This window comes from Rhipicephalus microplus, chromosome 1 (assembly GCF_043290135.1).
Source record: "Rhipicephalus microplus isolate Deutch F79 chromosome 1, USDA_Rmic, whole genome shotgun sequence".
Classification (NCBI taxonomy): Eukaryota; Metazoa; Arthropoda; class Arachnida; order Ixodida; family Ixodidae; genus Rhipicephalus; species Rhipicephalus microplus.
In genome coordinates, this window is record NC_134700.1 from 110967497 (window position 1) to 111035824 (window position 68328).

General features: G+C 50.2%; 1 non-coding gene and 1 pseudogene across 1 annotated transcript; one reads left to right on the forward strand and one right to left on the reverse strand.

Moving 5' to 3' along the window:
- Positions 1 to 22004: 22004 nt before the first annotated feature.
- Positions 22005 to 22078, reverse strand: TRNAI-AAU (transfer RNA isoleucine (anticodon AAU)). Its single transcript has one exon. It is a non-coding gene; the product is annotated as a tRNA-Ile (tRNA).
- Positions 22079 to 30010: 7932 nt separating this feature from the next.
- Positions 30011 to 57273, forward strand: LOC142765611 (uncharacterized; annotated as a pseudogene).
- Positions 57274 to 68328: the final 11055 nt, after the last annotated feature.

Below are 68328 nucleotides of genomic sequence, written 5' to 3' on the forward strand. Positions count from 1 at the left end.
TTGTCACGAACACTGTCAGTATTATCTTCATTGATTTCATATAACTACATAACAAAGATATATGTGCGGCACACTTTGCTTGAACGATTATTCCTGCCGTCAAAGCACTTGTGCTCACTTTTTGCTTAATAATGGTATGAACTGAAACTAGACAGATAGATAGATAGATAGATAGATAGATAGATAGATAGATAGATAGATAGATAGATATTAACTGCAAAAGTGTCTCTGGTTCACCACGAAACGTTCTCCATATAAAGAAAACACAAACTAAACAGTAGCGAACCCTGACACGCCACCAACAGGCTTAAAGTTGGCGTATATGCGAGCCTCCGCGAAGGTCTGTCAAAATTTAAAAGTTAATATATTTAGCTAAAATATTGTGAGGTGCTTCGGCCGCACATAGCGTTTTTCTGCGTTTGTCAATACATACTTGCGTACGAAGGGTGATCATTCAAGCGGGCTTCTCCGCAATAATTATCTTTATGCGGAGAAGCCAACTACACAACATTGTGTGACGTTGCATGTATAGTAGCGTTCGCATCGGGCGAGCAGGAGCACTTCTAACTGCGCGCTCAAAGTGCTCTCGCCAGTTTGAGCGTTTTACAGCGGTGGGGCTGGAGCGGGGTCGCTGTGTTTCATATGTTGAAGAGGAGCACATTTTTGGCACCAAGGGCAGCCCATAGCATTGATTGATAAGTGGGATTCAACGTGCCAAAACCAACGACGTAGGCAGCCCAGAGCAGTTCTTTTTGCTCCGTCGCCGACGGCGGAGTAAAAACACAGCAGTAAATAGATCACGGAGTAAGTCACACGAACTTTCACTCCTGATTTTATGCCCGGGGAGGAAAAATGGCTGAAGGTAGCAGTGATGCTCGCCCAGTGCTGACGGCAGTAGCTAAGCGCCGGAAAAGTTTGGTCACGTGACGCCTGACATCTAGCGCGCCCTCTGTTTGCTCTGCTCTCGGAGCAGCGTGACTGTTTCATACGAGAGACGAGAGCACACGTCCCCGTTGGCTCCGTATGCTGCTCTGGCTGCTGGTTCCCCTTGCTCCTGCTCGTCCAATGAAAAGTGCTGTAGCCGTAATTGCGTGCATATGGCAGTGCCCAAAATTTTGAAAATCTGGTATAGGCAATATAGCTTGCTCGAAATAGGTATTTGTACATACCGCGATCGTCTCGCTGACCCTTCAACTGTGAGGTATTTTTTTAGTATGTTGTAGTGTGCTTTGCACACCTTGTGAAAAACGACGAGATTAGCAAGCTCTGACATCGCGGTGTCTCTTCAGTGTCATGGCACATGAATATTTGTTTGTTTCGGTCCTTCTGTTCTCAACATGTCTTCACGCTCTTGCTTCGTTTACATTAGTGGCTCCTGGTGTTTAATGGTCACAATCAGTGCCATACTCCACGTCCCAATATTTCTCAATACAATGATATTTGAAATTTCCATAATTGAATAAACACAGCGTATTTGGCGAACTCAGGAGGTTTATTTGATAGCGGTGGTCATCATGATGAAATGACGAATTATGAGTGCGTGGAACTCTGCATATCCACTTAAGCCAGCTAATGACTTAACTGTTGCGAACGCACTGCTTTACGCGCATTTGAAGTTACGTTACAACGCTTTCAGATAAAGCAGGTACAATAAAAACCACGACATCGGGAAATCCCGAACATGGAGAGTAGTAGGCGGGGGAACAAGACACAGACATTCAAAGGCAAATAAACTTGGAGGACACTTCTGCTTCGCCTTAAAGAGTAGACCATGCGGGTATCATGCGATGCATCGCCTTCTCACTTGCTAGCTTGCCGTCTGTTCTCGGTGTATGCTTTGACCTCCATGGATTCCACCACTCCGTAAAGAAAAAAAGAAGTGACTGTGCGCGTTACACTCGCCGTTTTAAACTATCCTAGAGTATGTATTACCAGTACTATCGGCGTCAAATGAAGCCCGAACAGCGGCACGCATTCGCAGAGGTATGGTGCGCGCCATCATAACCATGTATGCGCAGTGCTGCCGAACCCATGTAGATTTCTATAATATGCTAGGGGAAACTCTGGCGCAAGTCGCTATGGCAGCTTGTACTTAACATCTTTCTTTCGGCTTCGTTTACCTTCATGTGGCCTGCATTGGCTTTGTCGCAAGACGAAGTTCAGCGAATGTTCGGTGGTTGCACTACACCACGTTCGCTTTTTTAGATTCAACGACTCAAATCGCTCCCTGATTTCCCAGCGATCCATTCTTTCATCCGACACAAACTCCACAACACAACAACGAGCAAAGCCGCAAGAGAATCTGAATCCCGTAATTATAAACACTAGGCAAATCCTTGCACAACCCATCATTCCTGTGCTGGCTGAATTATCGCAGCACCAGTGTTTCCCCTAGTTAATGTTCTAGAAAAAATGGCAGCATATTCACGGGGAGAATGATGAAGAGTGGGGCGAAGCATCCGTCCGTTCATTCTTTCTTGCTTCCGCCCGTCCATGGGTCTGTCTGTGTGACCGTCCGTGTGTCCATCCATCCGTCCGGGCGTGCGTCTGCTCATGTGTCCGCATGTCCATCCGCGCGTCCTTCCCTGCGTTCGCCCCTGCATCCGCCCCTGCGTCCGTCTATGCGTACATCCGTCCGTGCAGCCATCCATGCGTTTGTCCATGCATCTGTCTGTGTGTCCATTCGTCCACCTAATCAACACTCCCAGTACCACCATCTCGCATCTTTTCATCATATAAAAACAAAACTGGTTGTGGCAGCATTTTGTGAGGAGAAGCGGAGCCCCAGAAATTCGCAGCTAAGCCGCATCTTCTAGCAAACAACTAGGAATGGAATGTGGGGTTGAAGAAATGGAAAAGGCTTATCTGCCTACACCAATTTCCTGGAGATACGGCTCTAACAACCGCATGTTATTTTCCGATTCTCAGATTGTTGCGAAAGCAAACTTTTGTTTACAGTTTACCGTCATGTGCCCTTCCTTTCTGCACTTGTAGCAGATTAGCAGCTTCCGTGATTAAAACACACATATGGTACCAGTGTGTTGTTTAAGAACCTCACTCGATTTCTCCGCTTTCGTTCACCTTTCCCCTACAGTGTTTTTCGTAAGAGATGGGTCCTTCCTAAAATTACGGAGCTGAGTGAGTTTCCGCTCATTGGGTTTCCGCGAAAATCCCTCTTTTTTCACCCTTTTTAACGCGCAATGCGCTACTATGCAACTTTCGGCGAGTATAACACTCCTCAGCTAACTCTGCTGCCTTGTTTAGCTCTACTTCACCAAGCTTGTCTTGGAGCCAGAGCTTTACGTCAGCCTTGATGCAGAGGCAGAGTTGCTCCCATGCAATGCAGTGTACCACCTTATCGCGATCGTCATAAACATCTTCGACCTTAAGCCATTCAATTGAATCGGCTTTAAGACGAAACGCGAAGTCTACGTGTGACTCATTTTCCTTTTTTGCATATCGGAACCTTTGCCATGAAGCCTTGGGACACAGCTTGTAACGTCTCAAGAGCACTTCCTTAACCTTGTCATAGCTCCCAAACGCTTCCCTCGACAAGCAAGTTGTCACGTCGGACACTTCGCCGGGAAGAAGAGCAGACAGGTTCTGTGCCCAAAAAGACCGCTTCAAAGCATTTCGCTCACAGACGTGTTCAAACTTGACGAGATACTTCGCCATGTCCTCGCCTACTACGAACGGTGGCAGTTGGTCTCGAATTCTATAACCGCTGACCTGAGCCATCGCAGAAGCTACGCTAGGCACCTGCGAACACTGTAGGATTGTTAGTTTTATTCTTTTCAACTCGAGGCACTCCTGTCTCTCGGCCTACTCACGCTCGGGACTTTAGCACCTTTCTGCTTCTTCCCGTTCGTGAACTTCTTGCCTTCCTGCTTCATCGAATTCGAGAACTTCTACTTCTCGCCTTTAAGCCTCCTTGCGGCGCGTTTGGATATCTGCCCACGCCTCATCGATTTCCTCAGCCGTCACTCCTTCATCTTTTATCATCTCAACGATCGCTTGCTTTCGTTTCGCATGGCCCAAAGCAAGGCCAAGGTCCTCACAAATTTTGATGAGTTTTTTTACTTTAAGGTTCCCCATCGTTCACACTAGTCTCTTGCTGTTAGCCCTTGTTAAGAATCCACTTACTGTACTTACTATAAGTCTACTAGCAATACGTGCAATTCTTAGCTCTACCGTGTTTACACACTCCACATTACCATTGTTTTCAAAGCACTCCAGCTCAGCTTGAAACAATAAAAGCTCACTCTAATGCTTCACATAGCCCTTCTCTAAACTACTATATCCTGTGCTAGAGGAGTCTGGTGAACTGAGGGGAAAACCTCAGGAACTCACCGCTGTTGCGCACCGTGGCGACCGCAGTCTGCGGGTAGCGGGGCCGGTCGCCGTCGCTCCGTCGAGCCAAAGACTAGGGGAGAGCTTTCAACAAACTTAACGGATTTATTTACATCTTTACAGTGAGTTGTCGAGACGAAGACAGAAGAGAAGAGAGTTGGGCGAGGCGCTGCACACCCTTTTTGTTGATCCCCGTTCCCTAGGTCCCTAGGTTGGGCGTCACTACACAAAACAATGCGGACCAATGGTGATGTGGAAGTTCCTCTCAGTGAAGTATCGCCTGTCATGTATGTTCATAGAGGCACAACACTGGCTTGCACATACACACAAACCCTTGCCACTAGTCGCAGCGCTGCCGTAGAACAGGGAGGGGGAGAACGGAAGACGCACGGGCGCATCGACCCCTTTGGTGCCGGCCTCGCGCTGCATTCCCACTGGAAGATCTTAGCGCGCCCTTTCGAGAGGTGCCAGGTTTGTGGAATCCTCTGGGGAGAGCCCTTTGACCAGCGCCGTCGTCGTCTGCTTGTTAACGCGCTAACGATGCGTGGCCCAGGTGGGAGATAGAGCGGCGGCTCCATAACCCTCTTTGGCAACATTCCACACAGTTGGCGCCGCTGTCAATCAGTGGGCGCCGTCTCGTGTAGTCGGCCCCTGTTGCTTCCTCCGTCCAGCCGTGGCGAGACTATCCTTTTGGCACCAATCCGGCGTGGCGAATGACCCGCTGGGTCAAGGCATAGCTTGATCGCTTCAGCTCCTCCGCCGACGGGAAGATCTCGGACGTCGGGTAGTATCAGCTGCTCGACGGGAGAGATCACAGTAACCGCAGTCTCCCAACACCATTGAAACCACAAAGACCAACCGCTAGAACCAGCAAGCGCCGGCAATGAGTTTTCGGCAACCAGGCCGGTCTTTCAAATGTGCCACAATGCACCTACGCTTTCTTTTTAAAATGGCAACCACACTAATACTTTTGCTCATAGCTGAAAACTTCGATTACTCAAAAGACCACTTAAAACCATACCGAAAAACGTTCCTCAGCGTTCGGTATAACATAACGCTCAGCTAAAAAATTCACCTGATCCTTGAGCACATACTAAAATATTAAAGGGTAATGCAATTCGTGTACTAACACTCTTATTTGCTGAATGTAGTTTCATGTCAGCCCATGTTTTTAAAGAAAGCACAAGACTTTGCTGTGCGCCCTAGCACGACATTATACTCTCATTCAAAGAACGCTAGCATACTAACACACCCCTAATCATAAGTCATACCGCGATAACCTATAGCCACCACTCATTCAAATTAAGCAGGCGTACCAAATCATCATCACTGACCTACATGCTTTTATCTCGAAGAGAACTAATTTCACGCAGTCGGCAGACTGATGCGGGCAACTGCTTCCTCATAACGCTTAACAATTCAACTCGAAGCCCTCACAAAGTTTACAAAAAAGCATTGAAGTGAAAAACTAACTAAACAAACTAGCCGGGGAGATGACAAAGGAATATTACTTTAAAACCGAAAATAAGCAAACAAACATGCTTCCCAGTAAATTTCTGGGTCACCATCTCCAGCTTACAGCTGTCCCTCACCTCAATCGCACACGCGGCGGTCGCGGTCTTGCCGGATTTCGAGAACTCCCGAGGCAACGTCGCGTATGTACTACGAGCTGAACGGCGCAGTCACGCATCATTTGCGATTTCAGCCCGCTCTCGCCAGGCTCAAGGAGGCGACCAGAGCAATGCGTGGAAAAGAGTGGCCATGCCCTTTTTGGGCTCACTCCTGCGCTGCGTTTAGCAATTGTGGCCTTTCTTCTAGGACCACGTTGACACTCTTGTCCACGAAAAGCTCTAAATCTCCACCGCGCATTCCGTCGCGAGGACTTGCGCCATGGTCTATCTTTTCGCAGTTGGAACCTTACTTTACGCCAAAAAGTACCTTTCCTTGAGCTGGCTGGTAACCTACTCTTCGGCCGCTCGCCCGGCTGATTGCCACCTCTTTCACCCCTTCGCTTTGTCGCTCGCATACGCTTCCCTCTTTTACGGCGACGTCTGCGACCGACCTGTCCCGCACCGCTTTGAAATTTGTCGCAGGTTGAGTCATCAATGGTTTTACAGCTCAAGGGCGCACCATGAAACTTGCTGTGGACGGAATCGCAAGACTGCCGCTCTACATGATATACGATAGGCGAATCCGCTTTCTTTTTACTTTTCGTCCGGCGGCCCGGACGCATGCAACGCAGTTTTGACGCTGCTGCAAAGCTCCTGGTTCTACTTGCTACGGTAAAAGATTTTGTGTCTTTTTCCCGCGTACCACTTTTTTTCTCTCGCGCGGCTTTCCGACGTCTCTTGCGTCTGCGCCGCTTCTTGCGACTCGTTTTTGAGCTTCCCAATCGCACCTCCAGCTCGTTAATACTCTCACTGCTCCTGTCTGCTGTCTCATCCACGCAGTCTAAATAATTTTCGACCGAATCATATTTCTGTTCACACACTGCACATGGCGGACAGGTTAACACAAAAAGGAACAATGCAGCTCTTTGAACAATCTCGCTGGCATTCCTGAGAGCTATCTGCAACCGCGTTGTTGCCCTCACACCCTGCTTAGGCTGCTTCTCCTGAGCTTTCTCCGGTGTTCTTGACTTTTTCAACCTCCTTTGCAAGATCCACCGTTGCGACAAACACAGCTGAGGTCTGTCCCAGCCTTTCTACAGCTACCCTAGCTGTTTCGCTAACAGCTAACTGGCACAGCACCTCGTCGCACTCGCTCTGGCCTTCTTCGGCCTCTCTACTCAGTGCAGCATCTTTCACAGCACTCGAATTCGGTTCTTCATCGAACCTGCTGCTGTCTTTAAACGTGCTAGCCTTCTCTAAAGCTCTGGGCTGCGCCTCGCACTTCTTGTGCGCTACACTTGCGGATGGCTGAATCTTCCACCGCGTTGCCTCGACTTTTTGTTCCGACAGTTCAATCTCTAGGCTGAGTGCTCGCTCAAGCTCTTCACCTCGCTCCCGTTTTTCTATCTCCCATTTTCGCTCACTATTCACCTTGGTGCTATAAGAGACACGCGGACCTCTCTCAGGCTTGGTTTTAATACCAGCACACCGTCGCGCGTTCTTCAACGGAGCGTTCGTGAGCTTGTACTCAATTTGCTTTCTGTCAACTCTGATGCCGAAGCACCGCAGTAAGGCTGCCTTAGCGACATTGTAATTATTGAACTCCTTCTCGGAAAGGTACCCTATTCTACCCATTAAGTCGCACGGAAGGATACTCAATAAGGCGATAGACCAATAGTCTTCGTCGAGCCCTTGGTCTGTGCAAACATTCTCGTAAGAGGTTAGGTAACTTTCTATATCCTCGCCCCCTTCGAATGCATGGATCCTCGAATTTATTGACACCATCTAAGGCACTGTATTGATCTTCTTGTCTCTACCTTTTTTACTTTTAAGCTTTCCTTCTGCTGCTCTCTCTCTCTTGCTCTCGCCTTTCCTGACGCTCCTATTCCTCACGCTTTTTCTCGCGCTCCTGTTGCTGTTGCTTTTGAATCTCGTTCGACGTTTCTTTAACATCTTCACTGCTCAGATTCAAGCCATCGATAGCGCTAACAATTGCGTGTTTCTTCATCCCCGCATCTACTTCTGCTCCCAGCTCCTCCCCCAGAATAAGGAGCTGATTCTTCAACAAACGCTTCCAATCCTTGACAGAGAACTAGTGTGGTGCAGCTCACTCTCTACCCAGAAGTTCCGTAAATAACTGCTTCTGTGGTAGCCTCTACCAGCAAAAAGATGGCACTTCTATCTTATCAGCCTGGCAACCAAAAAACCAAAGCCAGCACTCACCAGTCCACAGCTGCCAGTCTCCATGATTTCGGCGTGTTGTTCACTCTGCGTCCTCCAGGCTCACATCCAACCACTTGCCATCCAGTTGTTGCGCGTCGGAAGGAAGGTCGCTGATGGCATCCCACCGCTGCCACCAGTTGTTGCGCGTCGTGCCAACCGCAGTCTGCGGGTAGCGGGGCCGGTCGCCGTCGCTCCGTCGAGCCAAGGACTAGGGGAGAGCTTTGAGCAAACTTAACGGATTTATTTACATCTTTACAGTGAGTTGTCGAGACGAAGACAGAAGAGAAGAGAGTTGGGCGAGGCGCTGCATGCCCTATTTGTTGACCCCCGTTCCCTAGGTCCCTAGGTTGGGGATCACTACACAAAACAATGCGGACCAATGGTGATGTGGAAGTTCCTCTCAGTGAAGTACCGCCCGTCATGTATGTTCATAGAGGCACAACACTGGCTTGCACATACACACACACCCTTGCCACTAGTCGCAGCGCTGCCGTAGAACAGGGAGGGGGAGAGCGGAAGACGCACGGGTGCCTCGACCCCTTTGGTGCCGGCCTCGCGCTGCATTCCCACGGAAAGATCTTAGCGCGCCCTTTCGAGAGGTGCCAGGTTCGTGGAATCCTCTGGAGAGAGCCCTTTGACTAGCGCCATCGTCGTCTGCTGGTTAACGCGCTAACGATGCGTGGCCCAGGTGGGAGATAGAGCGGCGGCTCCATAACCCTCTTTGGCAACATTCCACACAGTTGGCGCCGCTGTCAATCAGTGGGCGCCGTGTCAATAAGTGGGCCCTGTTGCTTCCTCCGTCCAGCTGTGGCGAGACTATCCTTTTGGCACCAATCCGGCATGGCGAATGACCCACTTGGTCAAGGCATAGCTTGATCGCTACACCGCATCGAGGTAGCTGACGGCGGCCGATCCCGTAGCTGCCATTTACTGTTACGACCTGAACCACCACCGACACTGTTGCGTAGTGCGCCGAGGTCACGGGCCGCCAAGGTTGTTCGGTAAGGCGTTTCTCAGCTCGCATCTGCTTCTTCGCAGAGCTGATAGACCCAGTGAAGAAGACGACGTTGAGTTAAGGCAAGATTTATGTACAGCATGAAATAAAGGCGTTACATTTTCGGCACTGGGGCCAACAGCTTAAGGGGAGACACTGGTCTGAAAAATTTTTTTTCAGTATTTTCTGCTGAAATTTTAATACAATATGCATTTTCACAGCTGAAAACAATTATGAATTAGTTTTTTGCTATCACTTTTAGATTTCTAAATATTGACTGTTGAACAAACTTGCATTCTGCCCAGCCTTTTGACATCTTCCTCATAAAATATTGCTACAAATTTGATATGACAGCAGTCCATGAAGGCCAGGGAGTTCAACAAAACCATAGTTTTATTTTTAGCTTCAATAGTACCAGAGTTATGGCCTTAACAAGTATACTCAATGGAAATCTAAAACTGTTGCTTAAGTTTGTTGCTAATTAAATCACTATTGTAAATAAAAATATTACATTTTTTTGGTCTTCTTGCATTAATCAATGTATAAGCTTTCAAATGCTGCAAGAATGATCAAAATCCGACTGCTACATCAAAAGATACTGTGGGCAATGGCTTAGAGTGTGATGAAAAATGTTGTTTTGAGAAAACGAAAAAAGAAGTTTAGGAACATGCTGAGCACCTATATCTAACAAGAAAAGGTGTGTATTAACCATGTTAGAAGCCACTAGGAATGTAGTCGTCATCATTCTCCTTGGTGCGCTTTCTTTTCATGGCATGCTTGAAGTTTTCAGCATGCTCATGCTTCTTCTCCGATGCCACGATGCCACTAGTCGGCGACTGTCCTTTTCTGAGCATCTTTCAGCGGCCACAACACTCTGCTGCAGGTGCAGCTCCTTCAGTATGGCGGCATCTGCTCTCCCTTTGCCAGCGTTGAACCTTGCGATAGCGTCGGCCACAGCAGCTTCAACGGTGAAAAACGACGCATGTTTGTTTTGGGACACGAGCGTCCAGATGATGGAGTGCAGGCTCTCGTTTGGGTTCTGTGTTTTGCCTCGCTGACAACGCTTCAGCAATTTCTTGTCAGAGAGGCGCGTGTAAATAGGCCGCAAGGCATCAGCCACTGTAGCGATCAAGCTATGCCTTGACCCAGCGGGTCATTTTCCACGCCGGATTAGTGCCAAAAGGACAGTTTCGCCACGGCTGGACGGAGGAAGCAACAGAGGCCGACCCCACGAGACGGCGCCCACTGATTCACAGCGGCGCCAACTGGGTGGAATGTCGCCAAAGAGGGTTTTGGAGCCGCAGCTCTATCTCCCGCCTGAGCCAGCCACGCATCGTTAGCGCGTTAACCGGCAGACGACGACGGCGCTGGTCAAAGGGCTCTCCCCAGAGAATTCCACGAACCTGGCACCTCTCAGAAGGCCGCGCTAAGATCTCCTCATGGGAACGCAGCCCGAGGCCGACACCAAAGGAGTCGAGGCGTCCGTGCGTCTTCCGCTCTCCCCCTCCCTGTTCTACGGCAGCGCTGCGACTAGTAGCAAGGGTGTGGGTGTATGTGCAAGCCTGTGCTGTGCCTCTATGAACAGACATGATGGGCGGTACTTCATTGAGAAGAACTGCCACATCACCATTGGTCCGCATTGTTTTATATAGTGATCCCCAACCTAGGGACCTAGGGAACGGGGGTCAACAAAAAGGGCGTGGAGTGCCTCGCCCAACGCTCTTCTCTTCTCTTCTGTCATCTCAACAACTCACTGTAACGATGTAAATAAATCCGTTAAGTTTGCTCAAAGCTCTCCCCTAGTCCTTGGCTCGACGGAGCGACGGCGATCGGGCCCGCTTCCTGCAGACTGCGGTCGCCGCGACGCGCAACAACTGGTCGCAGCGGTGGGATGCCATCAGCGACCTTCCTTCCCATCCCTAACACCACGTACTCCAGCAGGTTGTAGCGATGATTCGGAGGAGTCTCCTGCTTGACAACAGCCTTGTTGTACTTGCACCACGACTCTTCACCATTTGGGCAGTGAGAGTGCTGAGGGCTTGCATCAGTAGATGCTACGTGATAAAAGGTTACCCAGACAGCAATATTTAAGGCCTCAATGCTTCCTTGGTTGCTTTGCAAAGCCCATCCATAATATGACGTGAGCTTTGTGACCAGCTCGCCTGTCAGTTTGCCCTTGCCGCCAAGGCTTGGCTTTCCTTCGGCTCTTTGTTTTTGCAGGAGCTTTCGAAGTGCTGTGTCCATGCACTTATGCACATGGTTGACACAGTCCTCTTTTTCTATTGGCACGAAGCCATATACCTGTGCCTCCTGCAGATTGTTGAAGGCCCGGCTGTCTCCATCACACAATATGGTTGTGTAGCGGACCCCATGTCTCTCCAATGAGCGGCCAAATAAAATTTGTGCTGCTTCCACCTCCATTTGTCCTGGCTTACTGAAGGTATTCTTTTGGCAAGTGTGACCAGCTAGCTACTCGGCATACCTTGGGTTGTCCTCCTTCGGCCCTAGCTGGCAGCCCAAACAAAAGTTCGATAGGACGATGAAGCCGAGCACATAACCCGTGAATAGTTCAATCAAGGTCCCTACACAAATATGGGATGAGTGGCCCCTGGTCAGCCAAGTCCCATCAAAGGAAACGGCGATATTTCCAGGATTTCTATAGTTGAGTTCGGAATACACCGTTTTCACGGTGCTAGCGCAGTCGTCAATAACGCGCGCGGCAGCCTTCTGCGCGGCAGGGTTCATTTTCAATTTCACATAATCCTGGTATGTCTTCGTGTGCAGGCCTCTCCGTGAAATATCTCGGGCGGAAAAAATATCGTTGAGCGCAGTTTGCCCGTTTCCTGTGCTCATTGCCGCGCGAACCGCAAGCACGTTAATTTTGAAGGGGCCGTGCGCTGCGTCCCCCCCCCCTGCTCTCGGCGAGCTCCATACGGTCCTCAGTTTACCGCACTCGTCACATGTGAGAACAAGTTTCGCGGCTATGCAATATTCGCGGTCTTTCTTGGAGATTCTGCCAGGCCCACCACACGCACCGCACTTCATACACTGAAGAAGTTCGTTGACCAACTCTAAGCTAACGACGGTGAATGGCGTACCAGGCGTTGCGGCTCCATCCGAGTCTCGAAAAAAAGACCGCTTGCGTTTTGTGGTATACTTCGATGAAAGATCTTGCAGAAAATCGCTCGCACGACACTCGATGGCCACTTTTTTAGCGTCGGAAATCAGGGGAATGTCGACGCGCACAGCTCTCGTGTGATCTTGGGACGCGGCTATCGCGTCCGCGATCGCGGGTGCCGCGGCGGTGATAGCGCTGGCACAGCCTGCTTCTTCCGAGTTCTCGGCGGCAGAAGGTCTCGCTGGTGATAAGGTGCGGGCTCTCGGACGCCGTTTTTGCCTTTTTCGGAACGCATGAGCACTCCGGAACTTCCGATGACCACCTGCCATTGCACCGAATGCACAGCCGTTGTTAGGCCTCTACGCAAAATGGCGGCTTGCACGCTGCTGTCTAGCAGACGAATTCCTTAGCGTCCAATAGAAAACCGGGAACTGATCCACGTGACAAAAACGCACCAATGATTTGCGAGTATTCAGTTTTTCTTTATGCGCAATAGCTGCGTTGTTGCTAGACGAAAAACGTTCTTCTGGCAGGAACAGATAATAGAAAAATGCGTCTTTAAAATGAGACCAAAATGGCCGCACTACTTGGTGCCGTTTTCGCGCACTGCGGCGTTGAATACGATCGTTTTTGAGGTGGTTTCGGAAGCGAAAATGGTGATCAAACTGATTTTGTGACCCAATAACTCAACAAATACGCATTACAGGGCTATAATATTTTAGGAACAGCTTCCTTAGACCTCAATGGTTATGAAAGAAATACTTGAAAAAATCGGTTTTTTGGAAAACTTTCGGCCTCCCACACCCGTGTCTCCCCTTAAGGACTGGAAGAGCCGAGATGTCTTCGGGCACTCTAACGCGGTTGTTTTCTCTCTGACGCATAGGTCGGCTGCTTGGCGACGGGCCGCTTGGCTCTTTTGGTAAGCCTCGGGTATCCATACGTCAGCAACATCCAATCAGAACCACCGCTGGCCATGGTTACAGAATCCTCCAGTCAGGAACCGCCACTGTGTAGCACCTGCTGCTACCGGGTCCGTGTGTTGAGGGATCTCACCGTGCGTTGCATAAAACACACCAGCGCCACCGGGTTAGTTTACGCCTTCAGGCGGGCTTGCTCGCTGGCCATCACACAGATTGCCTTTGCAGAGGCAATTACGTTTGGTTTGGAATCCCAGGCGTAACACCCGTTAATAAAGAGGCAATCGCTGGGCTAAATCCAAGGGCTGACGCATCGGCCTGCCGAACTGTACCACAATTGCACGGAAAGTTTAGTGTTGGTCCTTTTGATGTGCCAGCAAACGGCTGTGTTTCAAAGAACGAGGCAGAGCCAAGAGTTGCTAACAAAACCAAAAGTACATCTTCGGATAATGCAAAGCAACAATAAACAATCACGCACACTCGGCAATTATGAAATACAGTACGACAAAACTCACAAAGAATACCGATATATTCAAAACAACGAGCACCAACAACAACTCGCGCTACACTGCAGTCTCATGCATTAACTATCCAAGCACTCTTATGGACTATAATGTTCGTCAAACGTATTCAATCCGAAAATCTTGGAACAAAGATTGAATGCTTCTTTTCAAGGAAGCACTCACTGAAAATCCAGCACCGATTGTCGTCCCGCTGCGTCCGAGGTTTCTCTTCCAGGAAACTCTCGCGTCATCAACTGACCGCACTCCAATAACAGAAGTTCACCAGCAGCACGTAGGGCACCCACGCGCTGTCACTGCAGGACCCGCCGCCGCACGCTGGCGGAGAACACTCTCTTCATCTTCTCATTCGACAGCCTCCGCTGCTAGCAGCTGAATTCTCGAACCTTCCAGGCGTGACGCAACTTGGGAGTGACACACTCCTTCCTTTCGGATATTTCTAGAGATCACTTGGTGTAAGGTCCGAGGAGATCGGTCGGCGTGGCTGCAGTTCTTTCGAGCGGGAGAGAAGGCACCCGTGCGTTGCCTTTTGATACTTGTTTCTTCGTGGCACCGGCTTCTGCTGCGTCTGCTTGTCACCTGGTTTTCATGTAGCCGTTAAAAATCGAACGTGCGCGCTTTCTTGGGCGCTCGTTTGTGACACCTTCGCTTCACCAATTATTGTAGCTGGTTGAAGGAAGTGGGTTTAAGGGAATGTGAGGAATGGCCTGAGAAGTAGCAGGCGTGGTGGTGAGTTGGGGGAGTAGTGAGTAGTGGGAGTGGTGGGCGGAGTGGCATGCATTCTTAGTGGGATTTACCACTTTCTGTGGCACACACCCGTTGTATTAGAGAGAGAGCAAAAGACAAAGCCTGTATTCAAGGATGACTGTGTATAATCTATAAATAATACCCACGTTGACCAAGAAATGCTTTGCTCTGGAAACGATGGGACAATCCGTACTGTTACGCCTGGAAATCTATACAGAAAATAATTGCCTCTGCAAAGGCAACCTGTGTCAAGGCCAGCGAGCGAGCCCGTCTGAAGCCACCACTTCAACGACGTGACCTACCCCGGCAGCGCCGGTGAGTCTTACACAACTCACGGCGAGCTCCCTATACCCATGAGCTCGCTAGCAACCCGATGAGTCGAAATGAGAATAAGTGAAGAACCACCAGATTACCGAGTGTTTGAGGGGCAAACATGATGTGCTTGTCCTCTCACTTAAAGTGCCTTATTTCGGCTGAATGTAGAGGAGATTTCTGATAGTGAATGACTATTGCCGGAGAGAGAGAGAGAGAGAAACAACTTTATTTCTGACTATTACTAGAAATTCTTGAAAATTATTTGCACTGTGATGGTGGCTCACCGACCAGAAACACCATTTCGCTGATGATGCGCTACTCGAAAACGTCGCTTGCTGCATCTGCTCCTTGCTTCGCAGACTTCTAATAGTGGTCCAATCGCTCATATACTCAAAAATAAAAGTCTTCAAGGAAACGTTATAGAAAATTAGCAAAAACACAAGAAAAAACCCTACTCGGATATACCAATTTACACAATTTCGCCGTTGGCTGAGGTTTGTTCTTGCGTATGGTTCAATGACGTTTCCACGACCACCGCTGCATCTCTTTATACACCGTTAAGCTGTTGGGTCCCCATTCAGCCAGTTTTACGCCCAGGCTCGCCTGAATGGATGCACGCTGATATGACAACGTTAAGAAGCGCACAAGTACGCTTCGCATTCTTCCTTTCGATAAGGCTTCGCATATCATTAGCGCAACCCGCGCGAAGTGCGGTGGCGCTCGCAGGGCACTCGAGAACAGCGCTCGCCACCGCTTTTCGGATTCACCTGGAGACGAGAGTACGCATGAGTTATAATAACAAAAAGATATAGAAAGTAAGAACGACGTTGAGCCAGAAAGGTGCTGCACACGGAGGATAAGGCGCGCCGCGAAGCAAGGTGGGCGCGTGAAGAGGGAGAGTGAGTAAGGAGGATAGCGACGAGCCGCGAAGGGCGCAGCGGGAGTACAGCGTTCGCGCCACGCATGCATAAGCGATGCCTGTTCCCACTGCAAAGTGACGGCTCCGAGGCGCGCTGTCGGTTACCCGGGCCGGGCCTCTCGTTACAGGCGGTGTGTACACTGCCATGCGGAGCATGCATGCGAGTTGGCACTTGCGCGCTCCTCCTCCAGGTCATCTACTGGAGACGATAACGAGGGACTCGAATTCTTCTACGTCAAGCACTGCACTTTCGCCGACTGCTCCCGTCTGCGGCGGGGGGTCCGGACGAGGCGCTTCGCTTTCCGCACGTGTTCCATGTTTCCGAGGCCCACCTTTTCCCTCTGCTCCGTTACCTTTCTTCTGTCTTCCATCCCCGCTCTCATCTTCCTCACAATCTAAAGTACAGCAGAGCTGCATTGAGTGGTCCCACAAAACGTTACTTTACACGGGCACGAAGGCGGGTCCTCGCCAACGCTCATCTTGCAACACCAAGCGTAAGGCTGCCGTCATCAGTGTTGCTTGATCTGCCAAAAATGGAGAATACAGGGCACTTGCAGGACGAGTGGGCATACTGAGTACATCAATATTTCGGAATTCTTTTCTCTGGCCACCAGCATCTGTAGGAGAGGAAGCGGTGCCAGTCAATAAAAGTTACATCATAACTCATTTGAGTATAGCTGGGAAAGAAAGAAAAAACTGGCTGGCTCTCCATTGATCCACAATAGATATAAGGACTGAATGACTATCGGTGAAGCAGCTTGGTTGAAGGTAATACTAGCCACAAGAGAGACAGAGAGAGAGAGAGATAAAGATGCAAGGAAAGGCAGGGAGGTTAACCAGACGCACATCCGGTTTGCTACCCTGCACTGGGGAAGGGATAAAGGGGAGAAAAGAGGTTGCAGAAAGATGAGAAGGTACACACAATGACGAGCACACTCGGGGAGCACACACAGTCTACAGGCGGTCGCTCAGGTTTGTTGACTTAAGGTAAAGTAGCAGTGCTTTAGTTGCTTTCTGCGCAACTGAGGCAGATGCCCAAGGTCCTAGTATCTTCTGCACACAAAATGGTCCGGGGTCAAGTCGAATCAAAACCATCCGGAGCTGGCATCTCTGTGTGTCGTAGCAAGCGCAGCTGCACAGGACGTGTTCGATGGTCTCTTCAGCTCCGCAGTAGTCACGTGTAGGAGTGTCTGCCATACCAATGCGAAAGGAGTACACCTTTGTAAATGCAACACCCAACCAAAGGCGGCATAACAGTGTCGCATCGGAGCGGGAAAGTTGTGATGGTAGCTTTAGCTTGAGCGAAGGATCCAGTTCATAAAATTGACACCTTTGGAAGTTGGTAGACGACCAGAACGTGCGTGTGAGATCTCGAGCCAGCAGGTAAAGTTGTCTTGCTGCATCATTCCTTGATAGAGGAATCGGGACTACACGGGTTTCTTGATGGGCTGAGCGGGCTGCATCATCGGCTAATTGATTTCCGGTAATACCGATATGTCCAGGCAGCCATTGATATATAATATCATGCCCTCGTGCTAGAGCTTCATGATGGCAATGTCTTATTTCTTGTACCAGTTGGTCATGACTCCTCCTACGCATGGCAGACTGCAAACTCTGAAGCGCTGCCTTCGAATCACAGAATATGACCCATTTTCCTGGACGTTCTTGAACGAGATATTGTAAAGCAGCCCTTATAGCAGCAAGCTCTGATGCCGTAGATGTAGTCATATGCGACAACTTAAACTCTATTGTCATTTCTGCAGCCGGAATTAAAGCGGCACCTGATGAGCTGCTGGATGAGACGGACCCATCAGTGTATATCTGCGTTCGGTCTAAGTACAACTCATGTAATAATAGCAGTGTTGCTTGCTGAAATGCTACTCTGGAGTGACTGCTTTTCTTTTTGATTCCCGGAATTTCTAGACGTACTTGCGGCTGGTCGAGGCACCACAAAGGACAAGCCGTTCTCGCAGCTGGCGTATATCCTGATGGAATGCTGTTTAGGTGCTTGGCTAAGACGTCTGAAAACGTAGAACGTGGTCTTCCGGAAAGTAGAAGGGCCAAGTGGTGGTCGGGGACACGGCTAGCATGTCGAATGTGCGCTCTGATGCAATCCACAACTATATATGTCTCGACCGGATGGTCTTTGGCAAGCATGATTGTGGCATAAGTAGAAGCGCATCAGGGCAGTCCTAGACAGATACGCAGTGCCTGACCCTGCAAACTCTCCAATGAATGAGTATTCGATTTGCAAGTGTTAGTCAGTACCGGCAAGCTGTAGCGCAATATACCCAGAAATAGGGCCCTGTACAGCTGTAGCATGGAGGCCACAGAAGTTCCCCATGCTTTACCGCACAAGAATTTCATGATATGCACAATAGATAGCAGTCTCTTCTTCAAGTACGCACAATGTGGGCTCCACGAAAGACTTCTGTCGATTATTATGCCCAGGAAACGATGCGTTCGTGCATATTTGACAGTCTGCCCATTGATGTAAACACGGTATGGCGTCATTGGTTTGCGTGTAAACGCCATCAACGCGCACTTCACAGTTGATATATTTTGGCTTTGTTTCTGAAGGTAGGCTGTTGTGAGGGTTGCTGCCCGCTGTATTCGTGCACGCACCTGAGGGCGAGTAACTGCAGCACTCCGGAGGCAAATATCATCGGCGTATATGGATAGGCACACCGACTTTGGCAAAACCTTCACCAGACCAATTAGGTCCACATTGAACAATGTGGGGCTTAAAACACCTCCCTGAGGTACTCCGCAGTAGGTGTAATGTTGGGCAGTTGTACCCTCATATGTTTGTACAAAGAAACTCCTGCCAGTTATATAATCTTTTATCCATTGAAACATTCGTCCACCAATGCCCATTGCCGCGAGAGAAGTGAGGATGGCATCGTGAGCTACATTATCATATGCACCTTTCACGTCAAGAAAGATTGCCACTGATATGCGCTTGCGACTTTTTTCTTGTTGAACAAATGTCGATAAGTCAAGGACACAGTCAATGGAGGAGCGGCCCCGACGAAAGCCTGCCATGCAAGAAGGGTATTTGGTGTATCGTTCCAAGTACCACTCGAGACGAAATAGAACCATTATTTCCATCACTTTTCCGAGGCAGCTTGCGAGGGCAATAGGGCGATACGCTGTCAAGTCCAATGGTGATTTTCCCGATTTCAAAAGTGGTATTAATCGACTTATTTTCCATTCTCGGGGAACACTGCCGCTGAGCCAGGAGTTGTTGAAGCATGTTAAAAGTTCTTTTCTGGCTTTTTGTCCAAAGTGTCCCAACGCACTATAAGTAATACCACCAGGACCTGGCGATGACATGCACTTAGAAGCGACTAACGCACCTTCCAGTTCTTCTATGGTGAACGGAATGTTCATTTCTAGTAATCGCGTCTCAGGAACGATCACGGCGTCGATGCTCTCGTTCATAATATTCCCGGCAACTCTCGTGCAAAATTCTTCAGCCACCTCGAGTTCTGTTTTCCATGATGGAGTGCCAAAGCTTTAAAAGGGTGCCGTTGTTGTGGAGAGGAGCGAAGACCACGAACTGTTCTCCAGATATATGACAGCGGTTTATGAGGGTCTCGAGATTCGCAGCCACAATACTAGCCACAATCTCAAAAGAGGTATAGGCATGTTCGAAATGGCACATACCACCACATCGCACCATATACGGTGCTCTGGTCCACACAGAAGGCATTGCTTCCGGCCCCTTGGTGTAATTATTCTTGGCCTTTGCCTAGTGTATGTCGCAAAGACGCGACGCAGTCCTGAGGACTCGCACACCGGACGCTGGTGCACCGCACGTCGCAAGGCACCATGCGTCTCTCGAAGAAGCGCAGAACTCTTGTGATTGATTGCTTGTATGTTCTCGTCTTGCTGCCCGGATAACGGCTCTGGCATTTGGCTCAAGGTCACTTGCATGTCGCGTACGCCGAAGGCTATAGCACATTATGCTCTAAAATAAACTTGGCCAAGCTTTGTGCCTTGCTCGTTGTGCCATGCTTGTTGTGACATGCCCGTTGTCTTTTTTAACCTTTAGACGAGTGATTTGAATGCTAGATTCTTCCTAGCACTTCGGTGACCTTGGAGTGTAGTCATGGAAGCACAGCGCGAGAGAATACGCTGGAAACAAGCTACTTGGTTCCCTAGGAGCATGCCTCAAAACCATATAAATCAGACGGGCCTCTGTTTATTTACAAGAGCCAAATGTTTTTTGGGTGGAAATGAATAGCACGCAGCAGTTCGCGGCTCAGAATATGCTGAAACAAATTTTCGTTCTTGTGTTCCTATATTCAAAACGATTCAAATATGTATAGGGTTTGAAGTTTTGGTAACATACGAAAGCCAATATATCTGCTCAGGAGTGTCAAATTAGCCTCACCACGGTGGTCTAGTGGCTAAGGTGGTCTAGTGGCTGCTGACCCGATGGTTGCGGTATCCAATCCCGGCGGCGGTGCCTAAATTTTCGATGGAGGTGAAAAAGCTGCAGGCCCGTACGTGCGCTCAGAGTTGGGTGCACGTTAAAGAACCTCAGGTGGTCGAAATTTCCGGAGTCCTCCACTACGGCACCTCTCACATTCAATAGTTTGGGGACGTTAAACCTCACATATCAATCAATTAGGATAGTCAAATTAGGCGTCTATTGCTATTTGGTTCTTTCTAATTCAAACATAATTCTGGCCTGCCTTGTCTAAACAAAAGAAGTCTAAATGGTAGCGTGTGAACCATATTAGAATCCTTCTCCACAAAAGTAACCGCATAGATATTTTCCTCGGTACCATTATCCGTAGGATGGGAGGAGTTGCTGAGTTCTTATTGGGAGCGTGAGTTTTCTGAAAACTTTCGTTGGCCGGTAAGGTCTGGAAGATAAAACAGCGAAATGTAAATGAAGCGCTCTCAGACGTACTTATTATCGCCCTCCAATCAGCTCCATACCCATGAGTTTTAAGGGGCACTTGCTGAGGGCTTGGAAAAACATATTTCATTATTTATTTTTGGTGAAACACCTCCTTCAGCAAAATTTCGGGAGTGACCAACGCATCTAGGACAATCCGCCCCCCCCCCCTCCCATGGCTATGGGCCTGTCTTTTTCATTATTGAGTGCACTCCAGAGATTTTTTGTTCCTGAAGTTTGGCTTGGTATGTCGCACGTTCTATGATGGGTTCACGCAGCGCGTATTAGTAAGCCTTTTCAATTAAAAGCGTGCCTCAGCCAGTTTATTGCCGCTGTCGTACATTTGAAATTCGCCTTGTAAAAGCGCTAAGCATGCTCGTAGCACGCCGCACAGCCGCAGAGTAAGCAGGTGCTGTTAGGTGTGCAGTGCGCCTTGTGAGCACGTACGTACGCCCCGACGTACCCAACCAATCGCTGCTCATCTGTGAGGCATCTGTGGGTGCTGTGGATGATGATGGTGATGATGATGATAAAGAGGACTACAATGTATTTTTGCTAACACCTTTGAAATGAATGAAAGTGTGTAAATACCAGCCTGAGAAAACTAACAAACCAGCTTTCATAAAACTACCCCAAATTTCTCCTCGAAACAACGCAAGAACGGTGCACTTTTCCTTCCGCAGACACCAGGCCCCATCTGTCGAGCATTACAGTAACCCATGTCGCCGCTTTCCGCAGCGCCTCTTCCCACCAGCTCACCAGTTCTCCATTCATAATTCTTTCATTCATACGGATGATGGGCTGTCTACTCTCTGTACAAAATACTTGATCGAGTAACGCTTGACACGGTGGGAACAGCTGTGAAGCGGTTTCCCTGTTGGAGCGTTCGTAGGAAACACGAATGTGACAAATATGTGTCTTAAAGGGCTCAGTCTGCCCCGCTTGCGGCACAGGAGGCCGTTGTCCCCCACGTGAGAGGTCTGTCCCGTGAAATTTTCTGGTATTCAAAAAGCTGTAGTTGTTGACATAATTAAATTACATTCAGCCTCCCTCCGTAACACAGCGTCTTTACTTGAAATGAGGCAACGGCTAACCTCACCAAATCTGTATATTTGTATAACTGAGAAAGAAGTAGTAGAGTATGAATAATATGAAACTGTAACCACCTGTATATGGAACAAACCTATATATAGGTTCATTAAGTTAACAAACCCATAAAATGAGCTCAGCTTCCCCCTCCCCTGCTTCGAATAATTCCCCTGGTTCTGGTTGTGTATTTGCAGATGTTTTATTTTTCTGGTTATGTTGAAACAGATCGAACAGGCCCTTTCCAACATCAGCTTATTTCATGACGCGAAAAAAAAATTGGGAAAAAATATGGCCTGCGCAGGGATCGAACCTACGACCTTCGCGTTATTAGCACGACGCTCTAACCGACTGAGCTAGCAGGCCTCCGGCTTATTGATCTTAATTAGCTGGTGTATATCTGCTTGAATAAAAGCGGTTTTGTTTCCTTTTGTTAACACACGTTGACCACCTCGTGTCATCGCTTTTTCAAGAATTTTAGACTGACAATCCCAGCAAACAAAAGGCTTATGGAAGTCTCACGTGACGTGACAGAATATTTATCACAAGGCAAATGGTTTTCTCGATTGAGGAAAACGACGAGTCGGCCAGGAGCTACTGCTTCTTGGCGGCTGCCTCTGCCAGACCCGTCACCCAGACCTGCTCGTTAGGGTCTGAGTTCAGCAGTGTGGTTTCCTACTTCTGCGTCTTGCTTATGTGTAAGCCCTAAGCGATGCACACGTATACTTGGACCGTCCCAAAGTATGGGAATGATGTCACGAAAGACGTACAATAAGCTGTGCTGCTCCGCTTCACAATTGACCAAACCGCGATGTCAATTCGCAAAGTTATCATGTGGCGTCATGTTGGTACAAGGTCGCGTAGTTTAACGATGGCTACGCAAATTTTAGCGATCGGCAATGTCGATGTGCTGGCACGTGATGAGGTGATTATGCGACGTCATCGCTAATTCGAAGGAGGGCGAGTGTTTTTTTTTCGTGGACGTACGTAGACGAACCAGTGGGACATGCCTTACAACCTTGCTGTAATATTTTGAAAACGACAGAGTGTGCTACCCACCGCTGTAGTCTATTGGCTGTCCCGTAACCCGCAATAGATATAAGCATGACTATCAGGGAAGCAGTTTGGTTGAAGGTAATACTAGACACAATCTTAAAAGAGGTATAGGCATGCGGCTCGTTATGGTTCTCGACTGCCGGCCCGCAGGTCGCGGGAGCAAATCCTGGCCACGGCAGCCACATTTTCGATAGAGGCGATTATGTTTGAGGCCAGTGTACCTAGAATTAGGCGCACGCTTATTCTCAGGCGCTTGAAACTTCCGGATGCGCTAGTTGGTGCAAAGCCTTAATCTGGTCATGTAGGGAAGGGTGTTTCTGCTCCAGTAGCAAACCTTTAAGGGCTAGTCTCAGAAAGGAAGGATTGCTCGAAAACACTGTACAGTCCCTCCCCTTGCGCAGTCCTTCCTATCTGTTTGTTTGTTTGTTTCCCTGGACTAATGGCTCATACCCGCTCAGGGGGATTGGCTAAGAAAGCGTTGTGCAGTTTTTCTGTGATAATTTTAACTATGTGTAATGAATTTCTATTATATTATGACCAATGTAAGGAAAACCACATAAATAAAGAGCAAACGAGAAAAAAATTAGAAACGTCAACTTGAGAAAATTTGAGATTTCAGGTGTTGTGATTACCACTCAGCCGCGTTTACTTCACTTTGTCGTTTAGAATTTTCTGGGGGAGTAATAAATAATAATTATTTGATTGAAGGTCACAAAGGTATATGCTAGGATGCCTGAATATAATCACAAACGGCATTGAAAGCATCCCTGTGGCAATGTCCCAAAACTGAGGCACCAAAGTCTAGTGCAGTTTCTACCGTCAATCTAATGCCTATTTTCAGAAATGGAATAACTAGTAACCTTTTTCGAAGTATAGCGTATCGGCCACAATACAAAAAATATTGTTCTAATGATTCCATTTCTCCGCAGAATGCGCAGAGGGGTGATATTGTCGGACCAGCTCTGTGTAGATACAGGTTTAAGGGGGGGGGGGGGGGACGCGACATCAAAATTTAGTAATTAAAACTTCGAGATTTCTGGACTGGATCCAATGGGGTCGCCATGGAAACTTGAGGTGGTTATATTCTGTCCATCTAGGTACTTTTTCTATCGTATCAGCCGCGATTGCTGATTTTCGATATCTTATTGCTGTAATATATTCAACATCTGGCAGTATGGATAAAACTGGGCCATCAAGTGCGGCTCTCACAGGTCCCGTTAATTCGGGAGGCGATCGCCGGGCTAATTCCAAGGGCCGAAGTATCGGCCCCCCGAACGGCACCACGAAAGCGTGGACCATTTAGAAGTGGTCCTATTTGGTGCACCAGCGGACGCCGGCTGTGGCCCAAAGAACAAGTCAGAGCCGAGAGTTGATAAACAAATAGAAATTATATTCTCAATTATGGCAGATCAAAACGATACACAAGTATGCACACTCGGCAATAGTTGAATACAATATGTCACCAATCAAACAGTACAACAGCCACACTCGAAACAACGGACACATACAACAATACGCACTACAATGCAGTCGCATGCATCGAACAACCAAGACACTTAAAGACTAAAGAGTTAGAATACCTATTCAGTCCAAAGTTCTTGGAGCAAAACTCTGAATGATACTCTTCGGAGAATCACTCACTCAAAGTCCAGCGTTGTTGTCGTTCCGCTGCCCCCGAAGTTTCTCTTCCAGGAAACCTCGCGTCTTCAATTGGCCACTCTCCAAGCTTCAAACTTTTTCGCCGGAAACACGTCGGCTTCCCACACGCAGCTGTTGCCACGCGTCTTTGCTCGCTAACGGTAGACACACACTCTTGCCTGTAGCTCGAGTCTTTACCCCTCAGGTGGAAATCCTCTTTTTCTCCTCCTTTGTCACGGAAGACAAAAGGCTTCGCCCACAAGGCGGAACACCCTACGCACTCTGGCGCATACTTTCTTCTTCTCCTGCTTTGTCACTAAAGACAAAACCTTCGCCGACAGATGCGGCGGAATAACCCCACGCACACTGGCGCTAACTTCCTTCTTCTCCTGCTCTCCCATCTCTGCTGCTCGATTAAATACGTTCCGCGCGAAATTCCAGAAAATTCTCATTATTTCGTCGGCGCGATGCGCAGCGAAGGCTGGGGGAAAGCGCGAGACGGTTCGACGGCCGTCCGAGACGGATGACGCAACCCGGCATCACCACGCCCCTTTCCATCGAGAAATTTCCAGGGCTTGCTCGGCCGCGATGTGAGGAGGTTCGTCGGCGAACCTACGTTTCCGAGAGGGGAGGGACGGCGCACCCGGTTATGCTTTGGATGCCTGTTTTCTTCTTTTTTTATCAATGACCTCGAGGCGTCTTTCCGGCGCTTTGTCACGAGAATTTGGCGGCGCGCCCTTTTGGAGCGCTCGTTTTGTGACAGCGGCTCGTGCTGAGGAATCAGCCAATTCATTTATTCTTAACCCACAGTGTCCCAGAACCAATAGTAACCTAAGGAGTCCCCACTACGGGGGTATTAATGTTTTGAATGTCCTTAGAATTCGAGAGTTCTCTGAAGCTGTCAGAGCTGCACAAACTGAAAGGGAATCGACCGTGATGACTGCGTTGTTTTGATTTGACGGAAATTTTTGAAGAGTTAAAATAATCGCCGCGAGCTCCGCTTCAAAAACTGGAGTAAAATCAGGAAGTCTCACTGAAAAGGACCAGTTAAGCGAATCAGAACTTCATTTTCGTCGGAACTGCGTCAGAACACACCTTATGATAATGATGATGATGCCTTCAAATATGACTCATGCCCCCCTCAAGAGATCGCCAAAGAAGGATTGCATGAGTTAATAACACATTTATATGAAAAAAAATAACGTACGTGAAACGAAAACAATGCAATAATTGTTATATTCCCCCCTTCAGACCAGGCAGGCTAGTCGTTATTGTAACTAAAAAATGAACGTGAATTAAAAAAAGAATAACAAATATATAATGACGCATCTTACTCTAAGGTTCTTCTTCTTCTTCCGTACATGCCCACTGCCAGTTCCCCAGAGCATGTGGAGAAGAATGTTCCCCCTCCACTTATTCGTCAGCTACGTGTTGGGCTAGCTTTTTTTTATTGCGACAAAGACTTGCCATTAAACATAATATCTTTGCGAGTATGTTTGTTAAATGTGCGCCGTTAGGCTGGTGTTGTGTATGAAGTGAAGTAGTGTCTTGTGAAATGTGTTGTTATGTATCCAGCGGTTAACTGGATGTGTCAATCTAGCGAAGGCCGGCTTGAAGGAGGTGACGAGAGCGTTCTGGCGGCAACCCTTTACATGTCTATTGTAGGGGTACTGACACTCCCCTGTAAAGTTACTTGCGCCGCGTGGCGTACGTGTTTGACGCAGAAGCCGTACTTCGGAGTCACGGCTATTGAGCGATAGGTGGCGTTGTGTACGCGAGCGGTGACCACCACTATCATCATCATCATGGTATAGCGCCGTAGGTGACAAGCCTTGGTAGAGGCGAGCGAGAAATAAGCTGGTCTCTCTGCGCGTGGCGGTTGTCTCTAGCGTGTGTCCCCGGTGCGTTGCACCGCGGGCTGCGCGTCGGGGGCCCTCGCGGTAAGTCAAGCGTTGGCGACGCCGCCTTGGGTGTGTTATTGTATTTGTCAAGTTTTGGAGTGTATGGTGATATTGAATAAGGATGTGCTAGCATGTTGATCACAATTTATGTTATATATCGATTCGGTGGACGATATCGTCGTTCTAAATTGGTTAAATAAATGTATGTTGTTTGGTTTGGACGGACCTTGTCTACTGTGTCCTTTCACTCCAAGAGCGTGCCGTGGTGCTCGCCAACTCTGGACCACATACTGGCTGCCCAACGTGGGCTCTTGGAGTATCGGACGACAGTTTTCTCAGTTCGGTACAAGTTGTTGCGACTCCGGGTCCTGCGGGTCTCAGTTCGGTAGCGGGCCCCCGTCCTAGGACCCATCGTCGAACAAGTCAGATGAGGCACTCGTAAAAACGACAACAATATATTTACATGGTTAGTAACTGAGAAGGAGAACGAGAAGTCAAAAACTGTACATGAGAACTGTTGAACTGTAGAACTTCAAATACACAAAAGTGTTCGGCTTATATAGCGCCTTGTTGCCAACCCTGGGCACATTGTCCGTGGCTTCCGCCAACAGGGCGCTCCGTAGCCGAGGTGCTCCACCCACGAAGGAGAGGAAAGACACCACACAATGCATGTGGAGAGGGCACAGTCTACACGATGCCCAAATAAGGTCACAAACGCCCTGCACCGACATTTTCGCACACGTCACCAAGTTTCGCGCACGTCCGATGATTTTGGTTTCCAAGATTTTTCTGGCAGCTGGGTGAGGTTCGAAAAACCGGCTGCCAGGACACGTGTCGAACTTGCCTGACTGTTTGGGTAGGACAATGTAGTAGTGGGCCCGCATCAAAATATGCCACCCCATGCAGCCGATCCTATGGAGAAAGGGGAAAGGAGGAGGGGTCAACTAATCCCCCGTCGTCGAGGCGGGCTCCTGCAAGGGCTGCAGCACATAGTGCATTATCCTTTTTTTCACCCCCACATTCCATTCTTGGTTGTTTGCTAGAAGCTGTGGCTTAGCTGCACATATCCCGGGGCTCCGCTCGACCTCGCAAGATGCAGCCACAACCAATTTGGCTTTGTCTTGCAGCCTGAACTGCAAATACCAAGCTGGTTCCGAGATTTCCAGATACTCGGTGACCTCGAAAATGGTCCAGCTGCCTCCTCATCTGCCTCGAAAGCCTTGCTCGCAGCAAACAAAATGGCCTTTCTTGAGTCGAGCTCACATTGGCCTCTCTTGGCTCGTGCGTTTTCTCTGCGCGAACCAGTCCCGAACCCCTCGTTCAGGTTTTGCCGAGAAAAAATTAATCCGTCTTGACGGCACACCCTTGCTTGGAATGCGTCGAAATATTTTCGTCCCGTTCACAAAGGCCGAAAAACTTCAATACTTATGATGGTCTAACAAAGTTTTTGTCAGAGCAGGGGTAGAGGCCTGGGGGAGTCCTTTGCTAGCGTCGGCGGTGTGGCTTGTTGAGAAGAGAGGAGATCGGTTTTGTGACGTGTTTGAACTTGTTGGCACGTTGAGTTTTTTTTCTGCTTGCAAGTGTTTTTTGTTGTTGTTGTTAGTTTTCAAGAACGTGGTTCAGTTGAGTACGAGAACCATGTGGTCTGCATGCTAGGGTGAGCAAGGCTTAGAGCACGTGGATTGTAAGCGAAGCCCGAAGCGAGGGAGTAGGGAAGCCTCGTGGGTGGTCCGATTTTCTGTAAATAGCTTTCTCTACCTCTTCGGGCTCAGGAAGCCGGCAGTCGTTGTTGTCTGGTATTGCGGCTCGACGCCGGGGCGTCGTGACACGGTCCGGGGCGGTGGACACCAATCGCTCGGTAAGCTGCTGTGTGTGGCGAGCGATAGGGCCACGTTACAGAGTGGATGTCTCCTTGCGGCTGCCTCATCTGCACCTAGGCTGGGTTCTGGGTGGATGCCGGTTGTTGCAAAGCGACTCATTAGGCCTAAGGCTCTGCGCAGGTAGGTAGGTAGTAAACTTTATTCACTCAGTTGACAGGAGAGAGTTGGGGACGGCTTTAAGGGCCGGCCCCTTACAAAATCCAGGAGGAGTCCCTAGTCCGGGACCCCTGTGGCTTCTGCTGCAGCACGCGCTCGGGCTACTAGGGCACGCTGGTCCTCTAGGGTCGAGCAACCGAGCAGGGCAGCCTCCCAGCTCTCTCGGGTAGGGAGGAAAGAAGGAAGTGGTGGGACCGCCGGATTTGAGGGGCATGCCCACACCATATGGAAAGGATCCGCGAACGGATGGTCACAGTGCGGGAATTCCCCAGAGAATGCCGGATTGAAATGTTTAAGTATCGCCGGGCACAATACTGTATTGGTATAGAGACGAAGGAGCCAGCGCTCGTCCTTCTTGGGCAGGCCCGATGCTGGGGGTGGGAAGCGGAGCCTGTTCGATTTGTACATAGCGGTGATTTCTCTGAAAGAGGTAGCCGGATTGGGTTCTGGAACATCAGGCGATGGAGGGCGAGGCGGGTCCCGGTAATTAAGCGCGCGGGCCGAGGCATCTGCAGCCTCGTTTCCAACTAGCCCCGTATGAGCAGGAGTCCAGATGACGGTGCGTGGATTTGGGCGATCTAGATAATAGCATCGCTTAAGGATTTCGGCGGCGCGATCATTGATGCAACCCTGTGTGAGATTTTGGCACGCCCTCCGCGAATCGGTAATAATTATCCGAGATGCGGGGTCCGCTGCGGCGAGGGCTATGGCGACCTCCCCCGCGTGTGTGATGTCCGGTGCTCGAAAGGTGAGCCCTTGAATAGGTACATTTTGGTGAACCACAGCGGCCGTGTACCACCCGCCGTGGTGGGGGCCAGATGCGTCCGTGTAGAAGACTCCCGGGCGTGAGCCATACCGTTGCTGTAGGGCTGTAGCCCGCGCTGTACGCCGCCCATCGTGAGTCCCATTTGTTATGTTTTGGGGCAGAGGCGGAATGATCAGTGCACCGCGCCAATCCTCAAGGATCGCGGTACGCTCTTCCACCTTGTGGGTGTTGGAAATGTGGAGGCGGTGTAGGAGGTTGTTCCCATCCTGTGACCTACTAAGGCGCAGGTACTGGTTATTGAGATGAGCCTCTTTAAGTTCTCCGTACGTGTTTGTCATGCCCAGGTCTGCGAGACGTTGGTTCGATGTTGAGATGAGGAGGTCTAGGGCACGTTTGTAAATTTTGCGGAGTATACAGTCTAGTGTATTCTCGTCGCATTTACGCAGACGCAGGTAAGGTGTCGAATAAAGAATCTGGCTGGTCACGAAAGCGTTGGCGAGGCGCAGAGCAGCACAGCCCTTGAGAACTCCTCGCTTTTTCGAAACCCGGCGGATCATGCGGCCCACCTGATCCCCCACAGTGCGTAGTTTGCGCAGAGTGGTGTCAATTTTGCGGTGTTTGTGTATGAAGAGTCCCAGGACTCTGATTTCGTCGCGTTCCGGAATGGCCCTGTTACACAAGGTGAGTTCAATTTGTGTCGTGTCGTTCGGTTTGGGGCGAAGATGCACGTATTCCGATTTGGTGGGTGAGCATTCGAGACCGCAGCCGCGGGCGTAGCTGTCAACTATCGACGCGGCATGTTGCAGGCATGTCTCGATGCTACCAAGGGAGCCCTAAGTTGCCCATAGCGTGATGTCGTCGGCGTACAGAGCGTGCTGCACGCCTGGGACATCGTTTAGCAATGAGGGAAGGTGAGCCATGGCAAGATTGAACAGAAGAGGAGAGAGGACTGCTCCCTGTGGTGTTCCGCGCGTACCGAGGGAATACGGTCCATGCTCCTTGTCTTGAATACGCAGGTATGTCTGCCGTTCTATGAGGAATCGGCGGACGTACCTAAAAGCATTATGCCCACAGTTTGTTTGTGATAGGTTGGTAAGGATGATGTCATGGGTAACGTTATCGTTGCTGCCCGTTGCACGTGGCATATCTAGGTGAATTGTGGCGCTGTGGTGTTGCACTCTGCTTCCCTCACTTTTTATCTTGCGATGCACGAAGTATAAAAGGTGACCTGTGTTTTATTTTGAGCTGGGCGTCTCGGCCACCGATGATGTATTAGCTAGCAATACTGGGTCGAAAAGCGCGAAGCTCCCTTCCGTAGGCCCTGCTCCATTGTTTCTGTCGAGTGTTTTGCAATGTACGCAGCGGGAGTGTTGTAATCCATGGCTGGCTGTCTTCTGCACATCGTCAGCGCCACTGGCCAGAAATGCGGTCGTAAGGTTGGGTGATGGACATGCCTAGGACCTGCGCAACTGCCGGCAGTCCGGCGCCCTCGTGAGTGCTGGTCGCTACTGGAAGACGTGTCGGCACTAGTGATGGTTCATCGCATTGACGGCAACTTTGCTGTTGCGTGACCAGTACTGAGGTGGAGTCGAGCCGGCCAGTGCAGCAGTGTCGACCGGTGGTGATGTAGTGGTGCATGGACATTATGAAGTTTTGTCATTTTCTGTTAGAGATTGTGTAGCGTATTTTTTTTCGGAATATGGTTTAATTATGGCTGGAAAGATGTGGGGATACTCACACTCTCCTGTAGAGTTGTTTGCGCCGCGTGGCGCACGTGTCTCACGCAGAAGCCGTATTTCAAGGTCACGGCTATTGAGCGATAGGTGGCGTTGTGTACGCGAGCGGCGATCACCACTATGATCATCATCATAGTATAGCGCCAGCGGCGACAAGCATTGGTAGCGGCAAGCGAGAAATGAGCTGGTCTCTTCTGCGCGTCGAAGTTGTCTCTAGCATGGGTCCCTGGTGCGCAGAACCGCGGGCATCGGGGGACCTCGTGGTAAGTCAAGCGTTGGTAACGCCACCTTGGGTGTGTTGTGTTTGTCATGTTTTGGAGTGTATGGTAATATTGAGTAAGGATGTGCTAGCGTGTTGATCAGAATTTATGGTATAATATCGGTTCGGCGGACGACATCATCGTTCTAAATTAGTTAAATAAATTTATGTTGTTTGGTTTGGACCGACCGTGTCTAGTTTGTCCTTTGACTCCATGAGCGTGGCGTGGCGCTCGCCAACTCTAGACCCCAAAGCATATAGGGTGGTATGCATCTGCTTGCATCGCTGGAGCGGGACAATACACACGCATGTCACCAACTCGTAAATGTGACCAGTTCCATGACAATATAACGGCCAGTGTAAGAGCCACCCTTGCCCGAAGCCTCCCAAGCAGAACTTCCTCTACCCTAGTAAAGTCAGGGGGGAGAGAGCAGACACACGGTGGAAGGAGAGCACGTGTATCCTGCCGGAGAACATTTTTACAGGTATAGAAGAAGTTAAGGGGCTGAGGTGGAAGGGGAATGGCTGGAAGGTACATGCAAGGAGGGCAGTGTGCCTGCTGGTGAGCAGCAATGTTGTGTGGGTTCGCAGAATGGCCTTCAATCTAATTTACTTTTACGCAAGTAGCTGTATTAGGATTGTTGCCTTTTTAAATGTGAAGCATTTCTTAGCGAGCTTCGGTGACTTTGACCGTATCTACATAGACATATAGTATCAATCAATCTCTTTATCTAGCTGCCAACAACTTTTAGCTCTCTTGGCCATTTCGATAATGCTATCTATACCCAAATTGGTATGGCAGAACATCGCTGTATTACGAGCATTAGTGACTAGACCTAACGTGAAAATCATGATATGTATGTCATACATGTAATGACTTACATTTCAAGGTCTTGCTGCTCTTACGGTGGTTTTGTTCGCGCGGCACAGTATAAGACTGGTATGGTATGACATGACTGCATGGTGAACACATGCGACAGACTCTAACATGGAAATCGTGACATGCGTGTCATGTAAAACAAGACTACATGCTACACTCATAGTGCGCTCGCGGCCGTTTCACTAGCTTCACCTATACCAAATTTGATGTTACGTGAAGTGATTGGATGACTAAGGTATATTACAGGTGCAAACATTATGATCATCACATGCGTGTCATGCAAGAACATGACAACATACCATGCTCATGATGTGCTCGCTCCCGCTTCGCTAGATTCACATATACCAAAATTGGTATTTCGTGACGCACATGAACGACGAAGGTAAATGGCATGTCAACACATGATAATCATGATATGCGAGTCATGTAAAACATCACAGCATGCTTTGCTCATAAGGCACTCGCGGCCGTTTTGCTAGCTCCACATATACCAAATTTGGTATCACGTGACGTCAATAGACGACAAAGGTAAATGACACGTTCAAAGATTGTAATTATGACATGAAAGTCAAGTACGGCATAATTTATCCCCGCCTCGTAACATTGTGCTGATTTAAAGCGACATATCAACCTTCATCATTCGTGCTTCGCATATCATCAAATCCCACTTTACGTGGGATCTGCTAATTTTTCATTTTAATAGGTCGGTAGTCAGTAGTGGTATTCACCCATTGTGGCACATACTCATTTTTGGGATGCATTACAACTACATCACACACCATGACGACATCAGATGCCGACAAGCCTAGGCTCTAAGGTGTCTCGCACCAAACAGTTCTGAAAACTTACTTCTTGTGCAAAAAATAAATAAAAATTACACAACACACGAAACACGGACGGACTCAACCTTCCAACTGAATTTATAACTGAATTTATTATGGAAACGAGGCATATATATGTAAGTATGACAAAGTAAATTACCAATGTCACAGCTGCGCAGTACGACAGCACGCATCAGCTACTCTCTACCCTAGGTGTGTGCCTAGTTTCAATAATAAAATCAGTTGGAATCTTGCACCTGTCCGTGCATGTTTCGTCTGGTGTCTAAAAAAAAATTGGCAGATTGCACGTACAGTGGGAATCCATGATATGAGAAGCACGAATGAGGAAGGGTGATAGGTCACTTTAAAATCTGCACAACGTTAAGAGGCGTAGGCAAATTACGCCGTACATGAATTCTGTGTGGTTATTATCATGTTTGTAAGTTTCATTTACCTTTGCAATCTATTGACTACACCTGATACCAACTATAGCGAAACGGTCGCTAGCGTGCTATGAGTGTAGCATGTAGTCATGTGTTACATGAAATCGATATCATGATTATAATATTTGGACGTGTCATTTACATTCATCGTTCATTCACGTCACGTACTACCAAATTTGGTATATGTGCAACTAGTGAAACGGCCGCGAGAACGCTATGAGCGTGTCATGTAGCCATGTTTTTGCATAAAACGCATATTATGATTATCAGGTTTGGACGTGTCGTTTACCTTCAACGTCTATTACCTTCCCGTGATACCAAATTTGGCACATGTGAAGATAGAGCGACGGTGGCGAGCGCGCCACGAAAGGCCCAATATACTCCGACGTATCGTTGACGCACGTGCAGGCTGGATGCAACGACGCTGGATGCAACGACGCTAAACGCTGGACGACCGTCGCGACCAGCGTCGGTCAGTGCAGCCCGGTGGCAACAGGCGCGAAATGCGACATGCTGCATTTCGTGCCGACGACGTTAGACAGCACCGCGTCTGCCTCTCTTCGTGACGTAGGGACGCAGTGTGCGCTCAAACGCGCATGCGTCAAAGCAACGCAGCGTGGCGCGTGCCTGCGAGCATATGGCATGCAGATCCACAATGAAGGTCAGTGGCCAGATCCACTGATCTCTACTTGACATCATCACCGGCGTGACGCGATAAAACAACCGCCGGCGCGCACGCGCACCGGCTCACGTCGAAGGGTATTGGCGCCTTGAGTGTGGCGTGTATTAATGTTATTGCATGACACGCATCTCATGATTATCATGTTTGCACAAGTCACATACATACCTTCGTCGTATACATTCACACGGCGTAATACCAAATGTTGGCATATATGAAGGTAGCAAAATGACCGCGAGCGCATTATGAGTGTGGGATGTCATGTTGTTAGATGACACGTATGTCATGATCATCATGTTTTGACGTGTCATTTACCTACGTCGTCCGTACGCGTCACGTGTAATTCCAAATTTGGTACATGTGGAGCTAGCGAAACGACCTGTGAACGAATTTGAAGCTAGCGTAAGCGTTCGCTTTCGCGGACCGCGTGCAGAAAACCCGAAACTGCGTGCGGCGATCGCGACCCGCATGTGGCCCGCAAGTGCTAGTTTCAGGGCTACGGTGTCGCTGCGATCGTGTGTTGCGTTGCAGCAGAGCAAACGCTATTCTAAAGCTCATATGGCACCGGCAATGCCCGCAACGCTTGCAAACAGTATCCTAAAACTCCCTATTCTGCATTAATTAGGGGCACGACCACAATCCATTTATGAATGAACGAATAAACTTCATTTGAAGTCCGGCAGCTTCCTCCTGGCCAGGTGGGGGAAGAGGGGATTAACCCCTGTGCATTCCCACTCTCCGTCGATTATGATGGCGGTGCCTCAGGTGACCGCTCGGAGTCCTTGCACCCAGGCGGCATCTTCAGCTTGCCGGACGGCCCAAAGCTGGTCGGCCAGCTCGTCGCTGGTGAGCGCCGCCTCCCAGCGGCAGCGCAGCTGACGCCGCCAATCAGCAAGAGTTACCGCGGCCGCAGCGGAGGCCACAAGTTTTTTTTTCCTTCCACGTCCCCTGAAACACCTCCAGTGGAATGACAAGCGCTGCACTATAGGAATGATTTAATCTATTCACACCTGTAACTGCTTAGAAGGTAAGCACCATATCACAAGTGAAAGTTGGTGTCAAGATGGCCTCCGACGCAACATGCCCGGAAATAGCAATTCCATTCCCTATCAAAACAAGCGATACCGAGAAGACCGAAGACAGCCGCTTAACATTTCAAACCTGAGTTCAAACATGAATGCACCTGAAAAAAGAAACATGAACATAAATAAGGGTCGGTTTACCTGAATAAATACATTAAACATGCATTGGAAAAACGGAAAATGGTACGAAAATGACTAAAGAAAGCTTAGATGCGGTAAACGCACTTAATGTCATGTAAGAGATTGTAAGGCTAATCCAAGCGGCGTGACATTAATTTGGTCTCGACCTCGCATGTGGACTGTTCGAATTCAAGATGAATCTGAAGAGTGATAATAGATACATCATTGTCTGGCGTTGTCACGGCAGCCACTATGTCAGTGTAAGGTAAAGAGGTTGTCAGAGTGTGAAAACCTTTCGTTTCAGGTACACGTGGTCAGAATGAGGCTATAGTCAATGAGTGACTTGGATACGGACGGCATCTCGCACTGTTTTATTCCGAGGAGCGCGGGCGTGTACGTTCGATTGTTTACAGGCCACGCATTTAGTGTCAACTTGGATTGCCGAATTGAAGGCACGCGTACGTGTGCGACTGCGTATACATTCAAATGCCGGTGTACCGAGCAATCAGCACACGCTGTACTGCGAAAATTCGATTATTAATATCTGGTGTTTTGCGTCTCAATTACGAGGGACGACGTAGTGGAGGGTTTCGAAAATGTTGGCCCTCTGGTGTTCTTTAAAGTGCTCTGACATCACACAGGACACGGGCCTGTACCATTTTGCCTCCATCGAAATACAACCGCTGCAGCCGGGATAGAATCCGTGACCTTCGCGTCAGCAGCCGAGACCCGTAATTAACACACCACCGCGCCGGACGTACCACGAACATTACTAGAGGCCATGCATAATCCATCCATGAATATTTTTTTCTTATCTCCTATTCTCGCCAATCCGTGCTGCAGTAAACCTGACATCTCTTTAACGACTAGAGTGGTGCTCGTGCTAACACGTCCGTCATTTTATTTGATTTCAACACGCGCTATATATTGAATATATTTTGTTGTAGAGAAACTGGCGTAAAAATATATTTAGGGCCGGGAAATTCAATTCAGCCATAAGTGACGTCACAAACTGCAATGGAGTAGATTGTAGTAACCACGCGATGTGCCGTCAGAGCTAGCTTACAAAGCGCTAGAATAATTGGAAAGAGCGCGCTTTCAAAAACACTAATAGTAAAAACGATCAGACAAGTGAAAGCGAAAAAAATCTTACGTTTGTCTTTGCGTCAACCAGTGAAGCTGCGTGAATATTAACTTACTTTTTGTTGAACGTACGCAAGGCAATCTTGCTCGTGGTTACCTTGGAACCTGAATGATTCAATTTTATGGTTATTGGGAAAAATGTCATCGTATTCTGGCTTCCAGTGTTCTCATTTGAATAACCTAATTCATGTAATCCCCTTTCCAATTTACCCACTTAGGCTCTATCTAGTTCCTTTTGAACGAAAACAATCTGCGGTGCACGGTGACATGGCTAGTTAGCGAGGACGAGGCAGTCCGGATATAGGCGCTCCGTGTTTTTTATCTTCGTGGTACTCTTTGAGTGCTGGCGCCACCGGCATTCCTTTCGCCCCGTAGAAGTATATACTTACCGAAACACTTCTTTTCAGTGGTTGTGACTTTCCGAAAATGCACGCCTGTTTACGCTATCTCTTGGTGGAAGAATGACCTGTCCATCTCCTCGCACCCCGAGGTCTACTTTCTCGAAGCGCCATGAGGGAGGCCCATACGCTAAACAAACACTGTTCGATGAGGCACTGTGCCCGCTGTTCACACAACTTCGCAAAACTCCATCATTCATTTCGCAAGCGTGTCGAGGCTCGCGGATACTGGAGATATAAAAAAAATATTATAAACCAATACACGAGAACATGCCGCATTGTTTCTCGATGGTACGCTCACGCACCTAAAAATGATTCCCATTATCTCATTCTATCGGACAGGTCAATAGTTATCATGTTTGTACGTTGTAAATTCATTCACGTTATTGCACACATTTACGGACACCAAACTTGCTTATAGGCTTGTCCGTTGGACTCTAGCTGGCCACCCTTATTTTCAAAATTAAGCTTCCTTGCTTCTATCTAAAGTTAGCTGTCTGTCTACGCCTTTCTCTTTACATCAGTGACATGAGCGTCGCCTCTGAGGCTTAAACTCAATCAGAGGACGACTATCACCCCGCCATCATAGGGGAGGTATTGCTTTTCTTGCCCTTTTTTACGCAGAACAGAGGCCACCAGCACACTGTCCCCGCTTCCTTGTTATGGGGCTCAGATCCCGCGCGACAGAAGACGTCACAGCGGGGATGTGGAGTTGATAGAGGCTTAGGAGCGATGGCGATTAGCGGAGAAGAAGGAAAAAAGAAAAAGAAAGGAAGGCCCTAAATAAAGACCCAAACATGAAAGCTACGGCAATCACGACGTGAACTCGTCGCGCTACGGCAAGCGCGCGACGTCGGGGCTTAGTCGGACTGATGGTGACGTCAGTGTCGGCGTCAGAGTATTCGCCGCTGAACGTTATTATCGCCGCTCAGTCGGGCTGCGGGGGCGCGGCCGCGCTTTGACTCGCGCGTCCTTCAGCTGTTTTGCTTCTCCTGAAAAACAAACTAACACGAAAGAACGCGTCATCTGTCGTATGTAGACAGAAACATGTTGCTTTGTGCGTCACCACGAAGGAACTTCCACTCCTGTAGCCTGTCCCTCGGGGACAAACGTGGTTATTGCTTTCAGTGATAGAATACAGATCTGTAGTTGGTCGGGATTCATAGTGAAATAAGGTAACGGCGCAGTGACTGGCGCAAATGTGAACTACGAAACACAAATATGGTGACTGCGCTGTCTGGTTCTATTATGTCTGCATCTGTAAGTCTTGCATATTTCATGGAGCGATCAGTGTACAGCCGACATTGGAGACTGAAAACATGAACACATGTGTAGCCACATCTCTAAGTGGGCACGTAAACAAGTTGTGCAGCCACTGCGGATGACAGTACTGTTATACCCCCCCCCCCCACCTCCGCTGATGAAGACAACTTAGTATCTCCTCCCCATCCTCCTTCTTGAGTACCCGTTGTAACTTTCAGAAAGAGACGAATTTTCCTTTTATAGAATTACGTTGGAGTTGTCATTGCAAATCAGGAAGTGGCTTAAGGCCGAGTTTTTTAAATTGGTTTAGACATGTTCTGTCTTCACACAATCACTCCTAAACGGGAAAAGCGGAAACCGCATATGCCATTAATATTTGCCATTTCATTGTCTTCTTTTTTCATTTAGTGCTGCTGTATTCATCCTGCTCAAGCAAGAAAATGGCATGTTGAGCATAATGCCTACTGCCCCCTCCCCCAATCCCATGGTCTTTTGGTCTTTAGATAATCTCCTCTTAACCCCACCTCTTCACACAAAACCTAAGCAAGGTCCTTACAGAAACGCTAGTTATCCGTGTTTACGAGTTGTTTACGCACACGTTTGTGTGTGCATGTGCATATTTAAAGAAAAAAAAAGGGGGGGGGGCTTTAGAGCGCTGACTTTACAGTTTCGCCGTCATCATGCGTACTACAGTATGCATGGAAGTGGTAAATATATTCACTTTTCCTCAGTCGTTCGGGGAAGTGCGATTATTTTAGACAGAAATTATCGACTCAATATCAAACGCGAAATACTTTTAAATCCCTCTCCCGTTTCTTCTCGCAGAAGCTTCCCGGGCAATACACGAAAAAAAGTACACCTCTAGTTACACAGATCATTCATTGTGCCCGCACGTATGCCAGACTTCTTCGCCAGTGGTGCCCGTGCTGTGGCCGTTTCCGTGGCTCTCAAGATCCATAACATAGCAGAGAAAGTCAGGTAGGAATGACATTATAAATCCATAGGAGCAATTGATAACACTGGTGTTTAAAATTAACGCACCTGGATACAAGGAAAGAAAACATTGCAAAGAAAAAACTGCTTGACAGTGAGTGACTGCCCTTCTTTTTCGCTTAAACTGCGTTAACATTTTACCTGCTACGCACACAGTGAATGCAATCACGTATATCCCTGCTCTGCCTTCATTGTGACCAACCAGGTCAACAGATAAAAAAAAAAACAACCAAAGCATATTGACACGTGCGGTTCTTTTGGTTTATGAAGGAAGACGCTATCACTTTCTGTTAAGCGCAACGCAGGCCGCGTTTATCTTGTATGCCACTCTGGAACGCGTTACGACGCGTGTATAAAAAACTGACACGTGCGGTTCTTTTCGTTTGCGAAGGAAGACGCTATCACTTTCTCTTAAGCGCAACGCAGGCCGCGTTTATCTTGTATGCCACTTTGGAACGCGTTACGACGCGTGTATAAAAAGCCGGCGCAGTGCGCCACTGGGGGTCTTTTCTTTTTTTTTCCCCGTCGGCCGACGACTGTTCACGCCGCTGTTGCTATGAGTTGTGCTTGGCCCTGTTTTGCTGGGCACAAGTTCGCCCAATAAACAGTTCGCCTGACACCGCCCTGACTCCTGCGTGCTTCCTCTCAAGTGCTGCGTGTATCACAACCTCGTGACATCTGGTGGAGGTGCTTCTCTGTCCATGTACCGTACGCCCCCGTCCAGCCGTGAGCCAAGCCCAAGCCGCCAAGAGGACGACGCCGACCCGGTCGTTCGAGTGAGCCGAAGACAACAAGGACTACCGCCCGAATACCTGCCGCTCCCCGACAAGGACAAGAAAACAAAGGCTGCTACGAAGCCGGCATCCACGATGACGGAAGCAAGGTCTTCGGCAACCGTGGTCGTCAACCAGCCCAAAGAGCCGCCTACCTTCCGCGGATCGAGCTACGAAGACCCGGAAAGCTGGCTTGACATTTACGACCGCGTCGCAGCCCTCAATAAGTGGGACCCGGACGACAAGCTGCGTCATGTGTATTTTTACCTGGAAGACGCCGCAAGGACTTGGTTCGAGAACCGCGAGTCAACGCTTCGAACCTGGGACGACTTCCGCGTTGCTTTCCTGCGCACCTTTGCAAGCGTCGTGCGGAAGGAAAGAGCCGCATCACTGCTTGAAACTCGGGTGCAGCTCCCCAACGAAAACGTAACGATTTTTACGGAGGAGATGACGCGACTTTTCCGCCGCGCCGACGCCGACATGTCTGAGGACAAGAAGGTTCGCCTGCTTATGCGAGGAGTGAAGCAGGAGCTCTTCGCCGGACTGATCAGAACCCCGCCAAAGACGGTACAAGAGTTCCTCTCCGAGGCTACCACCATCGAGAAGACTCTTGAAATGCGGACCAGCCAATACGATCGGCGCATGTCGCCAGACGTCGCAGAAGTCCGAGGACTCTGCCCCGACGACCTGCGCGAGACCATACGTGCTATTGTTCGTGAAGAACTGCGCCGCATGTTGCCATCGTCTCAGCCCCAAGTCGCCTCTCTCGAAGACGTAGTCCGCGAGGAACTACAGCGCTCACTGAGCGTTCCTGAACGGCCACAGCCCCAACCGGAGGCGATGACCTACGCCGCTACTGCACGGCGACCTGTCGCCGCTCCTCGCCAACACCAGGACCCAACGTCTCCGCAGTTTCGTCGCCAGCCACCGCCGCCACCCCCGACGCCTTCCCGCTCGCCAGTAATCCAGCGCTCGCCGAGGAAAACTGACGTTTGGCGCACCCCGAACCACCGCCCACTATGCTACCACTGCGGCGAAGCCGGACACACCTACCGCTACTGCCAGTACCGTGAGATGGGACTGCGTGGCTTCGACGTAAACGCGCCGCGTCCGCGCCCAGGTGAGCGACCTCGCGACATCGCCGACTACATCGCCGGATCGCAGTGGCAACAACGACGACCATCCCGTTCACCTTCGCCTGGCCGCTACGTCTCCCCGGATCGCCGCCAGTACACCGGCCCTAACCGGGGCCGATCCCCAAGCCCCTACCCGGGAAACTAAAGGCAGCAACCGATGGAGGTGCGGTTGGTGCACGACGCAATGCCGAAGATCCTCCTCCGCCGCCGCCGCCGCTGCCGATGACGACGACCACGACGCACGAACTTTCCCGACGTAGTCGCAGTACGCCGCCTGAGCAGAGTCTTTACGACAAAGCCTCGCCGCCGACGCGACATAGCAGCACCGGACCAAGCCGACGCAGCCGTGATCCGACGCCCCGACCTAACCGGAACGCCAGACGACGAACCACCGACCTCGACGTGATCATCGACGGCCACAGCGTCACCGCCCTAGTCGATACCGGCGCCGACTACTCTATCATCAGTGGTCTCTTCGCCGCTAAGCTCAAGAAGGTAAAGATTGCATGGGAAGGACCGGATATCCGAACAGCAGGGGGCCACCTTATAACACCGACTGGAACCTGCACGGTAAGAGTCACGATTCACAGCCAGACGTATTCTGTGAATTTTGTGGTCCTGCAGCAATGCTCGCGAGACGTCATTTTAGGCATGGATTTCCTGGACCAGCAAGGCGCAGTAATCGACCTAAGATCCAGGTCAATCACGCTGTCCACGGATAATGCAACGGCGTCAGACTGCAACGTCGCTCACAATGCCTTGAATGTGACAGAAGAGCAGGTAACCATCCCGCCACTGTCGAGCGTCATCATTTCCGTCGGCACCAAAGCGTCTACCAACTTACAAGGTGTCATAGAAGGCGACCAGCACCTGCTCCTAAACCGTCAGATGTGCGTCGCAAGAGGCATAGCCAAGCTTCATAACGGCGAAGCCAAGGTAATGGTGACGAACTTCAGCAACGAATATAGGCACTTAAATAGGGGCACGACGGTAGCACATCTAAGCGAATTTGTGGAAGCGACAATGCCTTCGCCCTCACTGATTCTCAGGGAGCCGCAACGTCGACAGCAGTGTCCGCGCCCGCCTTCGACGTCAATCAAAGCCTTTCCAGGCAGCAACAAAAGGACCTCAAAGCCTTACTCCACCAATACAAGGACTGCTTCTCGTCGTCGTCGAGGCTTCGTCAGACCCCTCTCGCGAAACATCGCGTCATAACCGACGAATATGCCCGTCCGCTCCGTCAGAGCCCCTACCGAGTCTCTGCACGGGAACGCGAGGCCATCAAGCAACAAGTCGACGAAATGCTGCGTGACGACATCATTCAGCCGTCTACGAGTCCGTGGGCATCACCCGTGGTGTTGGTGAAGAAGAAGGACGGAACCCTACGTTTTTGCGTCGATTATCGTCGTCGCCTGAACAACATCACGAAGAAAGACGTGTATCCCCTCCCACGGATAGACGATGCTCTGGACAGACTCTACAACGCCAAGTATTTTTCGTCGATGGATCTCAAAACCGGCTACTGGCAAATCGAAGTAGACGAGAGAGACCGAGAGAAGACTGCCTTCATAACACCAGACGGCCTATTCGAGTTTAAGGTCATGCCCTTTGGTCTTTGCTCGGCGCCTGCGACGTTCCAACGGGTTATGGACACAGTACTCGCAGGCTTGAAGTGGCAGACTTGCCTCGTCTACTTGGACGACGTAGTCGTATTTTCTTCCAACTTCGACGAGCACCTCCGGCGCCTTGAAGCTGTTCTTCGGGTAATCAAAGCCTCGGGACTTACCCTGAAGCCAGAAAAGTGCCGCTTCGCCTACGAGGAACTATTGTTCCTTGGCCACGTTATCAGCAAGTCGGGAGTGCTCCCTGATCCACAGAAAACAGCTGCGATCGCCGACTTTCCTGCACCCACCGACAAGAAAGCAGTACGCCGATTTCTTGGCCTCTGCGCTTATTACAGGCGCTTCGTGAAGAACTTTTCACGGATCGCCGAGCCACTGACGTACCTCACGAAGGCCGACGTCGACTTCAAATGGGAAACGCCGCAAGTCGAGGCATTTCAAGAATTAAAGCGACGCCTGCAAACGCCGCCAATACTGGCGCACTTCGACGAAGAAGCTGACACCGAAATTCACACGGACGCAAGCAGCACAGGGCTCGGCGCCGTGATCGTGCAGAGGACCGACGGACTCGAAAGGGTCATCAGTTACGCTAGCCGGTCACTTTCGAAGGCAGAAGCCAATTATTCCACGACAGAAAAGGAATGCCTTGCCATCATCTGGGCTACATCAAAGTTCCGCCCCTACCTGTACGGCAGGCCTTTCAAAGTCGTGAGTGACCACCACGCCTTGTGTTGGCTAGCTAACTTGAAGGATCCATCAGGGCGCCTCGCACGGTGGAGTCTCAGACTACAAGAATTTGACATCACCGTCGTCTACAAGAGCGGACGAAAGCACTCCGACGCCGACTGCTTGTCTCGCGCCCCTGTCGATCCGCCGCCCCAGGATGACCAGGACGACGACTCTTTCCTGGGACCCATAAGTACCGACGACTACGCGGAACGCCAACGAGCTGACCCGGAGCTCAAGACCCTCATGGACTACCTGCAAGGCAAGACCGCCGACGTGCCGAAAGTATTCCGCCGAGGACTGGCTTCGTTTTTCCTGCGAAACAACGTCCTCCTGAAGAAAAACTTCTCGCCGCTCCGCGCCGACCACCTCCTCGTGGTACCTTCAGCGTTACGTCCAGAGGTTCTGGAAGCATTACACGACGACCCGACAGCCGGACATCTTGGTGTTTCCCGCACACTGTCACGAATACAAGAGAAGTACTATTGGCCTCGCCTCGCTGCCGACGTCGCCCACTACGTAAAAACATGCAGAGACTGTCAGCGACGCAAGACGCCGACAACTAGGCCAGCCGGACTTCTGCAACCCGTCGAACCACCTCAACGGCCATTCCAACAAATCGGCATGGACTTACTGGGGCCGTTCCCGACGTCAACTTCTGGCAACAAATGGATTGTCGTAGCGACTGACTACCTCACCCGCTATGCCGAAACAAGGGCCTTGCCCAAGGGCACTGCCGACGAGGTCGCCATGTTCTTCATTGAGAACATCGTCCTCCGCCACGGAGCCCCCGAGGTCCTCATCACCGACAGAGGTACGGCCTTTACGGCTGACCTAACGCAAGCGATCTTGAGGTACAGTCAGACAAGCCACCGCCGAACCACCGCGTACCACCCACAGACGAATGGCCTCACCGAGCGTCTAAATAAGACCATCGCCGACATGCTGGCCATGTACGTGGACGTCGAGCACAAGACGTGGGACGCCATACTCCCGTATGTAACCTTCGCGTACAACACGGCCGTGCAGGAAACGACGCAGTTTGCTCCATACAAGCTCGTCTACGGACGGAGCCCAACAACGACGCTTGACGCCATGCTACCGGTCGGCACCGACGAAGAAGACCTCGACGTCGCCAGCTACCTGGATCGCGCTGAAGAAGCTCGACAGCTAGCCCGCCTGCGTATCAAGAGCCAACAGACGGTCGACAGGCGCCACTACAACCTTCGACGACACCACACCGAATACCAACCAGGTGACCTTGTCTGGGTCTGGACGCCGATACGACGACGGGGATTGTCTGAGAAGCTCCTGCGACGCTACTTTGGACCCTACAAGGTAGTCCGACGTCGTGGTGAACTGGACTATGAGGTCGTGCCCGATGGCTTAACGTCATCCCAACGACGCCGTGCACGACCCGAAGTCGTACACGTGGTGCGACTTAAACCTTATTACGCGCGCTGATTAGCTGTGACGCATTGTTAATGTAATTTATTGCATGTACTCTCTCTTATGTTCTGTCTTTAGCATCGGGACGATGCTTTTTCAGAGGGGGGTAGTGACACGTGCGGTTCTTTTGGTTTATGAAGGAAGACGCTATCACTTTCTGTTAAGCGCAACGCAGGCCGCGTTTATCTTGTATGCCACTCTGGAACGCGTTACGACGCGTGTATAAAAAACTGACACGTGCGGTTCTTTTCGTTTGCGAAGGAAGACGCTATCACTTTCTCTTAAGCGCAACGCAGGCCGCGTTTATCTTGTATGCCACTTTGGAACGCGTTACGACGCGTGTATAAAAAGCCGGCGCAGTGCGCCACTGGGGGTCTTTTCTTTTTTTTTTCCCGTCGGCCGACGACTGTTCACGCCGCTGTTGCTATGAGTTGTGTTTGGCCCTGTTTTGCTGGGCACAAGTTCGCCCAATAAACAGTTCGCCTGACACCGCCCTGACTCCTGCGTGCTTCCTCTCAAGTGCTGCGTGTATCACAACCTCGTGACAATATCCACGGAGTGAATGATCAGTGCGGCGAAGCGTCCGGATGGACGGATGCACGAACGGACAGACATGCGGACTCTCGGACGGGCGGATGGGAGCACAGACGGACTAACACATGGATGGACGGACGTATGGACGAACGAAATCATGGGTGGACGGACGCACGGACGGATGGACGGAAGCACAGACGGAATTAAGCATGGACGAAAGCACGGAGGGACGGACAGACGGAGAAGCGGAGGCATGGACGAATGGACAGACGGCCAGACGCAAAGATGGACGGACGGAAGGACGCTTCGGCCCACTCATCATCATTCATTCCATGGATATGCTGTGAAAACCACTAACTCCCAAGGACATATACAGACAACGTCATCTATTGGGCAACTCATAAACTAGAGGTGACTACAAACTACTACTACTACTACTACTACTACTACTACTACTACTACTACTACTACTACTACAGAGGAGGGAACAACCCAAGGCCTAAGGAACTTCGCCCCTGAACGACACTTAACGCGTGCCTCGTTCTTTAACGTGTACCAGAAGTCCAAATGTGGATCCTCCTCTACGACGTTCGTGTCGGCGTCGTAAACAAACGCCCGCCGAAGTTCACAACGCCTGTGTCAAGAACTTCTTCCCATTACAAAACACTCGGCACCGCTCTGCGAGCAGTGCTTACATGATGAGCGTGAACGCTCTAACAGGATTTTTCCATCAAACCTAGAGGGAGGGTGGGATGGGGTCAGTCAACTTTTATATTGCTACAAACGCTCTTTTTCTCTGTGATTTGCCACTTTTTTTTCGCTATTGCGCGTAGCCCGAACTGGAGCGCCACGTTTACGTAAACGTATCGAGCCGATATAACGTACAAACTAGAGAACCCTGCACGCGCTGGAGACGCCTGGAAGGAAAGGAGCGCGCACGCATACAAACACAAAGTGCGGCATGGAGTCCCGCCTGCGCGGGCGCACGCATGAACGCGCTCGCCGAACATAGCACGAGCACGCAGCCCCGCCGGAAGGAAGTACGAGCTGGCGGGCGGAACTCCGGGGGCGAGGTCGGTCGCCCCGAAGCCAAGCCAGCGGGCAAAGTTTGCGAGCAAAAAAAAAAGAGAAAACAGCCTGGGCTCCTCGTGCCACGGGGACGAACGGTCTCTCGCTGTCTCCCTACGCCGCGGGGCGAAGTGCTTGGGCGATAATCGAATTTGCCGAGCGCCGCACTCGTCGGTGTAAGCAGGAATTGAACCTACGACCTCGTAGGTCGTAGGTTCAATTCCTGCTTACAGTTGGTAATTTTTTCATCCACTTTTCTTTCTTCTTATTTACATTCCATTAATGTTAATAACTTCCCCTGTACATTCCTTGGCATTACTGTCTGTTATATCTCATTATTATTGTGTTAAAAACACGGAAAAACGAGCCCTTAGGTATACACTTCTTTCCCTTATATACATATGTATATATATATATATATATATATATATATATATATATATATATATATATATATATATATATATATTGTGGGCATTTAGTATACGCATCCTCTTCACCGGTACATTATCATCATTATCATGTGTGGCTCATGCATCCCCATCGTTGTCGCGTAGCATCATCATCTTGGCTCATTCATCGTAGCTGTCGGCTGCCGGTTCCTCGGGCCTAATAAAAGGTAATCCAAACCAAGACTTCATACGTGGTGGAGAGTGATGTTAGTTCCCTCGTCATCCTCTCGACCACTCTACCCCCTGGAGCTACGTTCAGGTCGCCGCTTGGCCCAGGTGTCCGGAAATATGTCGCACCAAGATGAGGCCGGTGCTGCAGCCGTTCCCACTCAACCACCGCGTGCCGCGCCTTCTCACGTCATCAACAGCCTCCAGCGTGAGCCCCATCCCTTCGCTGGTATGCGCGGGGAAGATGTGGCAGAATGGCTGGACGATTTCGAACGTATCGGCGCTGCTAACCGTTGGGATAACGCCTACAAACTCGCTCACGTGTCATTCTACCTCACGGGTGTCGCGAAGACGTGGTTCCTCAACCACTACATCGACATCCCCGACTGGTCAGCCTTCAAAGATCAGCTTCGTCATGTCTTTGGCACACCGGCTGTTCGTTCGGCTCTCGCAAAGAAAGCTCTCGCGACTCGGAAACAGCACATCGGGGAGTCGTACACATCCTACATCGAGGATGTTCTTTCACTTTGCCGCCGGGTTGACACACCAATGACAGAATCAGACAAGGTGCGCCAGCTTCTTAAGGGGATTGCACCCGACGCATTTAATGCCCTAGCGATCCAGAATCCGGCTACCGTTGCTGACGTTGCGACAACCTGTCAGCGCCTCGAAGAACTTGAGTCTATGCGCCTACAATCGGACAGTGACGCGGCCCGTATTACGACTGATCCAAACCTGCGGGATACGATAAGGGCGATTATACGTGAAGAATTGGAATCAATGGGATTCACACTACCTTCAGTGTGTCCCGTTCAGTCCTCTTCAACGTCATTGCGGGATGTCATCAGGGAAGAGCTCACGTCTATGACCCACATGGCCAACCTGCAGCCCATTGTCTCTCGTACTCTACCATCGTTCCCGCACACCGCCGCCGCACCACCAGGCACCGTCAGCTCGACGTCCCCGCCACGAACGTACGCGTCGGTTGCTGCCGCACCTCCCACAAGCTTTCCCACGAGCTTTTCATCACCACCGCGTGAGCCGTCACCTGTCCCTCTGACTTCTCTCTCTCCTGGTGCAGTTAGCGCAAGCTACTACCCTCATCATCGATCGACTCGGCCTACGTGCTATTATTGCGGCTATCGTGGTCACATTGCACGCTTTTGCCGCAAGCGCCAGCAAGACGAGCGCCGAGGGTACGACATACGCGAACGGGACTATACCGCAGGAGCCTTGTACCAGGGTCGCCGTTATTCGTCACCGCCGCGTCGATCTCCATCTCCGCCAGCATCGGGTGAACTGCGCAGTAGTCACCGATCAACCCGACGCCGTTCACCGTCACCTTACCGTCGCTCTTCTTCCCCTCTTCAGCCCGCTTCCCTTACTTCTGATCGGCGTCCGGAAAACTAAGCGATGCAGGTTTTGGAGGACAAACTGCATTGCAACACAAGACTCCAATTCCTCCAGCGCGCCCCTACAATATGATTGCGGTCACAGTTGAGGGAGTGGCGTTGATGCTTTGGTGGACACTGGGGCTGCGTTTTCTGTTATTCGTGCTGATTTGTGTGCCCGTCTTCGAAAAGTCACGACGCCTTATGATGGACCGACACTGGTTACAGCCCAGGGAACAATGATTCGCCCTTCCGCTCTTTGTACCGCCCGTGTACTAATCGACAAAATTCTTCATCATATAGAATTTGCTGTGCTATCCCCGTGCTCCCATGAACTCATTTTAGGCTGGGACTTTCTTTCCTCTGCTTCTGCGGCTATTTGCTGTGCACAACGTGTCGTCCATCTTACTGACACGGACCACTTGCTCAACGACGAAACCTACAGGCCACTTCGACTCATCGCTGCAGTAGACATCGAGTTACCGCCAAACGAACATCAATTAGTGACAGTTTTGTCCAACGACGTCGACTCTGGTGACATTTTGGTCACTCCGTCACCGTATTGCCTTAATAAAGGCATAGTTCTGGCATCAGGTGTGGCTTGCTTCAACAATGGATCAACTGTCCTCGCTGCTACCAACACCACACAAGATAAAATTTTACTACCACGGGGCACTACTGTCGCCTGCGTTGCCGATCTGCAGCCTGTTTGCGTTGTGCCTCTTACCCCTGTCTCCTCTAAAGGCCATCCTGCAGATCATGCTGCTTCCTCGGCCTTTACAGCAGCCATCAACAAAGACTTGAATGACTCACAGAAGCAGCAGCTGCTTGATTTGTTGGAAAAGCATGCAAACTCCTTTGACGTTCATTCATCCACCCTGGGCCAGACATCTGCTACAGCACATCGTATTCAGACCGACGGAACATCCATTGTGCACCGCCGTCCGTACCGCGTCTCTCTAGCTGAACGAAAAATCATTGAATAAAACGTAGACGATATGCTCCAACGGGAGATAATCCGACCCTCAACCAGTCCTTGGTCGTCGCCCATCGTTCTGGTACGTAAAAAAGACGGTTCCGTACGATTTTGTGTCGATTACCGAGCACTCAATAAGATCACTAGAAAGGACGTATACCCCATGCCACGCATCGACGACGCCCTAGATTCCTTACAGGGTGCTGAATACTTTTCGAGCCTCGACTTGCGTTCAGGCTATTGGCAAATCCCCATGCACGAAGATGATAAAGAAAAAACTGCGTTTGCAAGCCCGGACGGCCTATACGAATTCAATGTTATGCCGTTCGGTCTATGCAATGCGCCCGCAACTTTTGAGCGCATGATTGACACCGTGCTGCGTGGCCTGAAATGGAAGACTTGCCTATGTTACCTCGATGACATTGTTGTCTTTTCATCGACGTTTTCTCAACATCTGCAACGCTTGGACGAGGTCCTGACTTGTCTTGCGGGCGCTGGTCTTCAAATTAACACCAAAAAAGTGCCATTTCGCCAGCAGATCTATCAAGGTACTCGGTCATATTGTGAGCAAGGACGGAATTCGCCCAGACCCTGATAAAACTGCGGCAGTGCTCCGCTTCCCTCGCCCTGACAAACCAAAAGATTTGCGAAGTTTCCTTGGTCTCGCCTCTTACTTTCGGCGATTCATACAAAACTTTGCCTCCATAGCCGCACCACTTCATAAGCTACTTGCTTCCGGCATGTCCTTTCAGTGGTCTCAGGAATGTTAATCAGCTTTCGACAGGTTGAAGAGTGCCCTCACGACCGACCCTGTACTTGCTCATTTTCACGATGATGCACCGACCTTCCTGCACACAGACGCTAGCGGCCGCGGTTTAGGAGCCGTGCCCCTGCAACGCGACAACTCTTCGCGAGAGCGAGTCGTTGCATACGCCAGCCGCGTCCTCTCCGCAGCCGAGAGGAACTACACGATCACCGAGCAGGAGTGCCTCGCCATCGTTTGGTCAGTACAGAAATTTTGTCCATACCTGCATGGCCGCCATTTCACCATTGTGACCGACCACCATGCTTTATGTTGGCTTTCGACACTCAAGAACTTGTCGGGACGCCTCGGACGCTGGATTCTACGCCTCCAAGAATATGATTTTGAGATCGTGTACAAGTGTGGCAGGAAGCATAGTGACGCCGATGCTCTTTCTCGCTGCCCACTACCAGCGACTCCACTCGGGGTTTCCGCCGTCGATTTGCACAACACGCCCTCGGAGTCCACGTCTACGGCGGTTTCCTCTCTCGCCTCTATGGACCAGCTGCCTTCGGACGACCCGCACGATTTTCCTTCTCGACAGTTGGCTGACCCATACTGTCGACGTATTATAGACTACCTCACTGGCAGTTCCCGTCCACCTAATGCAAGGCTCCGTCGCCAACTCTCGCAATTTAAGCTGGACAACTCGGTGCTGTACCGCAAAATTTACCATCCTGACGGTCAGCGCTGGGTTCCCGTTCTACCCCGATCGCTTCGGTCCGAAGTCCTCAGGGCACTTCATGACCATCCGACTGCTGGTCACCTTGGTTACCATAAAACCTACGATCGCATTCGAAGTCGGTTTTATTGGCCAGGCATTACCACTAGCGTAGCTCGGTACGTCGGGTCCTGCACTACCTGCCAATGTAGAAAACTACCAACATCTGCTCCCGCCGGTAAACTACAGCCTCTTCCGTGCCCAGCCACACCATTCGAAGTTGTAGGCGTCGATCTTTATGGCCCCCTCCCAGTCAGTGCTGCTGGAAACCGGTGGATAGTAACAGCCATTGACCATTTGACGCGCTACGCCGAGACGGCATCCGTTACAACAGGTTCAGCTTCTGAGATTGCCGATTTCATTCTCCGAGCCATTATACTGCGTCATGGTGCTCCACGTGTGTTGCTCAGTGACCGTGGAAGGGCCTTTCTTTCACAACTAGTGAACGAACTTCTTCAGGCCTCCGGCACAACTCACAAGACTGCCTCTAGTTATCATCCCCAGACTAACGGCCTCACTGAGCGATTCCACCGCACTCTTGCTGACATGATCGCCGCCTATGTTCAACCAGACCACAAAAACTGGGACGTTGTTCTACCATTCGTCACTTTCGCCTACAATACGGCCATTCAGCGAACAACCGGCTACTCGCCATTTTACCTAGTTTATGGACGCTCCCCTACTTCTTTCCTGGACGTCTCCTTCTTTACCTGCCAAGCGAATTCGTCTCCATCCTCTTCAGAGGAATACGTTTCACGACTCGCACAGTGCCGCCAACGAGCTCGTATAAACACTGAAGCCCGCCAGGAAGACAGAAAGCTAGTTTATGATGAATCGCATCGTGATGTATCCTTGCAACCTGGAGACGAAGTGCTGCTTTTGACACCTGTTCGCACACCTGGTTTGTGCGACAAATTTCAGCCTCGGTTTATTGGGCCGTACACAGTTCTTGAAGAGACTTCACCAGTGAATTATCGCGTGACGCCACTTGTAGCCCCAGCAGATCGCCGTTATCGAACTACAGAGGTCGTCCATGTCTCCCGTCTGAAGCCCTTCATGCGACGTTCTTTGTCCCCTTGACTTGCCGCGGCCAGGCTGGCCGCTTTCACGTGGGGGGAATTGATGTGGGCATTTAGTATACGCATCCTCTTCACCGGTACATTATCATCATTATCATGTGTGGCTCATGCATCCCCATCGTTGTCGCGTAGCATCATCATCTTGGCTCATTCATCGTAGCTGTCGGCTGCCGGTTCCTCGGGCCTAATAAAAGGTAATCCAAACCAAGACTTCATAATATATATATATATATATATATATATATATATATATATATATATATATATATATATATATATATATATATATATATATATATATATATATATATGAGATAAACCAGACAGTAATGCCAAAGAATGTACAGGGGAAGCTATTAGAACCAATGGAATGTATATAAGAAGAAAGAAAAGTGGATGAAAAAATAACCAGCCGTGAGCAGGTTATTTTTTCATCCCCTTTTCTTTCTTCTTATTTACATTCCATTGGTTCTAATAACTTCCCTGTACATTCCTTGGCATTACTGTCTGTTATATCTCATTAATATTGCGTTAAAACACGGAAAACGAGCCCTTAGGTATACACTTCTTTCCCTTATATATATATATATATATATATTACCACGCCGTGTTGGTGGCAGAAGACAAGAGCGAAGAAGTGAATGGCAGCTGTGGCTGAGTAAACAGTCCTCCACTTCGAGTTCTTGCCTATCGTTTCCTCTTGCGACAGACTGGTGGAGGTGCTGGGTACTGTACTGCAACGTCTTATGCCTGCTGGTCCTGAACCAGAAGCAACCACCGCCAGTGCACCAGGGTCTGCTGATATCTATCGAAGCAGCCGCCGCCTTCAAGGACTACCACCACAGTACGGCCCTTTGTCAAGTTCCGTGAGGACAATGTTTGCCACATCCGCAACCCAAACTGAGCATGACCCACTCGCTAGCGTACCCTGTGTCATCAACACGCCTCGCACACCCAACCCATTCCATGTTGATGCTGGTGAGGATGTCGAAGACTGGCTTCACTGTTTCGACCGGGTCGCTGCCATCAACGACTGGGACAATCGCCGTAAGTTGAAGAACATGTATATCTCCCTATTCGACGCGGCAAGAGTGTGGTATGAGAACCACGAAACTTCATTCACAAGTTGGCAGGAATTCCATCGGCAGCTTCGCGAGGCGTTCAGTAACCCCGAACAGAAAGAGAAAGCGGAGCAGGCACTTCGCGATTTCAAATGCCGAACGAGAGCGTCGCCATGTTTGTCGAAAAAAAGTCGCGATTGTTTCGACGGGCTCACCCCCACATGCCAGAAAACAAGAAAGTGCGCCTGCTAATGCGAGGCGTAAAGGAGCAACTTTTCGCGGGCCGTGTGCGCAACCCTCCTACGACTGTGTCGGAGTTCATACGTGAGGCCACAATTATGGAGCGCATGCTTCGACAGCGGGTGTCGCAGTATGAGCGTCAGACGGCCATGTCCGCTGCGTGCTCGCTTGTACCAGGAGGTGATAACAGGGAGGTGCTCACAGAACTCATACGGCAAGTTGTACGCGAAGAACTTCGGAAATTTCATGCAGCGTCCCCTCCCAGTAGCGCTGCTCTCACGGACGTCGTTCGTAACGAAATCAGGTAGTTCGTTCACTCCTCACCACCATCGCAAGGCGAACTTCCCACGCTTTCCTACGCGGATTCCCTACGCGTCTCTACGCCGTCGACGGCACATTTTGCTAATCCACCTACTGAGACCCCCAGACGCTTTCCAAGCCCAGCCCATCGCCTGCCTTCTCAGGCCGATTTTCGTCCTGGCTCGCGGAAGTCCAACGTCTGGCGTGCACCCGAAATCGTCCTTTGTGCTACCATTGTGGCGAAGTTGGACACATGTACCGCGACTGTTACTACCGACGAAAATGCCTACGCGGATTCCACCCAGATGAACGTTGTCCACGCTATGGTGAGCGCCCACAAGAAATTGCGGATTACTAGGAAGGTGGTCATCACGCTCCTGTCCCACCGCGACGACAGTCACGGTTACCATCACCCCGTCCGTCCACATCAACGCACCGCACTCGATCCGCCTTTGGGTCCCCTGGTGTCAGTGGTGCAAGCCCACGCCGGGGAAACTGAAAACGGCGACCTCCGGAGGTGAGGCCGCTGTCACGCGAACCGACAAATACCCTCCGCCACTGCCTTACGACGTGCCGTTAAAGCCTGTTTGTGAAACCGCCAACAGAACGTCCGCTGCCATTACCGTTTCCGTCGATTGTTATCCGGTGACTGCGCTTGTCGACACGGGAGCTGATTACTCGGTGATGAGTGCTTCACTGGCCACCCGTCTACACAAGGTGCTGACAACGTGGGATGGCCCTCAACTAATCACCGCTGGAGGACACCTCGTATCCCCTATAGGAAGGTGCACTGCCAGGCTTGAGATTTGTGCGTCGGCTTTTGTAGCATCATTCTTTGTACTGCCCGATTGTTCTCGGCCGGTCATTTTGGGCATGGATTTTCTGCAAGAGTATGGAGCGATAATTAATCTGCGTGATTTGTTTGTCAGTTTTGTTAACTGTGTTTCTCCAGATTCCAACATCGAGAACGAACATCGTGGCGTGGCCTTACGCGTAGTCGATGATTGCGTCACGTTGCCACCTCGCAGTAGTATCTTCGTACTTGTTGAGTGTCCACGGGAGCAGTCGATTATGGGCATCGCCGAAAGTAACCTGACGTTATTGCTTGATCGCGAAGTGGCCATTGCTCGAAGTCTCGTTCAACTGCGAAATGGCCAGACTACAGTTTTAGTTACGAACTTTGGTGGCGAACACAGGCATTTTGCGAAACGCACAACCATAGCTTACTTGGAGGCATTGGATGATTTGGATTTGGAGCTTATCTTTCCGCCACAGCCACAACCACATCTCGAGAGGCCCCACATGAAAAGAAAGCTCGTCGAGAGGCAGCTTTACTGCAAGAAGCTGTCAACCTGTCCAACGAGACGCATCTCGAGGAAGAGCGAAATAACAGAATCGACACTTTTCAGGCACTCTTGAACTGCCTTCCGCATATCAAGGTTTCAAAATTCTAGACAGTTTTTACGCAGCATGACTGTTTACTCTTCCTCAACCTGACTTTTTATGGTGCCCCAGCTGTCAGAAAATCAGTGAAAATCACAGAGGATCTCTCTTTCACGCTGTTTTTTCAAGACGTCGAGGCCACCAAACTTGATGGCATCGACATTCCCAAAACTGTGAATGACATTCGGTGCTTGACGCGTCTTCTGGAAGCTGTTGAGGGATTTAATGAGACACCTACCTTGAAGTCCGAGGACAAGACCAGTGGCATACTAAAGCTCGTGGTGCCGCTTCTTGAGGACGCAATGAATCAAGAAATGCAAGACGAGGAGCGACGCGATGCTTGTACATTCTTAAGGGAACAAGTCATGCTCCTTTTAAGCAAGTCACCCCGCTACTCTTCAGACTTGCTAGTATTTTCGAGCCTCCTATTTACCATCTCTCCTCATGCCTATAGATACTTGAGGAACTACGGAGGTCTCAAACTGCCGCATGAGTGAACAATCAGACGTGTATGCAATTCTCATGTTGTGAATCCGGCAGCTGAACAACAGGATGTTTCATTCTTGCTGTATGCGAAGAAACTCGTGACTGCAATGAAGGATCATGAAAAAAACTGTGGTACTCATGATGGATGAAATCCATATACAACCGTATTTGGATTACAAAGGTGGCACAATCGTCGGCGTTGCCAGTAACACTTCGAATGCAGCCAAGACAGCACATGTATTTATGATGCAAAGCCTTCTTTCAGCTCAAAAAAGTGTTGTTCATATTTTGCCAGTTGATAAAATCAACGCTGAACAGCTTCACACTGTCCTCCGGAGCATCATAAGTGATCTTGAAAAAGTTGGCTTTCGCGTCATTGCTGTTATCCCGGATAACAATTCTATAAATCGCAGAACAATGTCTCTTTTTGGAAATTCATCAAAAGTCAGCAGCTCCTACCCGCACCCATCAGATCCGACACGTCCTCTTTTTTGTTGATCCCGTTCACCTGTTAAAATGTGTTCGTAACAATTGGATTGGCAAAGAACAGTGGCACATGCATGTTTTTTCCTTCTCTTCTGGGTATGCATGGCAGCCCGAAAATTCTCACAGCATCTTTCAAGAACCTCCGGGATCTTCACTCAAAGCAACAAGATCAACTTGTGAAGGCTGCTACAATGCTCTCAATAAAAGCTCTCAATCCTTCCAGCATGGAGAGGCAGAATGTTAAACTTGCCCTGAAAGTGTTTAATCCATCCACGACAGCTGCTTTAGAAACATATGACCAGCGCTATGACTTGCAGCACGCACCTGGAACTGCAGAGTTCATAAGGATTGTAGAAACATGGTGGAAGATTAATAATGTTAAGTCTCCCAGCAAAGGACGACGGCTTCGCGATGTACTGCAGACTCCCATCACGCAAACATTGTGCCCACAAGTGGAATTCCTTCGAAGCATCATGCAGTGGCTTGACGTGTGGGAACAATTGAAGTTCTATAACGGAATTCTCACACGGGAGACCCACAGTGCTTTTCGACTCACTACAAAGACACTGATCAAGCTTGTCGCATATTGCCTCGAAGACCTTGAATTTGACTATGTACTCCTGGGCAAGTTTCAGACAGACTGTTTGGAGGAAAGATTTGGCAAGTATCGACAACTTTCCGGGTCTCAATACCATGTCTCCATCAGGCAGATATATGAATCCGAACGCAAGCTTCGTCTACAGAGTGCCCTGAAGTTGCCAGAGATGGATGCGGAAACGCCTCCAATCAAATTTGATGAGGCCATTTTGCAGAAATTCAAAATTGAAGTAAATGCTAAGGACATTGAAATGAAGACCCCTAATCTTCCTGCCATAACATACGTCGCAGGCTATTGTGCCCATGCGGCACTTAAGAAGCTGTCATGCACTGCGTGCAGAACAAACTTAGTGGAAGAAGAGGACATCGTGTTGGAAAACGCAGAAGTAATAGAGAGCATCAGTCGTGGAGGACTTAAGTTTCCCCAACCTGCAGTGGTGAATGCTGTTATGACCGCCGAAATAGTGTTGGACAAACTACGAAGTCACAAGTATTCTACTGTTTTTCATGCAGTCCCCAATCAAAAGCAAGTCCTTTTTTCGCTGACGTGCAACCTCTTGATGGAGGGCAGCCATTTGGAGGAATGTCATAGCGGTCACAACCCAGGATTAGTGCTACAACACCTACTTAGTGCTGCAAGCAACATTTTGCTGAAAAACTATTGTAAACTTAAAAACGATCAACTTGTCCAAAAGAAAGTGGCCGAAAAGCGGAAGCTGAACACCTTAAAACCTTGACGGTTCGGTACTTTCACTTGTCTGTAAAACGTCACGTGCACTTGACCATTTATATATTTTAATAAACATTTTTGTTACACCCAACATAGTTCATTTGTGTATTGTTGAGTGAAGTAAATATATATCGATTATGAAGAGTCTGGCTTTGATTGCCGCAAAACAAATAGAAAAGACGTATATATATATATATATATATATATATATATATATATATATATACATACATATATATATATATATATATATATATATATATATATTTATATATAAGCCACGGCACAAAAATGAGAACGAATGGAGAGCTTGCAACGCGCCATAAGTACGCGAACGAGCGGCTCAAGCAATGCGTCTTTCTGAAAACGCGTCCTCCGCGCCCGTCGTGGTGTGGTGACGTCACCGAGGAGTGGAGAGGCCTTAGCTAGTGTTATGCCAGCGAGTCCTCGTCAAACGTCCGTGCCTCTGAAAAAGGCAATCTGGGTCAAGGCCAGCCCGCAGTCCGCCTGACGCGAACATCTCAACGGCGTGAACACGCGCGGCGCCTCTCTGGCCCACGTGCATTGAGTCAGCGGCGCACGTGACAGCGAGCCGGCGTCCTCGTGTCTGGTGGTCTGACGCATGGCGCGGCGACCCCATTGGAGGAATCTGCCCTGACGACCAGCGGCGCTTCTGATTGGACATTTTGGTTGGACCCGGTGTAAATAAAAGAAGCCCTGCGGCGCGTCGCGATCGGCGGTCCTACGAGAGAGGAGTCCCCATGTCGGAGAGCCGACATGTGTGTGAGTCGGCGGTCTTAGGAGAAAAGTTGACCTATGTATTAGAGAGGAGAGCTCGGCTCTTCGAGTCTCTGTCGGCCCCAGTGCCGAAATTGTAACGCCTCTGTATATATGCTGTACATAAACCTTATTTAACTCACCGTCGTCTCGTCCGCTCGTCTTATCAGCTCTGCGCAGAAGCAGTCGCGAGCTGAGAAACATACGCTACCAAACGGCTGGTGACCTTCCCGGCGGAGTTGAAAGCGGTGGCGCCTTCGGGGCCGTGTTGGCGTCCCCGTCTTTCGCAACAGTCGTGGCTTCGGCGGGATCGGTCCGTCTTTCGCAACAGTGGTGGCAGCGGTGGGATTCGGAGGTGGCTTCGCAACAGTGGTTGGCAGCTGCGGGATCGGCCGGCGTCAGCGACATCGATGCGGTGAGTGCCTGATGTTTTCCCCTCAGTTCACCAGACTACTCTAGCTCAGGTTGTAGTAGTTTAGAGAAGGGCTGTGTGAAGCATTAGAGTGAGCTTTGATCGTTTCAAGCAAAGTCGAAGTGCTTTGAAACCAAAGTTAATGCGGAGGGGGTAAACACGGGAGAGTGAAAAATTGCTTGCGCGTCTTGCTAGTTGACTTATAGTGGGTACGGCAAGTAAATTGTTAACAGGGGCAAACAGCAAGAGGCTAGTGTGAACGATGGAGAACCTTAAAGTGAAGGAACTCATCGAAATTTGTGAGGAACTCGGCATTACTTTGGGCCGTGCGAAACGAAAGCAAGCGATCCTTGAGGTCATGAAGGATGAGGGAGTGTCGGCTGAGGAAGTCGATGAGGCCTGGGTGGATATTAAAGCACGCCGTGAGGAGGCTGAAAGGCGAGAAGTAGAAGCTCGCGAACGTGAAGAAGCTGAAAGGCGCGAACGTCGCGAGGAGGCCGAGAGACAGGAGCGCCTCGAGATGAAACGAATAGAATTGGCAATCCTACAGTGTTCGCAGGCGCCTAGCGCAGCTTCTCCGACGATTCAGGTCAGCGGTATTAGAATTCGGGATCAACTGCCACCGTTCGTAGTAGGCGAGGACATGGCGAAGTATCTCGTCAAGTTTGAACACGTCTGTGAGCGAAATGCTTTGGAGCAGTCTCTTTGGGCGCGGAACCTGCTAGCTCTTCTTCCCGGCGAAGTGTCCGACGCGATAACTTGCTTGTCGAGGGAAGCGTTTGAGAGCTATGACGAGGTTAAGGAAGTGCTCTTGAGACGTTATAAGTTGTCACCCGAGGCTTTCAGGCAAAGGTTCCGGTATACTAGAAAGGGGAATGAGTCACACGTTGACTTCGCGTTTCGTCTTAAAGCCGATTTGATTGAATGGCTCAAGGGCGAAGGTGTTTATGACGACCGCGATAAAGTGGTGGAATGCGTTGCATTGGAGCAATTCTACCGCTGCATCGAGGAGGATGTCAAACTTTGGCTGCAGGACAGACTTGATGACGTACAGTTAAACAAGGCAGCTGAGTTAGCTGAGGAGTATTATACTCGACGAAAGTTGCATAGCAGGGCAGTGCGCGTTGAAAAGGATGAAAGGAAAGAGGGCTTTTCAAAGAAACCTGATCAACGGAGACTTGATCCGCACCGTAATTTCAAAAAGGACCCGTCTCTTACGAAGGACACTGTAGAGGAAGGGAAAACAGAAGCGGAAAAATCGAGTGAGGTTTCTACCACACAGGCATTTGAATCGGAAAACAAACGGAAGCCGCTAATCTGCTACAACTGCAAAAAGGAAGGGCACATCGCGAGAAACTGTCAGGAAAAGTTTGCTTTCGCAACGATCCGAGAATCAGAAAAAAACATTCGGTTGTTGGAGCCGTATCTCCAAGAAATTAGGGTGAATGAGAAAACGTGCCGAGCACTTAGAGACTCAGCGGCAACCATGGACGTTGTCCATCCTTCATTGGTGTCTCCGGATGACTTCACAGGAGAATGCGCGTGGATCAGGCAGGTCGCCGAGGAGCAGAGTGTCCGCTTACCAATCGCCACGGTTGTCATTAAAGGCCCGTTCGGTGAGCTTCGCACCGAAGCGGCTGTGTCTGCCACGCTAAATGATCGTTTTCCTTATCTTTTCTCCAACAACTCAGAGCAGCTTCTCAAAGAGCAGGGCAAATCGTTCTTCCCCAACTTAGCGTGCATGGCTCTCACGCGATCGCAAGCGCGGAAGCTATCGCGGCAGCTTGATCTGGTTCAATGCGGTGAACTCTCAAGTGACCTTGTCGGCGGGTCGACGGAACCCCAGAAAGGAAAGTTTCCGCATGAGTCATGTGAGCAGTCACGCGAGCGGCCCGTCACCGAACCGACCGGCGCGGTTTCCGTAGAAAGGGGAGACAACATGGCGCCATTGAGTCAGAGCGAGAGGGTTGCAACGCTCTCGCCTGTAGCGGAAAGTTGGAGCGAGCTGCCGAGAGTTGATCGAGAGATGCTCATTCGAGAGCAGCGTGAGGATCTCTCGATTGAAGCGCTAGTGGAAAGTCAAATTGAAGCGCTAGTGGAAAGCCAGAAAAACGCGGCAAAAGTGCTGTCGAAGGAGCACTACGAGGAATCGGTGAAGAAGCGTGCTTTTGAAGTAGGGAGTCAGGTAATGCTGCTGCAGCCGTTCAAAAAGAACAAGCTTGAGGTTGATTGGGAAGGGCCCGCCAAAGTATTATCGAAGCCTTGCGATACAAATTATGAAGTGAAATTAGGAAGGCGGCCGGACAAAATTTACAACTTGATGAAACCATACGTTCAACATCAAGCGGTCGTAAATCTGTTGTTGAATGCTTCAAAGGAAGAGGAAGCAGAAATTTTGAGTTCTAGTGAGGTAATTGAAGGGGGATCGAAAATAATCCGGGAGCAGATAAACCTAGAGCCTAGCTTAAGTGAAGGAGGACCTGAGAAAGAGGACCTGAGAAAGATTGGTTCCGAGTTTGAAGACGTGTTTTCGGACCGCCCCGGAAACACGAGGGTGATCGAACACGATATCGAGCTAAGCGGTGAGGAGTCAATCCGTAGCAAGCCGTATCGTTGTTCCCCTGTGCAACGTCGAAAGCGTGAGCCGCTCTTGGTGCCGCATAGGTATCGTCGCCTAAAAGTGGCCGGTTACTGAAGTGGAGCATGTTGCTCCACAGCGCAACTTTGACGTTGTTATGCCAGCGAGTCCTCGTCAAACGTCCGTGCCTCTGAAAAAGGCAATCTGGGTCAATGCCAGCCCGCAGTCCGCCTGACGGGAACATCTCAACGGCGTGAACACGCGCGGCGCCCTCTCTGGCCCACGTGCATTGAGTCAGCTGCGCACGTGACAGCGAGCCGGCGTCCGCGTGTCTGGTGGTCTGACGCATGGCGCGGCGACCTCCATTGGAGGAATCTGCCCTGACGACCAGCGGCGCTTCTGATTGGACATTTTGGTTGGACCCGGTGTAAATAAAAGAAGCCCTGCGGCGCGTCGCGATCGGCAGTCCTACGAGAGAGGAGTCCCCATGTCGGAGAGCCGACATGTGTGTGAGTCAGCGGTCTTAGGCGAAAGGCTGATCTATGTGTTAGAGAGAAGAGCTCGGCTCTTCGAGTCTCTGTCGGCCCCAGTGCCGAAATTGTAACGCCTCTGTGTATATGCTGTACATAAACCTTGTTTAACTCACCGTCGTCTCGTCCGCTCGTCTTATCATCTCTGCGCAGAAGCAGTCGCGAGCTGATAAACGTACGCTACCAAACGGCTGGTGACCTTCCCGGCGGAGTTGGAAGCAGTGGCGCCTCCGGGACCGTGTTGGCGTCGCCGTCTTTCGCAACAGTGGTGGCTTCGGCGGGATCGGTCCGTCGTTTCTCAACAGTGGTTGGCAGCTGCGGGATCGACCGGCGTCAGCGACATCGATGCGGTGAGTGCCTAATGTTTTCCCCTCAGTTCACCAGACTACTCTAGCTCAGGTTGTAGTAGTTTAGAGAAGGGCTGTGTGAAGCATTGAAGGGAGCTTTGATCGTTTCAAGCCAAGTCGAAGCGCTTTGAAACCAAAGTTAATGCGGAGGGGGTAAACACGGGAGTGTGAAAAATTGCTTGCGCGTCTTGCTAGTAGGCTTATAGTGGGTACGGCAAGTAGATTCTTAACAGGGGCAAACAGCAAGAGGCTAGTGTGAACGGTGGAGAACCTTAAAGTCAAGGAACTCATCGAAATTTGTGAGGAACTCGGCATTACTTTGGGCCGTGCGAAACGAAAGCAATCGATCCTTGAGATCATGAAGGATGATGGAGTGTCGGCTGAGGAAGTCGATGAGGCCTGGGTGGATATCAAAGCACGCCGCGAGGAGGCTGAAAAGCGAGAAGCTCGCGAACGTGAAGAAGCTGAAAGGCGAGAAGCTCGCGAACGTGAAGAAAGGCGAGAAGCTCGCTAACGTGAGGAGGCTGAAAAGCGAGAAGCTCGCGAACGTGAAGAGGCTGAAAGGCGAGAAGCTCGCGAACGTGAAGAAAGGCGAGAAGCTCGCGAACGTGAAGAAGCTGAAAGGCGAGAACAACGCGAGCGCGAGGAGGCCGAGAGACAGGAGCGCCTCGAGATGAAACGAATAGAATTGGCAATCCTACAGTGTTCGCAGGCGCCTAGCGCAGCTTCTCCGACGATTCAGGTCAGCGGTTTTAGAATTCGGGACCAACTGCCACCGTTCGTAGTAGGCGAGGACATGGCGAAGTATCTCGTCAAGTTTGAACACGTCTGTGAGCGAAACGCTTTGGAGCGGTCTCTTTGGGCGCAGAACCTGTTAGCTCTTCTTCCCGGCGAAGTGTCCGACGCATTAACTTGCTTGTCTAGGGAAGCGTTTGAGAGCTATGACGAGGTTAAGGAAGTGCTCTTGAGACGTTATAAGTTGTCGCCCGAGGCTTTCAGGCAAAGGTTCCGGTATGCTGAAAAGGGGAACGAGTCACACGTTGACTTCGCGTTTTGTCTTAAGGCCGGTTTAATCGAATGGCTCAAGGGCGAAGGTGTTTATGACGACCGCGATAAAGTGGTGGAATGCGTTGCATTGGAGCAATTCTACCGCTGCATCGAGGATAATGTCAGGCTTTGGCTGCAGGACAGACTTGGTGAAGTAAAGCTAAACAAGGCAGCAGAGTTAGCTGAGGAGTATTATACTCGCCGAAAGTTGCACAGCAGGGCAGTGCGCGTTGAAAAGGATGAGAGAAAAGAGGGCTTTTCAAAGAAACCTGATCAACGGAGACCCGTTCCGCACCGTAATTTCAAAAAGGACCCGTCTCTTACGAAGGACAGTGTAGGGGAAGGGCAAACAGAAGCGGAGAAATCGAGTTAGGTTTCTACCACACAGGCATTTGAATCGGAAAACAAACGGAAGCCGCTAATCTGCTACAACTGTAAAAAGGAAGGGCACATCGCTAGAAACTGTCAGGAAAAGTTTGCCTTCGCAACGATCCGAGAATCAGAAAAAAACATTCGGTTGTTGGAGCCGTATTTCCAAGAAATTAGGGTGAATAAGAAAACGTGCCGAGCACTTATAGACTCAGCGGCAACCATGGACGTTTTCCATCCTTCATTGGTGTCTCCGGATGACTTCACAGAAGAATGCGCGTGGATCAGGCAGGTCGCCGAGGAGCAGAGTGTTCACTTACCAATCGCCAAGGTTGTCATTAAAGGCCCGTTCGGTGAGCTTCGCACCGAAGCGGCTGTGTCTGCCGCGCTAAATGATCGTTTTTCTTATCTTTTCTCCAACAACTCGGAGCAGCTTCTCAAAGAGCAGGGCAAATCGTTCTTCCCCAACTTAGCGTGCATGGCTCTCACGCGATCGCAAGCGCGAAAGCTTTCGCGGAAGCTTGACTTGGTTCCATGCGGTGAACTCTCAAGTGACCTTGTCGGCGGGTCGACGGAACCCCAGAAAGGAAAGTTTCCGCATGAGTCATGTGAGCAGTCACGCGAGCGGCCCGTCGCCGAACCTAGCTGCGCGGTTTCCGGAGAAAGGGGAGATGACATGGCGCCATTGAATCAGAGCGAGAGGGCTGCAACGCTCTCGCCTGTAGCGGAAAGTTGGAGCGAGCTGCCGAGAGTTGATCGAGAGACGCTCATTCGAGAGCAGCGTGAGGATCTCTCGATTGAAGCGCTAGTGGAAAGCCAAATTGAAGCGCGAGTGGAAAGCCAGAAAAACGCGGCAAAAGTGCTGTCGAAGGAGCACTACGAGAAATCGGGGAAGAAGCGCGCTTTTGAAGTTGATAATCAGGTAATGCGGCTGCAGCCATCCAAAAGGAACAAGCTTGAGGTTGATTGGGAAGGGCCCGCCAAAGTATTATCGAAGCCTTGCGATACAACTTATGAGGTGCAAGTAGGAAGGCGGCAGAACAAAATTTACAACTTGATGAAACCCAATGTTCAACATCAAGCGGTCGTAAATCAGCTGTTGAAGGCTTCAGAGGAAGAGGAAGCAGAAAATTTGAGTTCTAGTGAGGTGATCGAAGGGGCATCGAAAGTAATCCGGGAGCAGATAAACCTAGAGCCTAGCTTAAGTGAAGAAGGACCTGAGAAAGAGGACCTGAGAAAGATTGTTTCCGAGTTTGGGTATGTGTTGTCGGACCGTCCCGGAGACACGACGGTGATCGTACACGATATCGAGCTAAGCGGTGAGGAGTCAATCAGTAGCAAGCCGTATCGTTGTTCCCCTGTGCAACGTCGAAAGTGTGAGCCGCTCTTGGTGCCGCATAGGTATCGTCGCCTAAAAGTGGCCGGTTACTGAAGTGGAGCATGTTGCTCCACAGCGCAACTTTGACGTTCGCTATCAAAAAAATAAAGGAAAGGTAAACGCTAATGCAGGTGCATTGAGCAGTGCGTTCCAACTAGTAACTTCTCAACCTTTCGGTTTCTGGCTGGCGATTCGGGGCAAAAATTTTGACCTCATCACGACCTGGGCTGAGCGCTCTCGTTTAGAGTGATCTCAAGGGGCCAACTTTGTGGTATTCTAATTCGTTACGTTGTTGTACGTGGGAAAAAAATTGAGTTGTCATTTTAAGGGTCTTTTGTCCCACATGTGCCTCTTGATGTAGAGGGAACAAAATTCCGATAAACACGTAGTTAGGTATATGTTGTACTATACTTTGTCTGGTGTTCTGTCGGGTGACCGAGGGCACTTGCTTGTGTCGTGTGTTGTCTGTTGTCGAACCGTTCTTAGCAAGTTGCAGAACCATCGACAAGTGATGAAACCGAAGATGGTCAGAAGAGACGAGTGAAGCTGGTCGACAAGTTGTGGCGACAAGCCAGTGGAGCTGGGATCCGTCGTCAAAAATGGGATGTGTTCCCGGAACAGTTTGGAGCTGTATTCTCCCTATGAACCTGGAGGGACCTGGCGAACGAGCGCACCTGACATCCGAGCCCCGTGGAAGCAGCTCGTCTTTCCGGTGCATTGTCTGGCGGCGGGGGTGCTGTTATGCCAGCGAGTCCTCGTCAAACGTCCGTGCCTCTGAAAAAGGCAATCTGGGTCAAGGCCAGCCCGCAGTCCGCCTGACGCGAACATCTCAACGGCGTGAACACGCGCGGCGCCCCTCTCTGGCCCACGTGCATTGAGTCAGCTGCGCACGTGACAGCGAGCCGGCGTCCACGTGTCTGGTGGTCTGATGCATGGCGCGGCGACCTCCATTGGAGGAATCTGCCCTGACGACCAGCGGCGCTTCTGATTGGACATTTTGGTTGGACCCGGTGTAAATAAAAGAAGCCCTGCGGCGCGTCGCGATCGGCAGTCCTACAAGAGAGGAGTCCCCATGTCGGAGAGCCGACATGTGTGTGAGTCAGCGGTCTTAGGCGAAAGGCTGATCTATGTGTTAGAGAGAAGAGCTCGGCTCTTCGAGTCTCTGTCGGCCCCAGTGCCGAAATTGTAACGCCTCTGTGTATATGCTGTACATAAACCTTATTTAACTCACCGTCGTCTCGTCCGCTCGTCTTATCAGCTCTGCGCAGAAGCAGTCGCGAGCTGATAAACGTACGCTACCAAACGGCTGGTGACCTTCCCGGCGGAGTTGGAAGCAGTGGCGCCTCCGGGACCGTGTTGGCGTCGCCGTCTTTCGCAACAGTGGTGGCTTCGGCGGGATCGGTCCGTCGTTTCTCAACAACGTTCGCTATAAAAAAAAAGGGGGAAAGCTAAACGCTAATGCAGGTGCATTGAGCAGTGCGTTCTAGCTAGTACCTTCTCAACCTTTCGGTTTCTCGCTGGCGATTCGGGGCAAAATTTTGACCTCATCACGACCTGGGCTGAGCGCTCTCGTTCAGAGTGATCTCAAGGGGCCAGCTTTATGTGGTATTCTAATTCGTTGCGTTGTTGTAAGTGTGAAAAATTCAAGTTCTTACTTTAAGAGTCTTGTGTCCCACATGTGCCTCTTGATGTAGAGGGAACAAAATTCCGATAGACACGTAGATGGGTATATGTTGTACTATACTTTGTCTGGTGTTCTGTTGGGTGACCGAGGGCACTTGCTTGTGTCATGTGTTGTCTGTTGTCGAACCGTTCTTAGCAAGTTGCAGAACCATCGACAAGTGCTGAAACCAAAGATGGTCAGAAGAGACGAGCGAAGTTGGCCAGCAAGTTGTGGCGACAAGCCAGTGGAGCTGGGATCCGTCGTCAAAAATGGGATGTGTTCCCGGAACAGTCTGGAGCTGTAGTCTCCCCATGGCCCTGGAGGCGAACCTGGAGGGACCTGGCGAACGAGCGCACCTGACATCCGAGCCCCGTGGAAGCAGCTCGTCTTTCCGGTGCATTGTCTGGCGGCGGGGGTGCTGTTATGCCAGCGAGTCCTCGTCAAACGTCCGTGCCTCTGAAAAAGGCAATCTGGGTCAAGGCCAGCCCGCAGTCCGCCTGACGCGAACATCTCAACGGCGTGAACACGCGCGGCGCCTCTCTGGCCCACGTGCATTGAGTCAGCGGCGCACGTGACAGCGAGCCGGCGTCCTCGTGTCTGGTGGTCTGACGCATGGCGCGGCGACCCCATTGGAGGAATCTGCCCTGATGACCAGCGGCGCTTCTGATTGGACATTTTGGTTGGACCCGGTGTAAATAAAAGAAGCCCTGCGGCGCGTCGCGATCGGCGGTCCTACGAGAGAGGAGTCCCCATGTCGGAGAGCCGGTATGTGTGTGAGTCGGCGGTCTTAGGCGAAAAGTTGACCTATGTATTAGAGAGGAGAGCTCGGCTCTTCGAGTCTCTGTTGGCCCCAGTGCCGAAATTGTAACGCCTCTGTATATATGCTGTACATAAACCTTATTTAACGCACCGTCGTCTCGTCCGCTCGTCTTATCAGCTCTGCGCAGAAGCAGTCGCGAGCTGAGAAACATACGCTACCAAACGGCTGGTGACCTTCCCGGCGGAGTTGAAAGCGGTGGCGCCTTCGGGGCCGTGTTGGCGTCCCCGTCTTTCGCAACAGTGGTGGCTTCGGCGGGATCGGTCCATCTTTCGCAACACTAGTCTAAAGGGTGTTGCTTGACCCCGCTCCAGTTGCACGTCGTGGTTAGCATGGCACTGGCATTCCAGGAGCAAGTGTGCCAGGGTGTCTGGTACGCTGCAGAGTAGGCACATGTAGCCATGTGTCGTTGGGTAGAGGTGGTGCTATAATATACAATGTATGGAAGTATTGCTTTGTAGGCGTCTGAAAATAACGCTGTATTCTTTGGTTAGTCTTAGTTGGGGTGGAGGGTACACTTGTCGCTCCAGTTTGTAGTGTTAAAGTAGTGACGAGTAGGTGTTTTCTACTACCTGCATCTCTGGAGCCACGAATCGTGTATCCTTTGGTCCCAGGGCAGCCCGGCTGATGTCCCCGCGGGCAGTGGCGTGAGCCGCTTCATTTCCTTGTAGACCCTCGTGTCTAGGAACCCAGATTACGCAGGTAAGAAAAAAATTTCAGAAAAAAGACTCTGGCGCGCGAAATCCAACGTGGGACCTCCGCGTCGTGAATGCGAGGCGTTAACCACTGAGCCACAGAGAGGTACTTCCTTCAACGTTCAAACGGTGAGCTATTTATATCTACCACTTATCACTGTTGACAGGCATCTCAGGGCTGAAATATCCCGTTTTCACCATTATTAGCAACATGGCGCAGTGAGCATGCGGCGGCTCTCATCTCTCACGCGCACTTTGGCCCACGTAGAGGATAAGGCGGGTGCACACTCGATCGCGGGCCCTTGCAGTGGAGAGAATCATACGTCTTGGCTAGCCTTTCAGTTTCGTCGGAACGCTTCTGTTGTAGTAACCGGGCGCACGAAAATCACTGCAGTCGTTGCACAGCCTCCATTTGCGAAAAGGGTACGCTTTTCAAACACAGCGAAGTATCGCGTTAATCTGTACCTGTGAGTACGTTTCGTGCGTTCTTTTTGTGTGAGAAACGCGGGGCACGTTTCAATCTGCTTGCCATTCTGCGCACGCCCTTAC